We start from the raw sequence: 60,948 nt of genomic DNA on the forward strand, positions 1-60,948 counted from the left end.
ATCCTACATTAAAACAGTATCTGATATACATCCTACATTAAAAAGTTGCTAAAGGGCTGATTGTTTTGTGCAAGCAAACTCATGTGCTTATTCCCACTTTACAGGCTCATTGCCTGCCTTCTGACTTCATTCACTTGTCTGGGAGCTCAGTTAATGGCTTCTTTGTTCTTCTCTTTAAAAAAAAAAAAAAAAAAAGACACCTTAAAAGAAGGCAAAAAAAAAAAAAAAAAACTACCTTCACTATATTTTTTCTGGGTGGAGGTGGCTCCATGACCTGTATTAGCTCCTACCTTGCTGCCCCTTCACCCTCAAGTCCTCCCACTCATCCTTTGGCTGACTGTTTTCATGCTCTTAAACCCCAGGAGCCCATCGTTGAGCACCCCCACCCCTGCAAAGAGACAGAAGGAAAGAGGGAAGGAAAGGGTCATTGAGACAGTAAAAAAAAAAAAAAAAGGAAGTAAACATTCAGAGGAGAAGGAGGAGGAGGTGCAAAAACAAATTTAGAAGGTGATGTTCCTTTTTCCCTACCTAAAGAATAAAACCTTATTAGAAGACAGAATAGGAGAGTAAACGCTGATAAACAAATTGAAGGGGAGAAATGAAGCAGCAATAGCTAATCAAAACTATAGAGAAGAGAGAAGGCAGGTAATAGGACAAAGACCCTCACTCACCTCCGAGTGAACATAAACCCAGCAGTTACCCTGCAGAGAAGCTTCTGGAATGGATTCACTTCACCCTCCTCCTTCTGTGTTTGCACTGGGACCAGAGGGACCAGGCTGGAGCCCCCAGATCTCACCTTCCTCAGCCCCTGCCAACCTCCCAGTCAGGGTGTGGGCACTGTCATACAGACACTCAGCTCAGACAGAAGCTGCCTCCTCTCACAAAGGAAAGAGAGAAGGAGACTGATCAAGGAGGTGGTGGTGGGCAGAAGGGGACAAAGCCAAAACCTGTGGACCCATGTCCACCCACCCACACCCACCCACCAGCCACAGTGCCCTCCCTGCCTCTCAGCCTGAGTGCTGCCTGTCTCCCACTGCCCATCAAGTACTTAACACAGAGCCTGAGGGAGGAAGTGCTGCCAACCACCCCAGGGGAGCCTACAAACTCCAGCCCTACAATAGGAGGTCCCCAGCTTGCAATTAAAGAGCATCCATCAGTGAGGGAGCTTGGGGACAAGACCAGAAGGGCCAGTGGGGACAGTGTGAGGGCACCTGGTAGGGGAAGGTCCAGGAGAGTCAGGACACAAGGAGGGACAAGTTTCTTGGTGTTCTGCCGTCAACACAGACACACCCCACAGACACACCCCACACCTCAACACAGACACACCCCACACCTCCCCCAGGATTCCCTTACTGTGTCCCCACCAGTGCCTGCCCCAGTCTCTCCCTGCAGCCTGCACCCCACACCTGTCCTCCTCCACACTAGCCCCTCATCTCCTGAAGGTCCAGTATATACAGAACATGAGATGGGGGCTGTGCTACTTCAGAGATGGAGACTGAGCACAGTCCTGCCCTGAGCACTTCCTGGCCCAGTGGAGGGGAAGAGCGGCCCCTTCAGGAGAGTCCATGGGGCAGGAGCTCCATCCAAGACTGTCCACCATTCTTATGAGGTCAGTGTCTTCACAGTGTGCTGGGGATAGTCTTGTGGGCTAAGCTCTTATGCCTGTCCCCCAGTGTCATCACGGCTGGCTCTCCTTATACTCTCCAGTGTCCCAGTTAGATTATATATAAGAATATTTTTAAATATTAAAAATATTTATTTTTTTATTATTTGATAGAGACAGAGAAATTGAGAGGAGAGAGAGAGATAGAGAGGGAGAAAGATACCTGCAGCCCTGTTTCACCACTTATGAAGTTTTCCCCCTACAGGTGGGGACCAGGGGCTTGATTCTGTGTCTTTACACAGTGTAATGTGAGTGCTTAACCAGGTACATCACCGCCTGGCCTCTATATTTAATATTTTATTGGATAAAGATGGACAGAGGAGACAGAGGGGAGAGAGAGAAAAAGAGATGCCTGCAACACTGCTTTATCAATAATGAAGCTTTCCCCTTGCGGTGGGTACTAGGGATTTGATCCTGGGTCCTTGTGCATGGTAATATGTATGCTCAACCCAGTGTGCCAGTACCTAGCTTCCTAGCTGGTGTATTTCATGGTTACTCTCCTCTTACCTTCATGCTCTCTAGAATAGAGTCAGTTTTCTCACTGGTCAGTGCAGTACAATTCACTTGCCAGATGATTGTCACAGCCTTAATTGATGTTTCCAACTATTTCATTTTCCTTTTATTTGAGAAAGAAGACAGGCCAGAGTACCACTCTGCTATTGGATGCAGCTCTGGGGATCAAACCCAGGACTTGTCACATGCAAGGTATGTACTTGGCCACTAAGCAAGTATGTACTTGGTCCCTAAAGCTGCATATTTTGAGGCATCTCTGTTGTGCAGTTTTGAATTTGTCTGCTTCCTCTGCTGCAGCTCGGGGACCACACCATGGAGGAGTCCTAGAGGGAGGGGCAAGAGGATCAGGGACAGAGGGGAAGAAGGGCCACCTGGCAACCCAGATTAGGCACGTTGGCTTTGGAAGACTTAACAGAACATTTACCACTCATCTTTCTTCTCTTATTCTACTACTTTTTCTTGTATCCAAACTTTCAATGTGCGACGGACCGCTACAGCGGAAGAGCAGCAGGAAGGATCAAGGAACTCCGAAGGCGACTGACTACTGGGTGGGTGAGGAGTCGGCGCAAGGGAGATCTGTTGGAGGGTGAATCCGAGCTCCATTTTTATTCATCCAGTGAGAGTTTATATATCTTTCAGTCTTACATAAACAATATCTGGAACAGAAAGTAAAGCTCATTTCTAGATTAGATGGCCTTGAGATTTTACACAGAAATGTCGTACTTCATGGGGTGATGTATTTCTGAGTAATAGGCTTAGCAGATAGTATTTTGTGTAGAGTTTTTTTTTTATTTAAGAAAGGATTAATTAACAAAACCATAGGGTAGGAGGGGTACAACTCCACACAATTCCCACCGCCCAATCTCCATATCCCACCCCCTCCCCCGATAGCTTTCCCATTCTCTATCCCTCTGGGAGCATGGACCCAGGGTCATTGTGGGTTGCAGAAGGTAGAAGGTCTGGCTTCTGTAATTGCTTCCCCGCTGAACATGGGCATTGACTGGTCGGTCCATACTCCCAGTCTGCCTCTCTCTTTCCCTAGTAGGGTGGGTCTCTGGGGAAGCTGAGCTCCAGGACATATTGGTGGGGTCTTCAATCCAGGGAAGTCTGGCCGGCATCCTGATGACACCTGGAACCTGGTGACTGAAAAGAGAGTTAACATTTTTGTGTAGAGTTTTAACATATTTCATAAGAGGAGGTGAGTAAGTATTACTAAGAATTTTTCCTAAGACTTTATGTATTTGATGACCCATAACTTTGTCCACCTCATCTCCTGTTCATCTGTATCTAATCTGGGAACAGGGACTGTTCATTCCCGATTACACGGCATCATTACCATGTACATAATGAAAACAATAATCAGAGTTTCCAATTTAGATCTGCTCAGGATGCCAAGACCCACTCCCAGAATTCTTCTTCCTTGAGGAGAGTTTTCTAGGGTGCTGACCCTGTCAGACCCATCGTTCTAGATTTGAGTGGGGCGTGGCATCAATGAAGCCATTTTCCTTAATGGAAATTAATCTGGGGCAGGGTAGATAGCATAATGGTTATGCAAAGAGACTCTCATGCCTGAGGCTCCAGAGTCCCAGGTTCAATTCCCCCGTGCCACCATAAGCCAGAGCTGAGCAGTGCTCTGGTATTAAAAATAAAATTTAAAAAAAGATAAATATAAGAAAACTTTAAAAAAAAAAAAAAAGAACTATGACACCACCACCACCCCAGACAATAACTTAGGTCACTTGCATATTAGATGTATGGCCCAGGCAAAAGCTAGTTGGGTCAAGGGACCCTTGGAATATACCTAAAATAGACCTACTAGCTTTTTCCAAAACAGAAACCCCAAATCTTCATCCTCAACATTCCAGCCTTTAGGTTCATGGTTAGTCAACAATTTACTCTGCTTTCTATCTTAACTATTTTTCAGCCACCAGGTTCCAGGTGCTACCATGATTGCAACTGGACTTCGCAGGGCAGACGACCCCACCAGTATGTCCTGGAGCCCTGCTTCCCCAAAGCCCCGCCATACTAGGGAAAGAGAGAGACAGGTTGGGAGTATTGATTGACCTGCCAACGCCCATGTTCAGCAGGGAAGCAATTACAGAAGCCAGACCTTCCACCTTCTGCACCCCACAATGACCTTGGTTCCATACTCCCAGAAGGTTAAAGAATAGGAAATCTATCAGGGGAGGGGAGGGAGTACGAAGTTCTGGTGGTGGGAATTGTGTGGAGTTGTACCCCTCTTATCCTATGGTCTTATCACTGTTTCCATTTTATAAATAACAATTTTTTAAAAAAGTAGAGGTGGGGTTTACATGTTAAAAGCTAGACCTGTAGGTTTCTCTCATTCTCTGTCCAGGTCATCATGTGAGTATGAGCTCTGCTCTATCTCTCTCTTTCTCTCTCACTCTCTCACTCTCTCTCTCTGCCTAAAATGTGAATGCTCTGACGTTTCCCAAATAAAATTGAAAATTCCTGAAAATCAAAAAAGAAAAAAGAAGGAAGCCGGGCGGTAGCGCAGCGGGTTAAGCGCACATGGCACAAAGTGCAAGGACAGGTGTAAGGATCCCGGTTCAAGCCCCCGGCTCCCCACCAGTAGGGGAGTCGCTTCAAAAGGAGTTGAAGCAGGTCTGCAGGTGTCTATCTTTCTCTCCCCCCTCTGTCTTCTCCTCCTCTCTCCATTTCTCTCTGTCCTACCTAACAATGATGACATCAGCAACAACAATAATAACTACAACAACAACGAAAAACAATAAGGACAACAAAAAGGGAAAAATAAATATAAAAACAAGGATTTTTTAAAAAAGAAAAGAAGTTAGTCTGTTGTTCCAGTTGTTAATTATTTATTAATGTTATTGTTATTATTATTATTATTATTACTACTGGGGTACTGACTGTCACTTATGATGGTGCTAGGGATTAAGCCTGGAATCTCAGATCCTCAAGCATGAAAATTATTTCTTTTTAAGCCTTTATTTATTTATTAATGAGAAAGATAGGAGGAGAGAGAAAGAACCAGTTATCACTTTGTTAGATGTGCTGCCAGGGATTGAACTCGGAACCTCATGGTTGAGAGGCTAAAGCTTTACCCACTGTGCCACCTCCTGGACCACACAAATTTTCTTCTTAATTCATTATTGGATAGCAACAGAGAGAAGTTGAGAGTGGAAAGGGAGATGGAGAGAGACACTTGCATCCAAGCTTTATCATTTGTGAAGCTTTCACCCTGAAGGTAGGAACCAGGGGCTTGAAATCAAGTCCTTGGGTGCTTTACTATGTATGCTTAACCAGGTGCACCACGCCCTAGCCCTCTTTCTCTGTAGTATCCAGATTTGGCTTTGGGAGAGACACGTGCAGCACAACTCCAACACACATGAATTTGGCTCCCTGAAGATGAGAACCAGGAGCTTGAGCCTGGCCCCTGTGTATGGTACTATGTACACTGCACCAGGGAAGCATATGTCTCTCTACTCTTGTTCTCCCTATTTCTCTGTTCCTCATCCTTTATCAAAAAAGGGGACAAAAGTGAGGTGAGGGCTGCAAGGAACAATGACACTGCACAGGCTCTGAGCCCTAGTGATAATCTGGTGGCAAAGCAAAACAAACAAATAACATCAATGTGAATTTCACTGGTATGTTGCATTCTTAAGTGTGTTTTGACTCTTTTTTTTTTTCTCCAGGGCTATTGCTGGGCTCGGTGCCTGCACCATGAATCCACTGCTCCTGGAGGCCATTTTCCCCCCTTTGTTGCCCTTCTTGTTGTAGCCTCGTTGTGGTCATTATTATTCCCATTGTTGACGTTGTTCGTTGTTGGATAGGTCAGAGAGAAATGGAGAGAGGAGGGTAAGACAAAGAGGGGGAGAGAAAGATAGACACCTGCAGACCTGCTTCACCACCTGTGAAGAGACTCCCCTGCAGGTGGGGAGCCGGGGGCTCGAACCAGGATCCTTATGCTGGTCCTTGCACTTTGCACCACGTTCATGACTCCCTCTATATATTTTTTTTACCAGAGCACTATTCAGCTCTGGTTTATGGTGGTGTGGGATTTGACTTTGGAATCTCAGGCATAACAGTCTGTTTGCATAACCATTATGCTATCTCCCTCAACCACATTTTGATTTTAGTATGTATTATGTCACCTTTTTTTAACTTTGAGCTTATTTATTTTATTTTATTTTATTTTATTTTATTTTATTTTATTTCAGTTTTTTTTTTTTTTACCAGGGTACTTCTTGCTCAGCTTTGGTTTATGGTCACGGTGGTGATAGGGAAGTGTTTGAACCTGGATTCAAGCTTGAAAGTCTTTTTGTACAACCACTATGCTGTTTCCCCCACTTATTCTTTTTTTTTCCCCTTTTTGTTGCCCTTGTTGTCTTATTGTTGTTGTAGTTATTATTGTTGTTATTGATCCATCGTTGTTACATAGGACAGAGAGAAATGGAGAGAGGAGGGGAAGACAGAGAAGGGGAGAGAAAGATAGACACCTGCAGACCTGCTTCACCACCTGTGGAGCGACTCCCCTGCAGGTGGGGAGTCAGGGGCTTGAACCGGGATCCTTACTCTGGTCTTTGTGCTTTGCGCCACATGCACTTAGCCCGCTGCGCTACTGCCTGACTCTCTCCCCCACTTATTCTTTCTTCATTTTAAATGAGAAAGTATCATGGTAGAAAATATTCTTTTTGATGCAATTTTGCTAAGCTACATAAAACAATGATTTTATTATGTAAAAAACATATTCAAATAATTGATCTCTTTCATGGAATGGATATTGGTGAGCTCTTACCCTATTTCCACATGTTGAACCTCTAACTCCCAGTATGAGTCTTGCTGGACTAAGAAGGTAATTAAGATGTACACATATATAATGCTGGGGCCCTGGACCAATAGGATGAGTGTCCTAGTACAAAAGTTTGTCTTTGTCTCTGTAACTACTCAAAAGAACATGTGAGGACAAAAATGCCCATTTGTAAGTCAGGAGAGAGAGTTCACACCAGAAACTGAACTCTGCCAGAAACTTGGTCTCAGAATAGTCAGTTCTTCAAACTCTGAGAAACTTAAGTTCCTGTGATTTAAGCCATGCAGCCTATTATCTTGCCGTGGGACTCTAAGGAGACTAGTGCGATACTCATCATTCAAAGACCCCCAGGAAAGTTTCTACTGTCAAACAGAATAGGAAACTGCATTTCTCATCAGAAGTTGATGTGTCCTTTATGGTTAAGGTTGCCTTGAAGTGACAGAAAATTCCCGAAATAACAGGCTAGAAGTTACTTTGCACAACAGTTCAATACAACCCTATAACACATTCCTTCCTAGACCCTCATACTGAGGTCCTTCTTTACCTCCATGCTGCAGCAGCATCAACGCACCTAACTCTGCTTGATTACGCTGATATTTCACTTCTCTGCTCCACCTGTAAAAGGACACTCAAAAGAACCCTGCCTTGAGTCTGTCCCGAGAAAGAGGCTGGCACCTGCAGATCTGGGCGGATGCTCATTGTCTACAACCCTTGCAGGCTTGGTTCCATGGAGCTGAGCCAGACAGAGATCTCCAGGGAGAGCCGAGCTTGGGATGTGTTTTCCAGGGAGACTACAGATGTAGATGAATATAGAAGTAGTGCTTAGAGAATTCCTAAATTGTGAGAGAAACTGGCACAGTTGGTTTTGACAAAGGAAGAACAATGGGCAGCTACTGACAGAGTCAAGACGTTGTAAAGGAAGTACATTGAAGTACCAGGCCTCTTGGAAAACCCATGTGTGAAGATAATCTGTGTGAAAGGACAGAAATCTAAGAGTTAGGGACAGAAGAAGGAAGTGTTACAGGACGGCAGCTAGGAAGTGTTCACCCATGTTAGAAATGGTCACTGTTGACTTCTCTGAAGGTGAGGAAGGCATTCAGCATCTATCAACATGGAGAGATGAGTGATGACAGACATACGGATAAATGTCTAACAAGACAGACAGGAAGAAAGACAGTTGGATAGACACATAGGTTACAGACATATACACATACTGGCTGAGTGCTCATTGCAGCAGCACATATACTAAAATGGGAACAATGCACAGAAGATTAGCATGGGCCCTGTGCAAGGATGACACACAAATTCTTGAAATATTCCATAGCAAAATTAAAATGAGAGAGAAAGAGAGAGGCTGGGTGGTGGCACACACCAGTTGAGTGCATATGTTACAATGTGCAAGGACCTGGGTTCTAGCCTCTGGTCTCCACCTGCAGGAGGAAAGCTTTGTGAGTGGTGAAGCATTGTTGCAGGTATCTCTTTGTCTCTCTCCCTCTCTATCACTCCCCTTCTCTCTCAATTTCTAGATGTCTCTATCCAATAAATAAAGATAATTTTAAAAGATATATTTGTTGATCCATAGACTATATACTGAATGTTGGACATCTCAGTCTAGAGGACACTAATGGATGGATAGTCCTTAACAGGGTGATCCATTGCCCCATATCCAAGATCCTTCTTCCCATCCCAACAAACAAGAAAAGAGATCCCTAGAACTCAGAGTGAAAAAAGCAAGAGAGAGTGGAGTACATAGCATAATGGTAATGCAAACGGCTTTCATATCTGATGTTCTAAAGTTACAGGTTCAATCCCCAGCACTACCATAAGTCAAAGCTGACCAGTGCTCTGGCAAAAAAAAAAAAAAAAAAAAGAAAGGAAGAAAAAAAGAACCCACTCCCCCCAACAAACAAAAACTTTCATGCCTAAGGCTCTAAAGTCCCAGGTTCAATCCCCCACACCAAACACCATAAGCCAGAGTATTCAGGTCTATCTTTAATTAAAAAAAAATTAAATCAGAGGAAAGAGTCAAAGGACAAGTGCTTTTCCTCTTTACTACAGTGTGGTTCCTGATTCCCATTTGACCTGAGCAAAACAGAGGCAACGAGAGATATTTTGAATTGGATGAGAGACTTAGATTCTGACTTGGATGAAGTTGCATCACCGCTGCCTTAGAAGTGGGACTTGAATAGGCAAACCATATTAGACGTATGCCTGAAGCCAACCAGGAACTCTGGGATCAATTACTCTTCAATGTGAAGGTGGTCCTACTTAAATGCAAAGCTGTTTCTTGTTTGCAAGCACCATGCGTTACATAGTCCATAAGTCCAGTAGAGTAGCAGTAACCTACCAGGTTTCACATGGCAGAACAGAGTGAATTGGCAGCTGTACAGTGGTTTGAAGGAGCTCAGAGAGGTTGAATGTGGTCATGGATTGAACGCATGGAGAGTTGCAGTAATAAGAATGAGCTCTAGATGGGTCTTTGTAGAGTGAGTTAAGTTTCAATAGAAAAAGACAACACAAAGCAGGTAAAATGTTAAAGCAGAATCATTTGCCCAAGAACGTGGTGGTACAGTGAGAAACAGACTAGCTCAGTGAGTGGGAGAGGGAGAGCAGAGGGCATGAGACTATAAGATGATTGTAGGGAATTTCTTCAAAAACCAAATTGGTGAGCCTAGCACAAAAGCATGGTGTTCCCAGGTTTCCCCTCCTTTGTTTTCCCCTCTCCTCCCTTCAATCCTTTCCCCCAATCCCTCTGACCTAATCTCTTGTCTATGTATCTATCTCTAAGTGAAGGTTCCCCTCCTCCCCACCTCACCCCCAAGAATTAATTTTATTTATTTATTTTATTTATGCTTCTAGGGTTACCACTGGGGCTCAGTACTTGAACTATGAATCCACTGCTCCTAGAGGTCATTTTTTCCCCATTTTTGTTGCCCTTATTGCTATTATTATTGTTGTTGTTATTGCTGTTGTTGGTGGTGGATAGAACAGAGAGAAATTGAGAGAGAAGGGGAAGACAGAGAGGGGCAGAGACAGACACCTGCAGACCTGCTTTACTGCTTGTGATCGTCCTGCAGGTGGGGAGTCGGGGGCTCCAACCAGGGTCCTTACGCAGTACTTGTCAGTATTTGCACTTTGTGCCATGTGCATTTAATCCACTGCACTACCACTGGGCACCCTAAAATTTTTTATTATCTTTATTTTATTTATTTTGCATAGAGATGAAAGCAATAGGACACGGGTTGATAGAGAGGGAGAGACAGAGAGAAACCTGCAGCACTGCTTCACCACTTGCAAAGCATTCCCCCAGCAGGGGTCTTGTGCACTGTAGCATGTGCACTCAACCAGGTGTGCCATCACCCAGACCCATTTTTTCTAAGTAGAAAAACATACTTTCTTGCTATTGGGAAAATAAAAATGAAACCAGTAGGATAAAACTGAAGAATTAAAAGGAAAAACACATGTGTGATGTGGCTGGTCCCTTGGTTTCCAATGAATTGAGTATTTTGAGAATGAACGTGCTTCCAGGGACAGAGTCCCCTCTCCCCACCAAAGTCATCATCGATTTGTCCTACAACCTGGAGAGTGAAAGGAGAGCCACTTGTGATGACACTAGGGGACAGATTGCTCTAGGGCGTAACAGTTTAGCCCAAAGGACGGCATTGAGCTCACAGAAATGGCGGACAGCCCCATGTGTTGTTAAAGTTCAGGGCTCCAGTAGGCAGGGTTAGCGTCGCGGTGGTAGAGAGAGACTCGCGGACACATGGCTGGGCTGAGTAGCTGCAGTTTAATCTTTATTCACGAACGGGCAAATCACCACACCATGTGCTTCTCCATCATTCTCCCTCTGCGGCTGCTGCTGGGACTCTGGACATCCTTAGCATAGGGGGCGGGGAGAAAGAGCGGTGTGAAACTAGCAAGGGCCAAACCAATTCTCTCAGAGTTGGGGGGAAGGGGAACAAACCAATATGAAACATAGCAACACCCATGGACTCTCCTGAAGGGGGGTGCTCTTCCCCTCCACTGGGCCAGGAAGTGCTCAGGGCAGGACTGTGCTCAGTCTCCACCTCTGATGTAGCACAGCCCCCACCTCATGTTCTGTATATCCTGCACCTTCAAAAGATGAAGGGCTGGTGTGGGGGAGGACAGGTACAGGCTGCAGGGGGAGGCTGGGGAAGGCACTGGTGGGGACACAGTGAGGGCTCCCTGGGGGAGGTGTGGGGTGTGTCTGCGTTGAGGTGTGGGGTGTGTCTGTGTTTCTTGTGCACCAAGAAACTTGTCCCTCCTTGTGTCCTGACTCCCCTGGATCTTCCACTACCAGGTGCCCTCACACTGTCCCCACTGGCCCTTCTGGTCTTGTCCCCAAGCTCCCTCACTGATGGATGCTCTTTAATTGCAAGCTGGGGACCTCCTATTGTAGGGCTGGAGTTTGTAGGCTCCCCTGGGGTGGTTGGCAGCACCTCCTCCCTCAGGCTCTGTGTTAAGTACTTGATGGGCAGTGGGAGACAGGCAGCACTCAGGCTGAGAGGCAGGGAGGGCACTGTGGCTGGTGGGTGGGTGTGGGTGGGTGGACATGGGTCCACAGGTTTTGGCTTTGTCCCCTTCTGCCCACCACCACCTCCTTGATCAGTCTCCTTCTCTCTTTCCTTTGTGAGAGGAGGCAGCTTCTGTCTGAGCTGAGTGATCTATATGACAGTGCCCACACCCTGACTGGGAGGTTGGCAGGGGCTGAGGAAGGTGAGATCTGGGAACTCCAGCCTGACCTCTCTGACCCTGCCAGTGCAAACACAGAAGGAGGAGGGTGAAGTGAATCCATTCCAGAAGCTTCTCTGCAGGGTAACTGCTGGGTTTATGTTCACTTGGAGGTGAGTGAGGGTCTTTCTCCAGTCCCTCTTGCTTTATCTCTCTACTTCTTTTTATCACCTTTTCCTCTTCCTCCTATTCTCTCCTTCATTGTTTTGTTTTGTTTTGTTTTGTTTTGTGGAGAATGGAGATTCACCTTCTGTTCTCTCTCTTTCTGTGTGTGTGTGTGTGTGTGTGTGTGTGTGTGTGTGTGTGTGTGTGTGTGTGTTACTTAATGGATAGAGACAGACAGAAAAACTGAGAAGGGAGAGAGATACAGAGAGAGAGACATCTCTGGAAGAGCCCTGTGTGAGGAAGTGGCAGCTATGGCCAAGGCCCCCAAACTGGCTGTGATGGTGGCTGGCTGATGAAAGTCCCGCTTGATTCTTGAAGCATCCTGGCTTTTATTCCTGTGGATAGCGATTCACTCCAGTTCTCAGAGTCACATAAAATAGGTTGAGGTGAAGATGAGCTGGGGAGATAGGGGCCAGGTGGTGGTGCTCCTGGTTAAGCGCAAAGACCTGCAAAAGGATCCCGGGTAGAGCCCCTGGCTCCCCACCTGCAGGGATGTCGCTTCACAAGTGGTGAAACAGGTCTGCAGGTGTCTGTCTTTCCCTCCTCCTCTCTGTCTTCCTCTCCTCTCTCCATTTCTCTCTGTCCTATCCAACAACAATGATATCAATAACAACAACAATAATAACTGCAACAGTGAAAAATAACAAGGGCAACAAAAGGGAAAATAATTTTTTAAAAAATACTTTCATAAAATAAAAACTGCCACTTTTATCTAGAGTGCTGTTTGGATTTTTGTTGTTGTTGTTTATTTATTTATTCTCTTTTGCTGCCATTGTTGTTTCATTGTTGTGGTTATTATTGTCATCATTGTTGGATAGGACAAAGAGAAACAGAGAGAGGAGGGGAAGACAGAGGGGGGAGAGAAAGATAGACACCTGAAGACCTGCTTCACATTCTGTGAAGCGACTCCCCTGCAGGTGGGAAGCCGGGGGCTCAAACCGGGATCCTTACTCCGGTCCTTGTGCTTTGTGCCACCTGCGCTTAACCTGCTGCACTACCACCCAACTCCCTCTAATTTTGTATTTTTCATTCACCTTGGGTTCAGATACTGTGAGTACCAACAGGAAATTTTGATTCTCTCTCTCTCTCTCTCTCTCTCTCTCTTTCTTTCTATCTTTCTCGCTCTTTCTCTCCATATTTGACTTATATTTTGTCCACAGAAAATCAGGCTATTGTTCTTGTTCCATTACATAGTAGGAATTTAGAATAAAATCTGGCACCTAGATCAAAGGAAATTCCTTTGCACTGACATTACCCAAATCAAATATTTGGAGCTTGGTTAGAGTAGTGACTGAATGGTATAGACAACTAAGTTCATGATATCAGTCAGAGAGATTTTACAGAGAAGCTGAGCTGTGCTGCCCCTGGTTAAGCACACAAAGGAATAAATCTCTTGGATTTCTGCCACAGATGGCTGGGTAGCTATTTCCTGTGCTTGCTTAGTTTATCTTCTGCTGAGGCAGGGTGATTCTGGGATTGCTTTAAAAGTCACAGCACAACTGAGACCTCATTGTTCCAAGGACATTTGGACACCAGATCATTGCCTTCTCCCCATTGTCCTTGTGCTTCCCTGTCACCTATGATGTAACTGACAACAATGGCATGCAATTTCAACTCTGCCTTCTCAAGTGGGGCTCTGAGAGCACTTCCTTGATCTAGTGATAAATATTACAGGGTGGCTCTCATGATTTAAAAAAAAAAAAAACTCTCAAAACACTGAGAAAAATACACTACAGAGAACTCATGTTTATTCTCTTCCATCCCCCTCCCTTTTTTCTTTTTTTCTTTTTTCTGCTCAACTCTGGTTTATGCTGGTGCAGGGGGATTGAAACTGAGACTTTGGAACCTCAGACATGGAAGTCTCTTTGCATAACCATTATACTGTATACTCCACCCCCCCACACCCATTTCTAAAACATCTATATATCAGATCTTGAACTGAGGTGTTCAAGTCCTGTTACAAAGACTTTGTCAAGTCCTTGTTACCTCATAAAAGACAATGTCACATGAAAAAGCAAGATTTTGTTTGCTTAGTGGTTCTATGATACAAAAACCTCTTTCTCTTCTTCTTGGTAAGGATACATAATAATATGGGCATGTGGTCCTATACCTTAAGCTGGAAGGATTCCTTCTCCTATTAGGTGGGAATATGAAAGTGATCATGTCCCAAAGCTTATATTCTTAAGTGCTTATAAGTTACAAAAAAAAAAAAACCAAAACTGACTGACTAGCAATGTGAAATGCAAATATCAGTGAAGTGTGTTTTGGGTTTTTGTTTGTTTGTTTGTTTGTGTCCAGGTGGGGTAGAAATATCAACCAAGCCATGGAAATATGGTGGAACCAATCATCCACAGATGACTTCATCCTCTTGGGAATCTTTTCCAATAGCCAGACTGACGTTGTCCTCTTCTCTGTGGTCATGATGGTCTTCACAGTGGCCCTCTGTGGGAATGTTCTCCTCATCTTCCTCATCTACACAGATTCTCGACTTCATACACCCATGTACTTCTTCCTCAGTCAGCTCTCCCTCATGGACCTCATGTTGGTCTGTACCAATGTACCCAAGATGGCGGTCAACTTCCTGTCTGGCCGGAAGTCCATCTCCTTTGTGGGTTGTGGAGTACAAATTGGCCTTTTTGTCTGTCTTGTAGGGTCTGAGGGGCTCTTGCTGGGACTCATGGCTTATGATCGCTACGTAGCCATTGGCCACCCACTTCACTATCCCATCCTCATGAGTCACAGGCTCTGTCTCCAGATTGTCGGGAGCTCCTGGGCGTTTGGAGTAATAGATGGTGTGATCCAAATGGTAGTAGTAATGACCTTCCCCTACTGTGGTCTGAGGGAAGTGAACCACTTCTTTTGTGAGATGCTATCCTTATTGAAGCTGGCCTGTATAGACACATTCATTTTTGAGAATGTGATATTTGTTTGCTGTGTCTTCATGCTGCTCCTGCCCTTCTCCATCATTGTGGCCTCCTATGCTCGAATCCTGAAGGTTGTGCTCCATATGCGTTCTGCTCAGGCAGGTAAAAAGGCTCTGGCCACCTGTTCCTCTCACCTGACGGCTGTATCACTCTTCTATGGGGCAGCCATGTTCATCTACCTGAGGCCCAGGCGCTACCGGACCCCAAGTCATGACAAGGTGGTCTCTATCTTCTATATACTCCTTACTCCCATGCTTAATCCCCTCATTTATAGCTTGAGGAACCGGGAAGTGATGGGAGCTCTGAGGAGGACAATGGAACATTGCAGGGTTAGCAGCCAGCACTGAGGGGCCAGGAAACTTTCTGCTCAGTGCTGCCACTTTGTGGTCCACTGTTGCTGAGTTAATAGTCTCCATGTCAGTCTCAATTTACTCACTGAGATGGGGAAGTCTTTGAGACTTCAATCAACTCTTTGACTTGACTGAAAAACTAGCTCTTCCCCTATCTTTCACGGACTAATTGTAAAATACAGTACAGGCTGAGACGGCGATACACCTGGTTAAGTGCACACGTTCACATTCAGTGTGCAAGGATTCAGGGTTCCCACCTGCATGGGAGAAACTTCCCAAGTGGTAGAATAGTGCTGCAGCTGTGTGGGCCACTTCCCTCTCAATTTCTCACTGTCTCTACCCAATTTTTTTTTTATTTAAGAAAGGATTAATTAACAAAACCATAGGGTAGGAGGGGTACAACTCCACACAATTCCCACCACCCAATCTCCATATCCCACCCCCTCCCCTGAGAGCTTTTCCATTCTCTATCCCTTGGGGAGCATGGACCCAGGTCTACCCAATTTTTTTTTAATCTTGATAAAAGAATACACTAAAATAGAATGTGGGGGGGGGGTCGGACGGTGGTACAGTGGGTTAAGCGCTTATGGTGCCAAGCTCAAGGACCGGCAGAAGGATCCTGATTGGAGCCCCGTGTTTGAGCCCCCCAGCCCCCCACCTGCAGAGGAGTCGCTTCACAAGTGGTGAAGCAGGTCTGCAGATGTCTGTCTTTCTCTCCCCCTCTCTGTCTTCCCCTCCTCTCTCCATTTCTCTCTGTCCTATTCAACAATGATGACATCAAGAATAACAACAATAATAACTACAACAACAATAAAACAAGGGCAACAAAAGGGGGAAAGCAAATTAAAAATATTAAGTTAAATTAAATGTAGGACCTTATAAACTATAGCACTATTTAAAGAAATGCAGTGAGGGACTGCTACCATGTATTAATTTAAACTGGAATCACTCTATCAGAGGATGCACCTAACTCGCTAAATGTGTTTGTGATTCTATTGCTGTACCATGGAATTAGCCAGGGATTTCACATGAACAATTCTGTTTTTTTAATTTTTGTAGCTATTATTGTTGTTGTTATTGATGTCATCATTGTTGGACAGGACAGAGAGAAATAGAGAGGGGAGGGGAAGAGAAATATAGACACCTGCAGACCTGCTTCACTGCCTGTGAAGTGACTCCCCTGAGGTGGGGAGCAAGGGACTTGAACCGGGATCCGCAGGTTGGTCCTTGTGCTTTGTGCCACATACCCTTAACCCACTGCGCTACCACCCGACTCCCCTTCACATGAACAATTCTGCTGAGTATCCTCCCTGGCCTATTATTTATTCTATAGTATATTTTTTAGTTTGTTGTTGTTGTTGTTATTGTTTTAGACAGAGGCAGAGAGGAAGAGTGAAAGAGACCATAGCACTGAAGTATCCTTATTGCAATGAGAACCGAGTTTGAACTCGGGTCACATGCATGTCAAAGCAGCACACTATCCAAGACAGTAATTCCACCAGCCCTATTCTTTTTTTTATTTTTTATTTATAAAAAGGAAACATTGACTAGACCAAAGGATAAGAGGGGTACAACTCCACACAATTCCCACCACCAGAACTCTGTATCCCATCCCATCCCCTGTTAGCTTTCCTATTCATTATCCCTCTGGGAGTATGGACCCAAGGTCATTGTGAGATGCAGAAGGTGGAAGGTCTGGCTTCTGTAATTGCTTCCCCGCTGAACATGGGCGTTGACAGGTTGATCCATACTCCCAGCCTGTCTCTCTCCTTCCCTGGTGGTGAAGGGCTCTGGGGAAGCGGAGCTCCAGGACATATTGGTGGGGTTGTCTGTCCAGGGAAGTCTCCACCAGCCCTATTCTTTAGTTACTAAGAGAGAGAGAGAGACACCAAAGCATCACTCCACTGCACCATCATTCATGGAGCTCCCTGAGTGCTATCCATGGGACTGTCTTACAGAGCTGGGGATTGAACCCAAGGCCTAAAGCACATTAAGACATATGCTGTACCCTCTGAGTCACTTCCTGGACCTGAGTCTACTATGTGCTTAGCACCAAACTATGTTCCTTATGTGTTTATGTATATACCGCTGGTCATCTGTTTATATCATGTCTTTTGCTAGTATTAGCCTCACATGAGTGTCTTAGAATCTTACAGGTGAGAAAAAGAAAAAAAGAAAGTTTACAAAGTTCTTTTTTATTATTTATTTATTTATTTAAGAAAGGAGATGTTAACAAAATCATAGGATGGGGGAGGGTACAACTCCACACAATTCCTGCCACCCAATCTCCATATCCCATCCCCTTCCCAATAGCTTTCCCATTCTCTATCCCATTCTCTATCTGAGCATGGACCCAGGGTCATTGTGGGTTGCAGAAGGTGGGAGGTCTGGCTTCTGTAATTGCTTCCCCGCTGAACATGGGCATTGACTGGTCAATCCATACTCCCAGTCTGCCTCTCTCTTTCCCTAGTAGGGTGAGTCTCTGGGGAAGAAGAGCTCCAGGACGCATTGGTGGGGTCTTCAGTCCAGGGAAGCCTGGCCGGCATCCTGATGGCATCTGGAACCTGGTGGCTGAAAAGAGAGTTAACATACAAAGCCAAACAAATTGTTGAAGAATCATGGACCCAAAGGTTGGAATAGTGGAGATGAAGTGTTGGGGGGTACTCACTGCAAACTCTAGTGTACTTCTGCTTTCACGTATATATTTGCCCTAGTTTACGGATACCTGTGAACATATGCTCTATCACCTGGAACCTGGTCTATATCTAGGTTGACTTTGTTAGGAAGTGAACCACCTGGGATGGAATTAGAGAATACTATGTGTACTCCTGTGTTCATAGCAGCACAATTCATAATAGCTAAAACCTGGAAGCAACCCAGGTGCCCAACAACAGATGAGTGGCTGAGAAAGCTGTGGTATATATACACAATGGAATACTATGGCAGCTACTAAGAACAATGAACTCAACTTCTCTGACCCATCTTGGTCAGAGCTAGAAGGAATTATGTTAAGTGAGCTAAGTCAGAAAGATAAAGATGAGTAAGGGATGATCCCACTCATCAACAGAAGTTGAGAAAGAAGATCAGAAAGGGAAACTAAAGGCAGGATCTGACTAAATTGAAAGTAGGGCACCAAAGTAAAAACCCTGTAGTGAGCGGGAGGGTTGACATGTGGCTTCCTGGGCCGGCCGGGGGGGGGGGGGGGGGAAGGGCGGTGGGACACAATCTTTTGGTGATGGGAATGGTGTTTATGTACACACCTATTAAACTGTAGTCATATAAATCACTATTTAATTAATATGAGAGGGGGAAAATTGATTGTATGTCTAACAAAGGGACTTTTCAAAGCTAACCCAATTATCAAATAATGTGATAACAGTAACTATCCATTGTCTTCTTGAACCCTAAGACAGCAGGAACCTCACATCTCCACTATAGAGCCTAAACTTCCCCCAGTCCTGGGACCCTAGGTTAGGGCCCACTTTCCCGTATGCTTCTCCCAATTCTTATCAAATAATATTGCACCTGATTGCAACCTAATCAACGCAACGAGTGCCACCCCAGCATGCTTCACTTCAGACTGTGTCCAGAGATTTCAGGTGTGGAATGATAACCCTTCAGCTTCATCACTTGGGTGAGACCTTTCCTTACAAAGTTCTTTTTAAAGTATAATCACAATTCACAGAATAAAATCACAAAACCATTGAGATGCATGAGGTGTGAATAAAAGCATGCTTGTTTGTATAATATCTAGGGTGGGGGGAGATAGCATAATGGATAGCATCCCTGAGGTTCCAAAGTCCCAGGTTCAATTCCTGGTACCACTATGAACCAGAACTTAGCAGAGCTCTGGGTAAAAAAATCAAAAAGAAAAGGGGGGTCAGGGAGCTAGGGATATATCATAATGACTATGCAAAAGGATTTTCATGCTTGAGGCACCAAAGATCCTAGATTCAATTCTTGGTACCACCATAAACCAGAAGTGATCAGTGCTCTTTAAAAAATAAATAAATAGACAAATAAATAAATGCAAATAAAATATAATTTTTAAAAGAATATCATCCATAATCATAATCTATGAAACACAGGAGTGTGTGTGTGTGTGTGTGTGTGTGTGTGTGTGTGTGTGTGTGGCGTGTGTGTGGTGTGTATGTGTGTGTGTGGTGTGTATGTGTGTGTGTGGTGTATGTGTGTGTCTGTGGTATATGTGTGGTGTGTGTGTGGTGTGTGTGTGTATGTGGTGTGTGTGTGTATGGTGTGTGTGTGTATGGTGTGTGTGTGTGGTGTGTGTGTAGTATGTGTGATGTGTGTATGTGTGTGGGGTGTGTGTGTTTGGTATGTATATGTGGTGTGTGTGATGTGTGTGTGGTGTGTGTGGGTGTGTGGTGTGTGTGTGTGTGTGTGTGTGGTGTGTGTGTGTGTGTGTGTTCCTTGAACAAATTCTTCCACATTTTATCTCTTTAAGTTTCTGTAACAGGAAAATTCCCTACAACGAAACGTTTCCTCTTTGGGGATCAAGGTAGAAACATGAATGGCAGAATTTCATCTCTCTATTTGAAAGCCTATTTTCAAACATTTATATTTAAACTCTGAGTATTAATCCTATCTATGCACTCAAGTTCTATACTGGTCTTTGACCTTTCTTTGTATAAGACAGTCCTTTTCAGGAGTCGGGTCATAACACAGCGGATTAAGCGCAGGTGACGCAAAGCACAAGGACCAGCAGAAGGATTCTGGTTTGAGCCCCAGGCTCCATGCCTGCAGGGGAGTTGATTCACAGGCAGTGAAGCAGGTCTGCAGGTGTCTTTCTCTCCCCCGTCTCTGTCTTTCCCTACTCTTTCCATTTCTCTCTGTCCTATTCAACAACGACTACAACAATAAAATAACAAGAGCAGCAAAAGTAAAAAAAATAAATATTTTTAAAAAGAATGTTGTCAGTGAACATAAAAAAATGACAATTCTTTTTCTGAATAAAAAAGGGGGTGGGGGTCTTGGTTGGATGCGGAGAGGAAAAAGAGAGAATAGAAATGGGGCCTGAGAGTTGAACTAAACCACAGGGAGACATTCGTTCTGTTTTCACACTTGGAGAGAATGGAGTGCTTTGTCACTAAGAATAACTGCAATTCCAGGAACCTAGTTGGGTTTTTTTTTTTTCTTTCCCTCCAGGGTAATCTCGGGGCTTGGTGCCTGCTCTGTGAATCCACCAATCCCAGCAGCCATAGTCCCCTTTTTTAAAAAAATTTTATTTAATTATCTTTATTTATTTATTTATTGACTAGAAACAGACAGAAATCGAGGGGAAAGGGGGTTCTAGAGAGGGGGAGAGACAGAGAGACACCTGCAGCCCTACCTCACTGCTTGTGAAGCTTTCCCTCTGCAGGTAGGGGCAAGGGGCTTGAACCCAGATCCTTGCACACTCTACCATGTGCGGCCAACTAGGTGCACCACCACCTGCCCCTCACCCTTTTTTCTCTATTTTATTCAATAAGACAGAGAAATTGAGAGTTGCTGTGGTAATAAAATGAACATTATCTATGAATTAAGCACAGAGATATCCATGCTTTTTAATGTGGATATCAGCACTAGCAAACCAGTGTGGGGCAGGTAGTGGTGAGGGACACATGCCAGCAGCAAAGACCCCAAAGGCAGAACCTCAACAGAGAAAGCTTGCTAGAAAGAGGTAAGAATGAAGAAGTTGCCCAGGGAAAAATTGAAAGCAGGGAGTCAGGTGGTAGCGCAGCGGGTTAAGCACATGTGGCTCAAAGTTCAACCACCGACTCCCCACCTGCAGGGGAGTCACTTCACAGGCGGTGAAGCAGGTCTGCAGGTGTCTCTCTTTCTCTCCCCCTCTCTGTCTTCCCCTCCTCCCTCCATTTCTCTGTGTCCTATCCAACAATGACGACGTCAATAACAACAATAATTGTTGGTCATTATGCCAGATCCCCGGCACTGCGTGGTGCTGTGGTCTATTTATAAATATAATTAACTGTTTACCCCATCAGTCTGACCCAGGGACCATGTCTGTTCACATTTAGCACAGGAGGCTGTGTCACCTCTGAGTCCCTGTCAGTCTGAGTTCGCAGTCCATGGTCACAGCTGGGAACATTCTAGGCTGCACTCATTTCAGGACCAGTCTTCCCCAAGTGGCAGAGTTGGCTGACCAAACCTCCCTTCAGAGAGTGGGGCAGTCCCCAAAATTGCTGCTCTACAGTGAGGCAAGTTCCGGGAAAGGCCTCTGAAAGGGCTTATGATGACGTTCCTGGTGAAAGTGACCAGTGATGGTTGAGAGAGGGACCTACTAGAGGTCTAGGCCCATCGTATCTGTGGGAAAATCCCAGAATTTCCTGACTTGGACCCCAGGTGATGGATGGGGTGGCCTGATAATGACCAAAAAGGCCATCATTAAGTGAGTCAGTCTATTGACCTTTTCCAGCTTTTGTAGTCCCTTCTGTATCTGACAAGCTTTGATTTTCTCCCAGATGTTAAAGCACTGAGTGCCATTTGTTGTATCCAAGTTGTGGAGAAAACACATCTAGGATTTTAGTGGGGTCTAAGTTAGCCTCGAGTTTTACTGTATTTACTTGTTTGATGATTATAAGAAAGGTTGTCATAAGGAAAATAATTGTCCTATAGTTGATAAATTTTTTCCAGTATATCTCTTGGCCAATTGTATACTTTTTTCCTTCTAAAGCTTATCAAGGGGTGACAATCATGCTGATGCTGTCAGAAGAGATTAGGAGATATCTCTTTCTTTTGTGTGGTTAGTTGAATAGATAGATAGAGTGATTGAGGGTTGTGAGGTGGGGAGTATGGAATCTAGGATGATTAGAAAATATATAGAAAATATATGGTGCAGGATTGGGAGGTGGTATACCAGGTTAAGTGCGCATAGTACAAAACTCAAGGACCTGCACAGGGATCCAGGTTCAAGCCCCCAGCTCCCCACCTGCAGGGGGATTGTTTCACAGGCGGTGAAGCAGGTCTGCAGGTGTCTTATCTTTCTTTGTCCCTCTCTGTCTTCCCTTCCTCTCTCAATTTCTCTCTGTCCTATCCAATAAAATGGGGTAGGGGGTGTTGGCCGCTAGGAGTAGTGCAGGCTCCCAGCCCCAGTAATATCCCTGGAGGAAAGAAAGAAAGAAAGAAAGAGAGAGAGAAAGGAAGAAAGAAAGAAATTTTATAATGCCTTTTTTAAATATTTATTTTATTTATTTATTCCCTTTTGTTGCCCTTGTTGTTTTATTGTTGTTGTCGTTGTTGGATAGGACAGAGAGAAATGAAGAGAGGAGGGGAAGACAGAGAGGAGGAGAGAAAGATAGACACCTGCAGACCTGCTTCACTGCCTGTGAAGGGACTCCCCTGCAGGTGGGGAGCCGGGGTTCGAACCGGGATCCCTATGCCGGTCCTTGCGCTTTGCGCCACCTGCGCTTGACCCGCTGCGCTACAGCCCGACTCCCTATAATGCCTTTTTTACTTCCTTTTGTTGCCCTTGTTTTTTTTTTATTGTTGTATTTAATGTTATTGTTATTGATGTCATTGTTGTTGGATAGGACAGAGAGAAATGGAGAGGAGGGGAAGCCAGAGTGGGGAGAGAAAGACAGACACCTGCAGACCTGCTTCACCGCTTGTGAAGTGACTCCCCTGCAAGTGGGGAGCTGGGGCTCGAACAGGGATCCCTAGCCGGTCCTTGCGCTTTGCGCCACCATGAGCTACTGCATATTCCCAAGATGCCTTCTTTAAGCCACTCTACTGCATCGCTGAGCTTCTTATGTCTAAGCCTAGTCACAGAGGACTATTACGCACTTTTACTTTGAGATATATAGTTGCCCAGATCCTGTCTTAATGGGAGTGTGTGGGGCACAACCCTCCGCCCCATCCCCCACCCCAGCCTGCTGTGTTTTAGGAACACCTGTGTGTATCCTTGTGCGCTTGTGGCCTGTTTTGTCCCAACAGGGGACAGATGAGCAGTGGGTGAGCAGTTGTAAGCAAAGAAAGAGTCTTCTCTGAATTACTGCTGTGCCCCCCCTTAAAAAAAAGTAGGGGGAGTTACCAGACAGGAAGAACAACTCTGGATTCTCGGGTGGCACTGGAGTGTGGTTGTCTCCTCACATGTCCCATGAATTACCTTCTCCAACTGTATTTTTTGTTTTGCTTTTAGATAAAGACTGATAGCAAGTATGAGAGACCACAGGACCCAAGCTCTTTTCAATATTGTGGGGGCCAGGCTCAAACGTGGGCCAAATCCTAATGCCAGAGAAGTGGTGGTTCCAGAAGGAATCTTTCTTTTTTCTTTTTTTTTTTTTTTCTTTTCCTCCTCCAGGGTTATTGCTGGGCTCGGTGCCTGTACCATGAATCCACCGCTCCTGGAGGCCATTTCCCCCCCCTTTTGTTGCCCTTGTTGTAGCTTCGTTGTGGTCATTATTATTGCCCTTGTTGAAGCAATTCGTTGTTGGATAGGACAGAGAGAAATGGAGAGAGGAGGGGAAGACAGAGAAGGGGAGAGAAAGACAGACACCTGCAGACCTGCTTCACCGCCTGTGAAGCGACTCCCCTGCAGGTGGGGAGCCGGGGGCTCGAACCGGGATCCTTACGCCGGTCCCTGCGCTTTGCGCCACATGCGCTTAACCCACTGCGCCACCGTCCGGCTCCCAGGAATCTTTCTTTTATTGTCTTTTTTCTTTCTTTCTTTCTTTCTTTGTCAGAACACTGCTCAACTCTGGCTTATGGTTGTGCTGGGAGAATTGAGCCTGGGACTTTGGAGCCTCAGGCATGAGAGTCTCTTTGTATCACTGTTATGCTGTCTCCCACATCCCCCAGAAGAAACCTTTCTAGATCACCCCATTCACTTGGCAGACTTGAAAGCAAGCTCAGGGAAAGGTGTGGCTGTCTCAGGTCACAGGGGTCCCCAAACTTGGTCCTGAGGGGATCCCAACTGGGACTGAATTCACACGAATTTCCAATAGGGACAAGGGCTGGAGACACAGTATATTGGCTATTCAAAAGCCTCTCATGCCTGTGGCTCTGAGGAGGTCTCAGGTTCAATCCCCAGCCCCAATTTAAACCAGAGCTGAGTAGTGCGCTGGTCTCTCTCCCTCAGAAAGGAAGGGAAGGGAAGGGAGGAAGAGAGGGAGGGAGGGAGAAAGGGGGAGGGAAGGAAGGAAGGACAGAAGGAAGGAAGAGGGAGGGAGGGAAGGAAGGAAAGAAGGAAGACAGGAGCCAAGCCAACTTGGTCCCTGCTGGACAGCTGACACAGTGTTCAATGCACACACTTGTGACACCCACTGAGTACCCTCTCAGAAAGACATCTCACCAGAGACCACACCCAGCGCACCCAGGTCCCTTCCCAGGGGACACCAGGTCCAGGAGAAACCCCCGGGGACCTGAGCCCAGCACTGGTCTCCAGACAAGATGAAGTGAGTTCTTGTGTAGCTGGTCTGAAACCAGCGTCTGAGAGACCCACTTCTCCAGAAAGCTATGGCGCCCCCTGGTGGACGGTCTGGCGCGCGCACCCCGGTCCCCAGGGCGCAGACAACCGAGTCCTTGCTGCCGTCCCAGTGCTGTTTTCTTGCAGCGGTGTGTGGGATACCAGTGACACCCCAAGTTCCCATCCCCGATCAGGCCCTAGAGGAGGTGACCCTTAAACGCCCTATCCAGGAGACAAGTGTGGATCGTGGGGTCTGAGGTGCATGGGAGGGACAGCCAGGGGACAATCCTTCGCAGGCGCAGGCGGGGGACCGGTTCCTCCAGATGAGAGAGCAGCTCCAGCTCCCCAGCACAGCGCCCCAGGACCCGGGGTTGTCCCGCGAGCTGTCGCCAAGGACTCCAGGGTGCAGGGTCTCCGGAGGTGCAGCCTGAGCTGAGCCTGAACGGCCTGGAGGAACCCCCTCCAGAGGATCTGCAGTTCAGGAAATTCCTGGGTGTCCCCAAGGGGGGAACCCCTTAAAGGGGGGCTGGGGGTGACTGCTTCCTCCAGCTGAGCTCGTTAGAAACTTTGGCGCTAATGAGCCCTGGAGGGAGGCAGGCCAGGCGGGAGGGCTGGGGAGCAGCTGAGCCCCAGGGCGAGAGCGTGAGAGCAAAGTGAGGGCACCCTAAAATAACTCCTGAGACCTTCAGACCCCAGGCCACCTGCCTTACAAACCCTCTGTCAGTGAATGAACACACGCTCACCCACACGCTCATGCGCGCACAAGCTCCATGCACACACATGTGCGTGCACACAGGCATGGCTGCACATGGACATACACATACCTATGCACACACACAAGTTTAGGTTTTAGGAAACAGGACACTTTCCAGCATTGATTGATTGATTGATTGATTGATTGATTGATTGATTGATTGACTTAGTGGGCATATAGATAGATTTCCTTTTTAAATATGGTATCTGTAAAGCATACAACTTGGAAAATAAATCAGTCAAGGGCCAGGCAGTGGTGCGCCTGATGAAGCACTCACATTTCATTGAGTAAGGACCCGGGTTCAAGCACTTGGTCCCCACCTGCAGGAGGAAAGCTTCACAAGTGGTGAAGTAGGGCTGCAGGTGTCTGTCTATCTCCTTCTCCCATCTCAATTTCTGTCTGTATCCAATGATAAAAGAAAAGATGTCACAGCTCAATTACAGTTATAGGCTTAAATTCAAACTATTCATATCAAACATTTTTTACTTCTGGATAATGTTTTGTTGTTGTTGTTGTTTGCCTGAACTACCAATTCACCACTCCTGGCAGCCATTTCTTTCTTTTCTTCTTTTGATTTTGCTGGATAAGACAGAGAGAAATTGAGAAAGGTGAGAAAGATAGGAAGAGAGAAAGATAGACCCCTGCAGACCTACTTCACTGCTCGTGTAGTGTTTCCCATACAGATGGAGAACGGAGGCTCAAACTCAGTGTCTTGTGTATAGCAGCATGTGCACTGAACCAGATGAACCACCTCCCAGCTTTTGTTTTTTTTCCTTAGCATCACTGACTGGATAACACAGGAACGCAGCCCAGCCTCCCACAGACCCGACATGTCCACCTTTTGCCTACTAATGTCCTCCTGACCCTCCCGGTGCTTCCTCCTGTGACCCCAGGCACGCCCCAGCCACCTCTATCATCTCCCCAGGCTCCTGGGCTGTATAGTATCTTCCTGACCTTCCTCCTCCCGCCCTATAGGACTGTCAGCACTGGCCAGCAGGGTCTTTCCCTCCTGCTGTAGCTTCCTCCCACCTCCCCCTCACCTCTGCCTTAAAAGAAAGAAGAAAAAGAAAGAAAGAATAAAGGAAGAAAGAAGAAAAAGAAAGAAAGAATAAAGGAAGAAAGAAAGGAGAAGGAAGGAAGGAAGGAAGAAAGAAAGAAAGAAAGAAAGGGGTGCGGTATAGCATAACGGTTATGCAAAGAGACTTTCATGACTGAGGCTCTCAAGTCCCAGGTTCAATCCCCCACACTGCCATAAGCCAGAGCTGAGCAGTGCTCTGGTAAAGAAAGAAAGAAAGAAAGAAAGAGAGAGAGAGAGAGAGAAAGAAAGAAAGAAAGAAAGAAAGAAAGAAAGAAAGAAAGAAAGAAAGAAAGAAAGAAAGAAAGAAAGAAATGGGGGAAAGAAAGAAAGGGGGAAAGAAAGAAAGGGGGGAAGAAAGGAGCCGGAAAGCCAGCCTGGCCTGACTCACCTGCTAAATCTTTGCACATTCCCAGACCCTGACAGTTTGTCCTGCCCTAACCCACCACTAGAGGGCGCGCACGTGTCACAAGCGCGCTCAAAGCCTCAGCTGTTCTTCATTAAAAAAAAAAAAAATTAATAAAAACTTTTGAAAGACTGATGTGGGAAATCAGAAGTCAACAGAGTTACCCTGGGCTCAGAGTCCTCAGTTTGATTGTTTTCTTTCTTCCTTTCTTTTTTTTTCTTCCTTTTTTTTTTTCTTTCTCCCTTTCTCTCTTTTCTTTTTCCATGAAGGGAAATTCTTCATTACAGTCCCCAATGCCACAGTTTTTTGGTTTTTTTTTTTTCCTCCTCCAGGGTTATTGCTGGGCTCGGTGCCTGCACCATGAATCCACCGCTCCTGGAGGCCATTTTTTTTCCCCCTTTTGTTGCCCTCGTTGTAGCTTCGTTGTGGTCATTATTATTGCCCTTGTTGACACAATTCGTTGTTGGATAGGACAGAGAGAAATGGAGAGAGGAGGGGAAGACAGAGAGGGGGAGAGAAAGACAGACACCTGCAGACCTGCTTCACTGCCTGTGAAGTGACTCCCCTGCAGGTGGGGAGCCGGGGGCTCGAACCGGGAGCCTTACACCGGTCCCTGCGCTTTGCGCCACGTGCGCTCAACCCACTGCGCCACCGCCCGGCCCCCGCCACAGTTTATTAAGTCACATCAATCTCTCCCGTTTTATTCTTTAATTAGTAATTAAAATTCTTTTTATATGTTTTAAATATTTATTTATCCCCTTTTGTTGCTCTTGTTTTATTGTTGTCATTGTTGGATAAGACAGAGAGAAATAGAGAGAGGAGGGGAAGACAGAGAGGGGAGAGAAAGACAGACACCCGCAGACCTGCTTCACCGTCTGTGAAGTGACTCCCCTGCAGGTGAGGAGCCGGGGGCTCGAACCGGGGTCCTTAAACCGGTCCTTGCACTTCGCACCACATGCGCTTAACCCGCTGCGCTACCGCCTGACTCACCATTAATTAAAATTCTAAGGGGTAGGTGTGGGGATATGGCTCAACTGGTAGAGCATCAGACTGTCATGACTGAAGCTCCAGGTTCGACGCCCAGTACAGTACAGTACAGTACGTAGTGCACTAACCTCCCTCCGTGCGTGTGTTACTCATATGAAACATCTGCGCGTATGTGATAAAGCAGCTTTGAAGTTTTGTTTTGTTTTTTTTTTGTTTTGTTTTGTTTTTGCCTCCAGGGTTATCACTGGGGGCTTGGTGCCTGCACTACCAATCCTGCTCCTGAAGGCTATTTTTTTCCCTTTTGTTGCCCTTCTTGCCTTGTTATTTATCGTTGTTATGGTTATTATCTTTGTTATTGATGTAGTTGTTGGATAGGACAGAGAGAAATGGAGAGAGGAGAGGAAGCCAGAGTGGGGAGAGAAAGATAGACACCTGCAGACCTGCTTCACTGCTTGTGAAGCGACTCCCCTGCAGGTGGGGAGCCAGGGGCTCGAACCCAGATACTGTGCACTTAGCCCGCCACTGGGCCACCTGCCAGGATACATGGGAATCTTTGATTTATAGCCTGCCATACAGAAGCACAGGTGACAGCCAAGAACTTTTTAAAAGCTGTATGTATTTATTATTATTTATGTTTTTAATATTATTTATTTATTTTTGAGAGAGTCGGGCGATAGAACAGCAGGTTAAGCGCACATGGTGTGAAGCATAAGGACCAACCCAAGGATCCCAGTTCGAGCCCCCAGCTCCCCACCTGCAGAGGGATCACAGGCGGTGAAGCAGGTCTGCAGGTGTCTCTCTTTCTCTCCCCCTCTCTGTCTTCCCCTTCTCTCTCTATTTCTCTCTGTCCTATCCAACAACTACATCAATAGCAACAATAGTAATAACCACAACAGTGATAATAAAAAAAGGGGGGGAATAGCATCCAGGAGCAGTGGATTCGTAATGTAGGCAGCGAGCCCCAGCAATAAGCCTGGAGACTATATATATATATATATGTATATATATATAATTTATTATTGAATAGAGACAAAGAGATAGGGAGAGTTAAAGAGGGAAAGAGACAGAGAGACACCTTCAGCCCTGCTTCACCACTCGTGAAGCTTTCCCCCTGTAGGTGGGGACCAGGGGCTTGAACCTGGGTCTTTTCACACTGTGGTGTGTGCAATTAACCTGGTGTGCCACCGCCTGGCCCCTAAGTATTTATTAAGTAGAGGACTGAGAGAACCAGAACATCACTCTGGCACATGTGATGCTAGGGACTGAACTCAAGGCCTCATGCTAGAGAGTCCAGTGCCTTATCCACTGTACCACCTCCCAGGCCGCACAGCCTGGACTTGGAATCTTAAGTGGAAACACTTTTTTTTAAATATTTATTTATTCCCTTTTGTTGTCTTTTTACTGTTGTAGTTATTGTTGTTGTTATTGTTGTCATCATTGTTGGATAGGACAGAGAGAGGAGGGGAAGATAGTGAGGGATGAAAAAGATAGACACCCACAGAACAGGTGGGCAGCCCTGGCTGGAACCGGGATCCTTACCCCGGTCCTTGAGCTTTGCACCACCTGTGTTTAACCTGCTGCACTACAGCCCAACATGAGGACACTCTTATGGGACTGAGTCCTTCACCTGCAGGATCTGATGTAGTCCCCATTTGGGGAGAGTGTCAGAAGTGAACTATAGAGCACTCAGTGGGGGAAATAAGCTCACACACTGACATATCACAACAGTGGAGGAATTAGAGTTCAGCATTTGGCTGTGTTTGGAGGACCCAAATGTTCAGTTTGTAACAACCATGCAGCCAAGCACTGTGCCCTCTTCCATGTGCCAGCGGTGTCCCAGAACCAGCCACAGTCTCCACCCTCTTCCTTACTCCCTAGGCTATGACAAGTAAAAGAGTGAGAGGACCAGAAAATCAATTTGGCACATGATGCTGGGAATTGAACTCGGGACCTCATGCCTGAGAGTCCAGTGCTTTATCCACCGATCTTCACAGTCCAGGGGGCAGTGAAGCATGTCAAACAGGAGGTTTCTGTAGCCCAGAAGAGTATGGGATAAGGTTATTTTCAGCAAAAAAAAAAAAAAGAAAAGAGAGAGAGATTATTTCCAGCTAAGTCACCCTCCCTTGGGGGAAGGCAGAGGTCATCTTATCACACAGATTTCCTCATGAGTGCTGACCAGGAAACCCCAGCTTTGAAACTTCATTTTGGGGGAGCAGCTGAAACTGCAAAAGTGAAAGTAGGTTAGGCATTGAATCTTGGTGGGACTTGATATGACTGACTCCATTTTTTAGTGGGTTTCTTCTCCTTTAACATTTGCTAGGGGGCTGGCAGTGGTGCACTCTGTTGAAAGCACATGTTACAGTGCATCAGGACCCAGGTTCAAGCCCCTGCTCCCCACATGCAGGGAAGGAGTTTCACAAATGGTGAAGCAAGTCTCTCTCCCTGTCTATCTCCCCCTCTCCTCTCAATTTCTCTCTGTCCTATGAAAGCAAAAAAAAAGAGAGAGAGAAAGAGAAAGAAAAAGGGGGAAATGGTTGTCTGCAATGGTGGATTCATCTTGCTGGCACTGAGCCCAAGCAATAACCCTGGTGGCAATAACAGATAGATAGATAGATAGATAGATAGATAGATAGATAGATAGATAGATAAACACACACTTGCTGTCCTATTTGTTTAGCAGTAGTGAAGTAGTGATCCCCCATGGCCACAAGGTGGCAGTTAACACCCAGTATGTGTGTGGTTCAGCTAGACTCTTAAGAACAAGGTAAGTTGCTCTTTTAGGACTAGGAGTGAAGGTTATACTGATGGTCCTAGAACCTGCTTCCAATAATCAAGGAAGCCTACTGGACACTCCCCGACTCCAGGTCCTTCTGTGCATAAGCCAGCCAAGTGTGATAAAAATGACGAGGGACAAAGAAAGAGAAATGGAGTCACCTATGGCTCTTTTTCCTTCAGTCCTTTGTTGCCCACCTGTTAGCAGAATTTAGAGGCTATCAGTGAGATGAATGTGTATCAAGAAATTTCAGTGGGGGTAGATAGCATAATGGTTATGCAAACAAACTGTCATGCCTGAGGCTCCGAAGTCCCAGGTTCAATCCCCCACACCACCATAAACCAGAGCTGGTTAATTAAAAAAAAATTAAAAATTAAAAAAGGGAGCGGGCAGTGGTGGAACGGGTTAAGTGCACATGGCAGAAAACGCATGGACTGGCGCAAGGATCCCAGTTTGAGCCCCTGGCTCCCCACCTACAGGGGGGTCGCTTCACAAGCAGTGAAGCAGGTCTTTCTCTTCCGCTCTCTGTCTTCTCCTCCTCTCTCTATTTCTCTTTGTCCTGTTCAACAACAACAACAATAAAAACAAAAACGACAATAAACAACAAGGGCAACAAAAGGGAAAAAAATTAATAAATAAAATAGGGGGTCGGGCGGTAGCGCAGTGGGTTAGGCGCACGTGGTGCAAAGCGCAAGGACCAGAGTAAGGATCCCGGTTCGAGCCCGCGGTGAAGCAGGTCTCCACGCGTCTTTCTCTCCCTCTCTGTCTTCCCCTCCTCTCTGCATTTCTCTCTGTCCTAACAACGGCAACAGCAACAACAATGACAATAACTACAACAACAATAAAAAAATAAAAAAACCACGGGCAACAAAAGGGAAATTTTTAAAATAATATAAATAAATAAAAGAACATTTTTTTAAAGAAGTAAAATAAGTATACGTTTATTGACCTTTTGGGTCCCTTCTATGGAGAATATTCTGTTCATATCCTCTCCCCATTTTTAGATGAGGTCATTTGAAGCCATAATTTCTTTCACATGGTTATGTTACAAATGTAATTCACGTATACCTGCTTATTTGAATTGTTTTAGACGTGAAAAATGCTCCATGTCTTTGATTGTCAGAGAAATGCAAATAAAGACAACAGTGAGATACCACTTCACTCCTGTGAGAATGTCATACATCAAAAAAGGTAGCAGCAACAAATGCTGGAGAGGTCTGGGGGACAAAGGAACCTTCCTTCCACTGCTGGTGGAAATGTAAATTGGTCCAACCTCTGTGGAGAGCAGTCTAGAGAACTCTCAGAAGGCTAGAAGTAGATTTACCCTATGACCCTGCAATTCCTCTCCTGGGAATATATCCTAAGGAACCAAACACACCTATCCAAAAAAGATTTGTGTATACCTATGTTCACAGCAGCACAATTTGTAATAGCCAAAACCTGGAAGCAATGCAGGTGTCCAACAACAGATGAGTGGCTGAGCAAGTCGTGATCTATATACACAATGGAATACTACTCAGCTATTAAAAATGGTGAATTCACCTTCCTTCTTTACACCATCTTGGTTGGAGCTTGACGAAATCATGGTGAGATAAGTCAGGGAAAAAAAGGATGAATATGGGATAATCTCACTCATAGACAGAAGTTGAAAAACAAGATCAGTAGAGAAAACACTAAGCAGAACTTGGACTGGAGTTGGTGTATTGCAACGAAGTGAAAGACCCCAGCAGTGGAGAGGAGGGGAAAAGTGAGTCATTTTGTGCAATGTTTTGTTTTACCACCAAAGGAAGAATAAGTTGCAAAATAAAAACAGAATTTTGATGGTATATGGATTAGTTTGTTTGGATTTACACTCAGAACTGATATTGCCCAGTCTAAAAATAAACAAGTTTCATGTCCATAAAAAATGTATATTAAAAAAAAAGACTGGTGTGTTGCACCAAAGTAAAGGACTCTAGTGGGGGTGGAGAGTGTTCAAATTCGTGTTCACAAAGGTGGAGGAGGCCTGAAGGAGAAGGAGGTGTTAGAATGTTTTTACAGAAAACTAAGAAACTTTACAAATGTGCCAAGAACTGTATTTACTGTTGACTGTAAGCCATTAATCCCACCAAAGGGGGGGGGGGGAAAGGACACTGATAACTTGCACTACTTCAAGAATCTCAAGCCTGTGGGAACTATGAATCCCAAAAGAAGTTGGTGAAAGTGCCCCCAGACAACAACTTGGATCCACCTGCATATCAGATTCAGGCGGGGGGGGTGGGGGAGAGAAAAAAAAACTAGTATAGCCACAGACCCTAAAATCTTCCTACTAGCTATCTACAAAATGGAGGACCCTCCCCCAGCTCTTCATCTGCATTGTTCCAGCCTTTAGGTTTATGACTGGTCAACAATTTGTTTGGCTTTGTATGTTAACGCTCTTTTCAACCACCAGGTTCCAGATGCTAGCAGGATGCTGACCAGACTTCCCTGGACAGACAACTCCACCAATGTTTCCTGGAGCCCTGCTTCCCCAGAGCCCTGCCCACTAGGGAAAGAGAGAGACAGGTTGGGAGTATGGATTGACCTGTCAACGCCCATGTTCAGCGGGGAAGCAATTACATTAGCCAGACCTTAAACCTCCTGTATCCCAAAATGACCTTGGGTCCATACTCCCAGAGAGTTAAAGTATAGGAAAGCTATCAGGGGAGGAGTTGGGATACAGAGTTCTGGTGGTGGAAATTGTGTGGAGTTGTACCCCACTTATCCTATGGTTTTGTCAATGCTTCCTATTTCTATATTTTAAAAAAGTTGGTAAAAGCGATAGACTTCTCAAAATGCTTTCGTAAACAAATATATATGGTTGAAAAGTAGATCAGGGGCTGTGTGGTGGTGTACCTAGATGAGTGCATACATTACAATGAGCAAGGACCTAAGTTCAAACCCCAGGTCCCCATGGGGGGGGGGAGTCATGCTCTCTCTCTATCTCTCCCCCCCCAATCTCACCTTTCCTTCTCAATTTTTCTCTGTCTCTACCCAAAATAGATAAACAAAACATTCTTTAAAAGGAGATCAGTTCGGGGCCAAGCAGTGGCGCACCTGGTTAAGTACATATGTTACAGAGCTACAGTGTGCAAGGATCTAGGTACAAGTCCCTGGTCCCCTGCTGCAGGGAGAAAAGCTTCACAAGTGGTGAAGCAGGACTGCAGGTGTCTCGATGTTTCTGTCCCTCTCTATCTTCTCCTCCTCTCTCAATTTCTCTCTGTCTCTATCCAATAATAAATAAAAATAATTTTTAGGAGTCGGGCAGTAGCACAGCGGGTTAAGCGCAGGTGGCACAAAGTACAAGGACCGGCACCCCACCTACAGAGGGGTTGCCTCAAAGGCAGTGAAGCAGGTCTGCAGGTGTCTTTCTCTCCCCCTCTCAGTCTTCCCCTTCTCTCTCCATTTCTCTCTGTCCTATCCAACAACAATGACATCAAGTAAGCAGTACTCGGATAAACAAACAAATACACCTTAAAGGTATCTGCCTGAACGCAAGTTAGACGCAGTCTCCACGCCTTTCAGACTCTGGGGAATTAAAAGGTTAACTCATGGGAGTCGGGCAGTAGCGCATATAGCGCAAATTGCAAGAACCGGCTTAAGGATACTGGTTCGAGCCCCAGGCTCCCCACCTACAGAGGAGTCCCTTCACAAGCAGTGAAGCAGGTCTGTAGGTGTCCATCTTTCTCTCCCCCTCTCTGTCTTCCCCTCCTCTCTCCATATCTCTCTGTCCTATCCAACAACAACAGCAATGACAATGGCAACAAAATGGGAAAAATGGCCTCCAGGAGCAGTGAATTCATAATGCAGGAGCCGAGTCCCAGCAACAACCCTGGAGGCAAAAAATAATTACTATAATAATAATAAATTAAATTTTTTTAATTTTAAAAAAAACATAATGGTAGTTCAAGTTACCCACATCTGTAGTGTCCTGTTGGCAGTTAAGTCATATTTCCTGTTAATTCTAATAGGGACATGTATCCTGCATTTATTCATAATGTAAATATTTGATTTCTGTGAATGACTAGAAAAATGGGGGTTCTGGGGACTGAGCAGTAACAAAGTCGGTTAAGCACAGGCAGTGTAAGGCACAAGGAGACCAGCTGAAGGATCCTGGTTCCAGCCCTTCAGGGGGGTCGCTTCATAAGCAGTGAAGTAGGTCTGCAGGTGTCTGTCTTTCTCACCTCCTCTCTATCTTCCCTTCCTCTCTCGATTCCTCTCTGTCCTATCCAACAACTACAGCTGTAACAACAGTAACAACCACAACAGGGGCAACAAAATGGGAATAATAGCTTCCTGGAGCAGTGGATTCGTAGAGCTGGCACTGAGCCTAGTGATAACCCTGGAGGAAAAAAAAGAAAAGGAAAGAAAGAAAGAAGAAAAACGGAGGTTCTGTTCTTTTTTATCCCCCCATTCAAGTTCATCACCCCTAAATTAAGCAAATTCTTCATGAATTCTTCTTCTCCTTCAAGGTTGCAACTACCAGCAGTGGACCATAGATGACGCCAAAACCAAAGCGCTCGATCTGCTTGTCACCAGGCCAGCCTTTTTTTTTTTTTTTTAATATTATTTATTTATTTATGAAAAGATAGGAGGAGAGAAAAAGCCAGACATCACTCCAGTATACGTGCTACTGGGGATCAAACTTGGGATCCCATGCTCAAGAAGCCAATGCTTTATCCATTGTACCACCTCCTGGACCACACCAGGCCACACTTTTCAGACAGAAAGACAGAGACAGCTGTAGAGAGATAGAAAGACACCACAGTACAGAAGCTTCCCTCAGCAAAATGGAGGTTGACCTTAAAACTTGGTCTTGCTCATGACAAAGCAAATGGACTAAGTGAGCTATCCTGCCAGCCCCTTATCTATCTATCTCCTCTCTCTCTCCCTTTCTTTCCCCCACTCCCAGATATATAGATCCAAAAGTATGTTTTTATTTAATTTTTAACATGGAATGCCATATATTTAGAGGGCGGGGAGAACACTGGGGTCTGGAGCTCAGGCCTGGGTCATGCACAAGACAAGACAGCACACTACTCACGTGAGCTATTTCACCAGCCCCAGACACATTTTTCTAATCCAAATGTAGGCACTCGCTATGGGCAAAAATGGTCCTGCGTAATTGGAAAGTGATCAAATTAAAACAAAAAAATACTCAGCAGAGACCAGCTCTATCTGTTTTAAGGCCTGAAAGACTCGCGCTCCGGCTTAAAAGACACAGCTGTGTGCAGTTTCAAGAGTCACGTGGCAGTCTTTATATTAAGAAACCGAAAGAGTCGGGCGGTAGCGCAGCAACCAGTGCACGTGGTGCAAAGTGTAAGGATCCCGGTTTGAGCGCCGGCTCCCCACCTGCAGGGGAGTCCCTTCACAGGTGGTGAAGCAGGTCTATAGGTGTTTATCTTTCTCTCCCCCTCTCTGTCTTCTCCTCCTTTCTCCATTACTTTCTGTCCTATCCAATAATGATGACATCAATAGCTACAACAATAACATTTTAAAGAAAAAAAAAAATCGAGAACAAGTGCACCAGGACACAACAGGAATCCCAATGCAGTTTGTTTTGGCTCCAGTGACCCTCCTGCTTTATAAGGAGTCTCCCACTCACCCCAGGGTGACAAATCATTTTCTAGAATCTGAGAAGATTTAATTGCCAGAAGATCTAAGTTTTAAAAAGTCTGACTCAGATTCACACCTACAACAAACTGATAGCTTTCGGTAGAAGCATACTATGCAGGCAGGGAAGGTAGAATAATAGTTATGCAAACAGGCTCTTCTTTCTGGGGCTCTGAGGTGCCAGGTTCAATCCTCCCCCCCCCCCCACCACCACCACCATAAGCCAGAGCTTCGCAGTGCTTTCCCCCACTTGCAGCCGGAAAGCTTTGCAAATGGTGAAGCAGTGCTGCAGGTGTTTCTCTGTCGCTCTTCCACTCTTTCTCCCCCCTCTCATTTCTCTTTGTCTCTATCCAATAATAAGTAAATTTTAAAAGAAAAAAAAGAAAAGGAACTGCATTGCCAGGGCAGTCCAGAGTCGGACTCACACTCGTGAGGTTGGTTCCCTGCACTGTGCTCTTGTTCTCACTCCCTCTCGCATTAGTAAGTGAATAGCTCAAATAAAGAACAACAGATTAGCTCAAACTCATCAAAAATCGAAGTCTGCCTGTGAATTGTGAGTTTCCTAGTGACTTGATTTTTTTCCCTGAATTTTCTTTTTAATTAAAATATATTTGTCAGATGGGGGAAGATAGTGCAATGGTTACACGAAGAGACTGTCCTGCCTGAGGTTTCAAGATTCCAGATTCAATCCCCCCACACCACCATATGCCGGAGCTGAGCAGTGCCCTGATAAAAGAAAAAAATAATAATAATAAAGTGAATTTTTTTTAAAGTGTATTTGTTTATAAGAAATGGCAGGAGGGGCACGTATTACCACAAATTGTGAAGCAGTATTGCAGATGTCTCTCTCCTCTGTCTCCCCTCCCTCTCAATTTCTCTCTGTTCTATCAAAATAAAATAAATAGTTTTGAAAAAAGATTTAAAGAAAAAGGGAGAACCAGAACATCACCCTAATACATGCAATACTCAACTTTGAACTCAGGACCCAGTGCTTAAGAGTCTAATACCTTGTCCACCGCACCACCTCCTGAGTCACATTTTCTCTTCTTTCCTTTCCTCTTATTTTTTATTTATTTAATTTTTTTTTTTTTTTTTTTTTTTTAGCTGGATGTTTGCTTTTGTAAAGGAGGCAGGTGTTGTGTCTCTGTAGTGTGTGATATCGAGTGTTTTCTGGAAAGGAGACCGCCGCCCACCCCCGGCGGGTCAGGCCAAGTTTTTCAAGGCAGCAGGCAGCCCTGGTGGAAGCCTCGGACGTGGGGACCAGCGTGGCCGCTGAAGCGTCACTCGTGCCTGAGCCTCTCCTGCGAGTCCCTCCTAGTGTCCCCGTCTCCCAAAAGGGGGGGGAGCAGGAGGCAGGAGTTTTTGAAAGTAACAATTGAGTTCCAGACCCCGGTTCCCCACCTGCAGGGGAGTCGCTCCACAAACAGTGAAGCAGGTCTCCAGGTGTCTATATTTCTCTCTACCTCTGTCATCCCCTCCTCTCTCAATTTCTCTCTGTCCCATCGGGAAGAGAAAAAAAAAAGGGGGGGGGGAGGTCACAGAAGCAGTGGATTCGTGGTGCAGGTAAGGAGGACCAGCGATAACCCTGGAGGCAAAATTAATTTAATAATATAAAGTAAGTAACAGTTGGGAGAAAGGGGACTTAGTTTTCCCCTTTCGTTTTTTAATTTGTAAAATTCACAGGCGCTTGGGCTTCACTTTGGGAAACTGGGCCCGCGGGGTGCGCCCCCTTCTCTGGCTGCGGGGTGTCACACCGCACACCCCGGTGCCCTCCGCCCCGGTCCTCGCCCGGCCGGGAAAGGCGGTGTCAATTCGGCTCGCTCCTGCCGGGGAGCGCACACGTGCCCGCAAAGCCGACAGAAATGGCAGGTGTTCTGAAGCCAGACTGAGACTACATCTCCCTCGCAGAGTCTAAAGTAACCCCGAAACCAGGAATTTCAAGAAATAAAAAAAGGGGGGCTAAAGAATAAACTTGTTTCCGCCCGGTTTCGAACCGGGGACCTTTCGCGTGTTAGGCGAACGTGATAACCACTACACTACGGAAACGCATATGCTGCTGGGCTCGCAGAAACACTATTGACTCTTAGTGAAGCCTCCTAGCGCACCTACAGACGTGCAGTTCTAAGGGTCCAAAAGAACCGCCTCGGTCCCGGGACCAACGGACACTCCTGCGGGAGGATTCTGCCGCCAGTCTCTGCTCGCCCTCCTCGGCTCACCCCCGGGGGACTCACTCTCGCACCTGAGCTCCGTCCCGATCTCGATTCCCCCCTCATCGAACACTTGGTGCTGCCCAATGTTCCCTCCCAGGACCCAAACAAACAGTCCACGTCACGGCAAATGTGGCTAGTATTAAAGTGAATGAGGGGGAAAAAAAAAAAAAGAATATGGGAGGAATAAAAGATGGGCTCGTCCGGGATTTGAACCCGGGACCTCTCGCACCCAAAGCGAGAATCATACCCCTAGACCAACGAGCCGGCCTGGAAAGCAGGCTTTGACTCAATCCCTGATCTGATTCTCCAGCGGTGTTTCTGCCCCTCCCAGAGTGTGCAGCTTTATTTCTGGAATGCCTCTGGATTTGGGGTTCCCATCCAGGGGCGAACCCGAGCTGGCGCGTGCGCGAGAAGGAACCCGCGCGCCCCCTGGATGTGGGAGTCCAGGGGCGCCTGCTCCAGGGCGCCGAGCTTTTCTTCATAGGCATTTGCAAAAACATTCGGGAGATGGAGGCAAGTGTCGGGTGGAAACGAGAGGACCCACTGGCTGCGCTGCTTGGTGCTCAGCCTTCAGGCTCGCGCGGTTCCCCAAGAGCAGCCACTGCACCCCAAGAACGGAATCCTCGTTCTCCCTTCCACACATTCCCCCGAGACTGCCCTAGAGCAGCCACCACACCAGCGGTCCCGGGTCTCCTTTCAGTGACTCTCCGGGCTGCTCCCCCTGCACCCCGACACCCAGAGCCGGGGGGAGGGGGAGGGTGGGGGGCTGTGCGGCTTGCACCGGCCCGGCGGTCAGCACCTGCTGCTCCCCGCAGGAATCATGACCTCCAGACACCCACGACACCCGGCCTGAGGCCAGAACTTTTATCAACTTCACCGCCAATCTTTTTTTTTTAATCAGTTTGTTTTGCAGAGGTTAGTTATAAAATGAATGATAGTATCTTATTTATTACTTTACCAGAGCACTGCTCATTCTGGCTTATGGTGATGCAGGGGAGGGGGATTTTTTTTCTTTTTTTCAATGCACAACTATGGTGGTGTGGGAAACTGCGAAAACGCACTCTGTCTACGCCTTAAAACAAGGACTGAGACACTGAGACTCATGAGCAAGGAAAAAGCTTTACATGTATATATATATATATATGCAAGGGTGTAAGCCATGTAAGCCAGCAAGTACATCAAGGGCAATCTTCAGGGTCTTTTTATACATTACCTAGGACATGGGAATAACCTGTCTTTTTCCCATCTGGCAAGAGGGAATCGGCTCACAGTCTAACCATATTCGGGAAAAGGGGATGGGAACCATGTGAGAAGTGAGTGAGGAGGGGGCGAGGAGTCTAAGCTAACATTGGAGAAAAACAGGGCATGGTTGTAGTCAGATGGGATCGATAAACATCTGCAAACAGATGGGCTGAATGAATAAACAGTGAAAGGCTACAGCCAAATGGGCCGTTTCTCACAGTGGCCTCCTGGCTTGGGCTGACTCACGCGGTTAAATGAAGTCAGGTTTACACAGCGATCCCAAAGCCGCAGAGATGAGTGCGGGTGCTGCGCGACCCGCAGGGACAAACCCTAGGGGGGTACCCGGGCCTCCCGGGGTGCCACCCACAGGGACTCCTGGCCCGGGTTTGCCGAGTCTGGACTTTGCATCGGGACCCGAAGCGACTCGCCCAGCAGCACCTGCCCCACGGGGAGGCCACCCGGTTACTGACCCCACACTGGGGGGAGCAGGGGCGAGCTAGGCGGGGCTTACACACCGGCGCCCGCACCCCTGTCCGGAGCAGGAGCCCCCCAGGCTGCGGCGGCATGGAGGTCCACAGGTGGGCCCCACGCAGGAGGAAGAAAGTAGAAACGAGGCGAACCTCTGACCCGAGTGGGGCCACAAAGGGGTACCTGAGGACCCCCCACAAAAAAATAATAATAATGCCTCGAGAGCCCATGTAGGGAACCTGGTGGAACTACGAACGAAAGACAGGGGCGAGGGGGGATCTTAAGGCAAAGGAGCTGAGATGAAGGCGACGACATGAAAGGACCACTGGGCAGCAAGCACAGAAGTAACAAAAAGAGCGCAGCCCTACAAGATTATGCCTCTTTATAAAGACCGAAGAAATGTGTTTTATATGTTCCACTTATTTTTCTAGATATTTAGAAAAGAAAAAAAGCGAGCCGAAGGCCCCAGCGAGATTTGAACTCGCGACCCCTGGTTTACAAGACCAGTGCTCTAACCCCTGAGCTATGGAGCCAGCTGCGAGCTCCCACTCCGCGTAAGGTTAGTTGACGCTACCAAGGCCGGCGCCGCGCAGGCGCAGACAATCACCGAGAGGCGTTAGGTGAAAGGCGGGGCCGGCATTTGTCAACCGCTGGGGACTCCTGGCCACCGCCTCCTCGCCAGCGGAGTCACCAGGTTGTGAAGCTGTGGGCTGAGCTTGAAGCCCTCGGAGCAGACGGGGGGAAAAACGTCTGACGCTGCGCGCTCACAGACCCGCTGGCCACCGTGGGACGAAGGCGAAGCCCTATCCGGCGTGGCTTATTTGTGGGCGTGGCCTGTGAGTGACACGCGCCCGGGAAGGACGATGGGCGGGGCGGGGGTGGGATGGGGAGCTCAGGGTCAAGGCTCCCTGGGACCATTTAGGGAAAAGGTGTCACTGGGCCTGTCCTCCGGAGAATCCAGATCTACGCTGACCAGGTGGGGCCTGGGGTGCCCTGAGCCATGAGGAACATGAGGGAGAGGTATAGAGATTGGGGAGAGATAGCATAATCTCTCTCTCTCTCTTTTTTATTCATGAAGAAGATAGGAGAAAGCACCAGACATCACTCTGGTACATGTGTGCCAGGAATTGAACTCAGGACCTCATGCTTGAAAATCCAATGCTTTATCCACTGTGCAGTCTCCCAGACCACAGTAGCATAATCTTTATGCAAAGAGACTCTCCTGTCTGAGGCTCCAAGGTCCCAGCTCCAATCCCCACCACCACCATAAAAATCAGAGATGAGGGAGTTGGTGGTAGCATAGCGGGTTAATCCCAGGGAGAGGAAAGCGCAAGGATCAGCTTAAGGATCCCAGTTCGAGCCCCCGGCTTCCCACCTGTAGGGGAGTCGCTTCACAGGTGGTGAAGCAGGTCTGCAGGTGTCTTTCTCTCCCCCTCTCTGTCTTCCCCTTCTCCCCATTCCTTTTTTTTTGTAATTTTATTTATTTATTTTCCCTTTTGTTGCCCTTGTTGTCTTTTTGTTGTTGTTGTAGTTATTATTGTTGTTGATGTCATCGTTTTTGGATAGGACAGAGAGAAATGGAGAGAGGAGGGGAAGACAGAGAGGGGGAGAGAAAGACAGACACCTGCAGACCTGCTTCATTCACTGCCTGTGCAGCGACTCCCCTGCAGATGGGAGCCGGGGGCTCGAACCGGGATTCTTATGCTGGTCCTTGAGCTTTGCGCCACCTGTGCTTAACCCGCTGCGCCACCGCCCGGCTCCCCTTGTCCCCATTCCTTTTTTTTTTCCCCTTTGTCCCCATTCCTATCCAACAAGGAGGACAACAATAAAATAAGAGCAATAAATAAATAAATAAAAATCAGAGCTGAGGCTGAGTAGTAGTCTGGTTTAAAAAAAAAAAAATCTGAGGAGAAGGGGACTCAGAGCCAGGTCCACATGTGAGGAGGTGCTGGACATGGGCAGAGGACTAGGTCAAAGCTAACCCCTGCAGTACCTTAGGGCCAGCCTTGACTCTCAGGATAACAGGGTGGGTCAGGACCCCGAAAGGTCTAAAGCTGGAGGCAAGGAAGAGAGGATGACAACCTGGCAGAGCTCAGAAACACGGAGGCTATAGGAGGTGCACCTTCTCCTGGTGGCCTGGCAGGCCCCATGGTCCCTGCCAGGCCCCTGGCTGCACTCTGGTCTGATGCTGAGGAGCCCAGTGAGTCTGGTGGCCAGAACCTAAGCCCTAAGGGCTGTGCAGCTCACACAGGCCTGAGACCAGTGGGTGGTGTCTGAAGGACCCAAGTTAGACTAGTCATTGTTCTCACAGAAATATTATGATGCCCAAGTTAGACTTGTCATTGTTCTCACAGAAATAGTATAATGACCAAAGATGGAAGAGGAAAATACACACGCTCACACATACTGTCACATCCAAAGTCACTACATTGCCTTGGTGACCAAGAGGGATGATCCCTGACATGCCTGTGCAGTCACTATGATTGTATTAGGCATTTAGGTAGTTAGTTATTCTGTAAGCACATACACTCTGATAGACCTATAGTCATACTCACAAACACACAAATTGAAAATAATAGTCCTCTGATCTGGTCCTACAAGCACCTCTGTCACCTGACCTTCTATGACCTTTGGTCTATGTTGCAATACTACAACAGAATTATTAATGATCGAGAGTAATTGTGATGGTGAATTCAAAAGTCCTACAAGGTCAAATTACAGTAGGATGGTTACATTACAGATAATTTAATTAGCAAAAGAGTGTTAAAAATGAATTTTCCTGTGGAAGTCAGTGGTACTCAAATATATGGATTAGCTACAATGTTCTAGAGCTAATTTCTTTATTATTATTATATTTATTTATTTATTTATTGGCCTACAGTGCTATTGCTGGGGCTTGGTGCTTGCATTAAAAATCCACTGGTCCTCGTGGCCATCTTTTTTCCATTGTTGTTGTTGGATAGGACAGAGAGATATTGAGAGAGAAGGGGAAGACAGAGAGGGGACAGAAAGATAGATACCTGTACACCTGCTTCACCACTTGGAAGTGGCCTGCCTGCAGGTGGGGAGCAGGGGCTCCAATGGTGATCCCTAAACTGATCCTTAAGCTTCGCAGTAGGTGCACTACAGCCTGCCCTCCCCCCACCTTTTTTTTTAATATGTGTTTTATTTCTTTATCAGTGAGAAAGACAGGAGGAGAAAGAACCAGATATCACTCTGACACATGCTGCCAGGGGTTGAACCCAGGGCCTCATGCTTGAGAGTCCAATGCTCTATCCACTATGCAACCTGCCGGACCACAGGTCCGGCCCCCTTTCTAGAGCTAACTTGTACAAGACATAAGATTTCCATCCGGAATGCTGCTGTGGACTTAAATGGGTCTGTCCCCAATCCACTAGATTCTGATTGCCTGGTGGATTTGCCTATAGAACAGTGTCTTGGGGGCTGGGCAGTAGCACAGTGGGTTAAGCACACATGGCTCAAAGCGCAAGGACTGGCTTAAAAGATCCCGGGTTCGATCCCCTGGCTCCCCACCTGCAGGGGTGAGGGGTCACCTCACAAGCGGTGAAGCAGGTCTGCAGGTATCCATCTTTCTCTCCCTCTCTCTGTCTTCCCTTCCTCTCTCCAACAACGACAGCAATAACAACAACAATAAGAAGGGCAACAAAAAGGGGGGAAAATAGCCTCCAGGAGCAGTGGATTCATAGTGCAGGAGCTGAGTCCCAGAGATAACCCTGGAGGCAAAAAAAAAAAAAAAAAACGAACAATGTCTTGTCTGCTGTATTAGAACCTTCTATGCGGGGACAGTGTGCTGATTTATACAACCCAGGTTTGAACCATCCCCACTAGTGGAAGCTTCAGGCTATGGTCTCCTCTCTTTTAAACCAGAGCACTGCTCAGCCCAGCCCTTGGGAGGATTGAGCTATCTACCCCCACCCCGTTTCTTTTACTTTTTTTTTTTTTTTTTTTTTTTACCAGCGCACTGTTCACTCAGCTCTGGCTTATGGTGGTGTGGAGGATTGAACCCAGGACCTTAGAGCCTCAGGCATGAGATTCTGTTTGCATAATAATTATGCTATCTCCCCCACCCTTCTTTTACTCAAAAAATAAAGAAAATGTAAGGGGGTGAAGGTGGTGGCACATGTTATAATGCGTAAGTACCCAGGTTCAAGCCTCCGGTCCCCACCTGCAGGGGGGAAGCTATGCCAGTGGTGAAGCAGGGCTGCAGGTGTCTCTCTCCCTATCACCCTCTTCCCTCTCAACTTCTGCCTCTATCCAGTAGATAAAGATAATTTTTTAAAAGGAAGTCTTTAAACAAATGAATGGTATTAAAAAAAAAGAAAATGAGGATCCCAGTTCGAACCCCGGCTCCCCACCTGCAGGGGAGTCGCTTCACAGGCGGTGAAGCAGGTCTGCAGGTGTCTATCTTTCTCTCCTCCTCTCTGTCTTCCCCTCCTCTCTCCATTTCTCTCTGTCCTATCCAACAACGACAACAACAATAATAACTACAACAATAAAACAACAAGGGCAACAAAAGAGAATAAATAAATAAAATAAATATTTTTAAAAAAATGAAAGGGGGAAAAAAACCTTGTAAGGGAAGTATGCTTGAAGCATCTCAGGGAACAGAGCTCAGACATTCATTGTCACATGCAGATTCTGCAACTGTCACTACATGCCAATTTATCTAAAGCAATCTGGCTGGGGGAGATAGCACAATGGTTATGCAAACTGACTCTCATGCCTGAGGCTCCCATGTCCCAGGTTCAATCCCCACACCATGATACCAAAGCTGAGCAGTGCTCTGGCAGAAGAAGAAGAAGAAAATACTACATAAAGTTTATTTTGGTGACGCACCTGGTTAAGCTAAAGAGTTAAAAAGTTAATGCGTGCAAGGACCCAAGTTTGAGCCCCTGGCCCCCACCTGCAGGTGGAAAGCTTTGCGAGTGGTAAAGCAGTGCTGCAGGTATCTCTGTTTTTCTCCCTATTACCCCCCAACATCCTCACCTCAGTATAAGGTGGGTGGTATTTAGCAAGTTAATGATAGGATCTGAACAAGCCAACCAAGATCTGTTTTCAACATCTAGACCCTATGGGCATGTTCATAAATGTCTTCTCCAAGACCCACAACTCCTGTCTGCAGAATCTGAGATAAAAACACAGGGGTACACATTCCTCACACACAAGAACACTCATGCTCTGGCAGAAACCCTAGCTTACATTTGTGCTCTTACTCTCAGACTGGGGGAGTCAGGAATGAACCAGGTCACCCTAGAATTGAGTTCACGGTCTGTATTTCCACCTCTGCTCCCTTCCCTTGGGGAGCACTAAGCATGGAACAGGCCACCACTCCCTCCCAGATACCCAGCTTTTAAATAGTTGGAAAACAATTAGCCAGAAAAACGAGGCCTTCTATGACACAGGCTGAGCAGGCTGTGGAACCAGGAATCTGTTTGCATATATTTGGTAAGTTCCAGAAGGCATCTGTCAAACAGACTTTTGTACTCTGTGCATCTGTAAGATTCTAAGTGTTGCCCTGTGTTTCAAAATTTCAGGACCTTTGGCCTCCTGACCCAAGAAAGACTGTACTTTGGCACTTGAAAGGGGGGTTAGGCCTATGTGAGAACACATAGCTGCCACCATGACCAAGGGGACACAAATCACTGTGCCATCAGGTGAAGGGGTCATGGTGGGCAGCAATGCCTCTATGCTATTGTCCTGGGTTCTTCCCTCATGTTCAAGTCAAGGGTCCCTCCAGTCTGGCCCAGACTCCTCTCAGCTGGAACACTGTGCTCCTCCTTGAGTAGATAACCTCGTGAGCTCAGCTGAATCCAGGTCTCTGAAGGCAGAACTGGCCATAGACTAGCAAACAACGTAGAAGTGGCTGGCCCAGCCAATTCTAGCCCCTTGCAACTAAGGACAGCACAGGACCAGGGCTGGTGTTGATGCAGGAAGTGGCAGGTCCTGCGGAGCTGGTAGGAAGCTGGTGACAGGAAGCACCAGCCAGGCCCCTGTCCTCACCAACCTCCACCTCCTCACAGCTCAAGCCAAGTCCAGATGCTGTCACCAGGCAGGGGAAAGGTCCCAAGGATCCAAGGCACAGCTGAACAGGGAAGGACACCATTCCCTAGTGTCCACTCTCATGCCTGGCAGAAGCTGGGCTGCAGCAGCCTGGGGTTGGGAGACCAGAGAGCAGCCCGAGATACCAGGAGGCTTGGTGAGTAGAGGCCATGGGCAGCCAGGATGAGGATGAGTCCACCCTTGACTGACTTTGTGAGGCCGGGAGTGTCCCCTAAGGCCAGATTCGCAGGTAGGTTCCAGTGGAGCAGATGGAGAAGAGGGGGAAGACCCGCTCCTGGAAGTTGACTCGGAAGGTGTAGAGGTGACGCATGTCCTCCACGGCATAGAAGGACACGGCCCCCACCTCCAGGTCCAGGGCCACCCGCACACGGGACAGGTGCCCACAGCTGAGCGGCGTCCTTTCGGGGCTGGTCACCGCCCAGTACTGGCCGCTGTTGAGCTGCAGTGCCCAGACACCCTCCTCAGGTGTGAAGGGGATGAGGCCCTTGCGGCGCACACTCTCGCGGGCCACCCCGAAGGCCCAGCCATCCTTGGGGCCCACCTCCACCTCCCAGTGGTGGCGGCCAGAGGCGAAACCACAAGAGGCCAGCACACGGGTGTTGGTGTCGAAGCGGCGTGGGTGGCTGGGCAGGTCCTGGGCCCGCTGTCCCAGCCGCACGCTCTTGAGATCCAGAGAGAGCAGGAGGCGAGGGTTGGCAGTGTCCGGGTCCAAGGTCAGCTCCACTATGGACACACAGAGAGACAGTGACCCTTGCAGGACCCTTACACTGCCCCTGAGGGTCACCACCACCACCCTCAGCCCAAGTGCTAGATAAAATCAAAGACATGCAATGCATGGCCCCAGGTTTCGATTCCAATTTTAAAATATTCATTTTTAATTGTCTTTTTTTATTATATGGAGACAGAAATCAAGAGGGAAGGAGACAGAGGAAGAGACACATAGAGACACCTGCAGACCTGCTTCACCACTTTGTAAGGCTTTCCCCCTGAGGGTGGGGACCAGTGGCTCCAACCCAGTCCTTGTGTATTTGGCTTTCTTCTTTTTTTTTTTTTTTTTTCACCAGAGTACTGCTCAGCTCTGGCTTATGGTGGTGGTGGGGGGGGTGGATTGAACCTGAACCTGGAACACTGGAGCCTCAGGCATGAGAGTCTGTTTGCATAACCATCATGCTATCACACACACACACACACCCCGCCCCTACCACTGGCCCTTTTAAAATATTTTCCTCCTAGAAATTTTAAATTTTATTCAGGAAAATTGAAAACACCCTTTTGTTGGGGTATGTGGGCAGAGAGAGAGAGAGGAAGGGAGAGAGAGGGAGGGAGAGAGGGAGAGGGAGAGAGAGGGAAGGAGAGAGAAAGAGAGAGAGAGAGAGAGATCCTTTTAAAAAAAATTTTGGGGGGGATCGCTTTCTCTCCTCTCCTCTCCTCTCCCGGATCAACTAGGAATACCAAAGGAGACCACCCGGACCGAAACAAGACAGGACTAGAATGACCACAGAAACCCAGTAAATCACCCGTGAGTACAAACACGCGTGGCTGGTGACAGAGAGGAGAGAGGGGCCTAAGGAGAGATTAAGTGACTGCTAACAGTTCGACAGTTTGTCAGTGGAGACACCACCTCCAGTCTGCTCCACCAACAAGGGGACAGCTGAAGGGAGGAAAGGACTCCCCAGAGACTCACCAAGTACAACTCTGAGTCTCCATTGCTACTACCCTCAGAATCTGGAGCAGCAACAGGGAGGGACACCAGGGCACAGAGATCTAACCGGGAAACTCAGGAGAAGACCTATACCTCGGTGGCATAGCTGAAGGGCTGTGAAAGTCTCTTTGCATAACCACTGAATTATCTCTGCCACACCCTGCTTTATCTCTTGGTCAGGAGTCATTGATTAAGCCAAGAAGCCTATTGATAGTTTAAAAGCCCTCAGGCTACCATAGCCTACAGGGGAAAAAAAAAAAAGGCTTTTACACCACTGAACTCCAACTCAGGGATTGAAAAACCTCTTAACTTATATAAAATGGTTAAAACAACAAGAAAAAATAATGGAGACTCGAACCAGGACAAGAGTCCAGCTAAAAGTCCTCCAGAGGGTGAAGCACAAAACAACGAGTTCAACATCCAAACATTAGCTAAGGAAATAATAACAGGAGTGAGTAAAGAATTTGAAAAAATTGTAATCAGAACTGCAGGAACAACAAATGAGAATATGGAAGAAAATTCTAATAATCTCATGGTTATTAGAGAGCTGAAAGCTGAAATTGCTGAGCTAAGAAGGCAACTAGCTGAACAAGCTAAAACAGTATCAGAGCAGGGCAACAAAATAGATGAACTCCAGAAAGCAGTAGAGGGCAGAGAGAATAGAATCAATGAGGCTGAAGACAGAATCAGCAAGATTGAGGATGAATTAGAGACAACTAAAGAAGAAGTAAGAGATCTCAAAAAGAGATTAAGAGATGCTGAAAACAACAACAGAGTCGTATGGGATGACTTCAAAAGAAACAATATACGCATTATTGGCTTACCAGAGGAAGAAAGAGAAGGGCAGGAAGAAAGCGTTCTCCAGGCCATAATAGCTGAAAATTTCTCTAGTCTAGACAACACCAAAGACATAAAGATTCAAGAAGCCCAGAGGGTCCCAAACAGAATTAACCCAGACCTAAAGACACCAAGACATGTCATACTTAGATTGGAAAGGAATAAGGATAAAGAAAGGATCCTCAAGGCTGCAAGAGAAAAACAAAGAGTCACCTACAAAGGAAAACCCATAAGATTAGCAGCAGACTTCTCCATACAAACACTACAGGCCAGAAGAGAATGGCAAGATACCTATCGAGTGCTCAATGAGAAAGGCTTTCAGCCAAGAATACTATATCCTGCTAGACTGTCATTCAGACTAGATGGAAGCATCAAAACCTTCTCAGACAAGCAACAGTTGAAGGAAGCAACCATCACCAAGCCTGCCTTGAAAGAAGTTCTGAAAGGTTTCCTATAAACAACCAGACCACCACAAATAGAACATATATCAAAACACTCTAAAACTCTACAAGAATGGCGTTAAAATATCTTCAATCTTTGATATTAATAAATGTGAATGGCCTGAATTCACCTATTAAAAGACACAGAGTAGGAAGATGGATCAGAAAACACAACCCAACAATATGTTGTCTACAGGAAACTCACCTAACGCAACAAGACAAACACAGACTTAAAGTGAAAGGATGGAAAACTATCATTCAAGCCAATGGCCCACAAAAAAGGGCAGAAACAGCTATTCTCATATCTGACATGATAGACTTTAAAATACATAAGATTAAAAAAGATAGGAATGGACACTACTTAATGCTCAGAGGATCAGTCAATCAAGAGGACTTAACAATTATTAATATCTATGCACCCAATGAGAAGCCATCTAAATACATCAAACTTCTACTGAAAGAGCTACAGCAATATATTAACAGTAACACAATCATAGTAGGGGACTTCAACACCCCACTATCTCAACTTGACAGATCATCCAGGAAGAAAATCAGTAAAGACATAAGGGAGCTAAATGAAGAGATAGATAACCTAGAACTATTGGACATTTTCAGAGTCATTCAGAGCAAGTTGTGGTATATATACACAATGGAATACTACTCAGCTGTAAAAAATGGTGACTTCACCGTTTTCAGCCGATCTTGGATGGACCTTGAAAAAATCATGTTGAGTGAAATAAGTCAGAAACAGAAGGATGAATATGGGATGATCTCACTCTCAGGCCGAAGTTGAAAAACAAGATTAGAAAAGAAAACACAAGTAGAACCTGAAATGGAATTGGCGTATTGCACCAAAGTAAAAGACTCTGGGGTGGGTGGGTGGGTGGGGAGAATACAGGTCCATGAAAAATGATGAATGAAATAGTGGGGGTTTTATTGCTAAATGGGAATCTGGGGAATGTTATGCATGTAAAAAAAAAAAAAAGAAGTAGAAACGCAAAGCAGAAATTGACTGAGTTTGGAGTATGGCACCAAAGTAAGAAAGCAGAAGTATACTAGAGTTTGCAGTGAGTACCTCCCTAATACTTCCTCTCCACTTTTCCAAGCTTTGGGTCCATGATTGCTCAACAATTTGTTTGGCTTTGTATGTTAACTCTCTTTTCAGTCACCAGGTTCCAGGTATCATCAGGATGCCGGCCAGACTTCCCTGGATTGAAGACACCACCAATGTGTCCTGGAGCTCAGCTTCCCCAGAGACCCATCCTACTAGGGAAAGACAGAGGCAGACTGGGAGTATGGACCGACCAGTCAACGCCCATGTTCAGCGAGGAAGCAATTACAGAAGCCAGACCTTCTACCTTCTGCAACCCTCAATGACCCTGGGTCCATGCTCCCAGAGGGATAGAGAATGGGAAAGCTATTGGGGGAGGGGGTGGGATATGGAGATTGGGCGGTGGGAATTGTGTGGAGTTGTACCCCTCCTACCCTATGGTTTTGTTAATTAATCCTTTCTTAAATAAAAAAAAATAAAAAATAAAAAAATAAAAATAAAAATTTGGGGGGGCAGTTGAGCGGTAGTGCAGCGGGTTAAGTGCACATGGCGCAAAGTGCTGGTTAGAGCCCTGACTCGCCTGCACTTCCTCTCCCTCCCTCCCTCTCTCTCTGCCCACATACCTCAACACAAGAGTGTTTTCAATTTTCCTGAATAAAGTTTAAAATTTCTAGGAGGAAAATATTTTAAAAGGGCCAGTGGTAGGGGCAGGCGAGGGGGGGGTGATAGCATAATGGTTATGCAAACAGACTCTCATGCCTGAGGCTCCAATGTTCCAGGTTCAGGTTCAATTTCACAAGTGGTGAAGCAAGTCTGTAGGTGTCTTTCTCTCCCCCTCTGTCTTCCCCTCCTCTCTCCATTTCTCTCTGTCCTATCCAACAAAAATGACATCAACAACAGTAACAACTACAACAATAAAAAAAGGGCAACAAAAAGGAATAAATAAGTATAAATTTTTTTTAAATTAAATAAGAAAGAAAAGGGAGGGGGCACGTGGTGGTGGTGCACCTGGTTGAGCCCACAGATTATAATGCGCAAAGACCAGGGTTTAATCACCGGGTCCCCACCTGCATGGGGAAAGCTTTGCAAGTGGTGAAGCAGGGCTGCAGGTCTCTCTCTCTCTCTCTTTCTCTCCCTCTCTATCTCTCCCTCCTTCTCAATTTCTCTCTATCAGAAAGAAATAAGAGAGAGAGAGAGAGAGAAAGAGAAGAGAGCTGGGGGGATAGTATAATGGTTCTACAAAAGGCTCTTGTGCCTAGGGCTTCAGAGAAGTTCCAGGTTCAATCCCAAGCACCACCATAAGCCAGAGTGGAACACTGTTCTGGTTTTGTTTCATTCTCTCTATTCCTCTTTCACTAAAAGTAAATAAATAAAATATCAAAAAATAATGAAATATATATCTATATACATATATATTATCAAAGGGATCCAGGTGGTCCAGGAGGTGGCGCAGTGGTAAAGCTTTGGACTCTCAAGCATGAAGTCCCGAGTTTGATCCCCAGCAGCACATGTGCCAGAGTGATGTCTGGTTCCTTCTTTCTCTCTCCTCCTATCTTTCTCATAAATAAATAAAATCTTTACAAAAAGAAAGAAAGAAAGAAAGAAAGGAAGGAAGAAAGAAAGAAAGAAAACGGATCCAGGATGTAACTTCACCTAGAGTGGCTAAGAAGGACCCCACTGGAAAGGTATGCTTGAGCAAAGATATCACAGAAACAAAGAGCCAGATATGCAGCTGTCTGGGAGATCTGTGGCTAAGTTCGCAGCACAGCCAGCAAAGGCCCTGAGGTAAGTGCTTGGTGCATTCCAGGAGCAGTGAGGAGGACAGGTGGCTGTATAGAGGGCAAAGGGACAGTGTACAGTGGGCTTACATGGTAGACTTCAGCCTCTACTGAGAAAGGACACAGAGGGGTCTGAGCAGAAGTAGATAGAGCTTGGTCAGCTATGTCTGGAATATGGCATCTCTTTCCCCTCTTCCCTTCTCATAGGGTTGAGTTTGGATCCCATTGACAACACAGTTCCATAGGCATAAGAATCATTTATTTCCTGTTTTCAGCCTTCTTCCTGCTTCCCCAATCTGACTACACAGCCCCCATCTCCAGGAGAGGTCTCCCTCTATCTGGGAGTGGGGACAGGGCATAGGGCTCATCCAGGTGACTGACAAGCAATCTTGGTAGCTCCAGGTTGTACCTAATGGCCCAAAGCTAACAGACCACTTCCATCCACCTGAGAGAGCAAGAACTTCCGGAGAGCATGAAGGAAAGGTGAAGAAAGCCGGGCAATAGCTTGAATGAATACGGAGGAATGAAGAGGGAGAGGAGGTGAAAAGCACAGTCTGAAGCTGGTGGACAAAGGGACCAGCAAAGCACACAGACACTCCCATGTAGCCAAGTAAGTTACAACACCATAAACCTGTTTACCTTTCTCCTCTTTCTCCAGCTCTCCCCGAAGATCTTCTGAGGAAGTAAGCAAAGGGCATTTGACAATGACTGAGACACAGAAAGACCACTTCCCCCAACATCTATAGCCCCATCAATGCACTAATTTCCCAGATACCCCAGGACGCCAGGTCGACACCAGGCTGAGCCTAGGGAGGGGATGAGGCAATATTCTAGCTCTGCCTCTCTTCACTGTCCCCCTCTTCTGCCTGGAGTAGATCTGAGCTGAGTTCTCCCTCTTCACCACCCTTTCCTGCTCATCCCCAACCCCCCCACACACACACAGCTTCTACTAAAAAGCACATCCTCGTGACTACAAACAGCCCAGAAACACTCCACTATCAACCACACTGAATAACCCAGCCCTTACCTTACCTTTGAACTTCTTGAGGAGCCCCTTTAAGACAAAGGTCTTGAGGGAAACATTCCAGACTTTGTTCTTCATCTCAGAAGAGACTGTGGTTGGCTTGGGGCCCGGCACACTACTGCACCTATAGGATACAATACTAAGGAGGCCCACAAACACTGTTCCGCTTCCCCCAGGCTGTGCCAATGAGGATGGACGATCCTCTTGATGAGGGGAATGGGAAAAAAGAGGCCATCTTTACGATGGGTTACCTGTGGCCTTAGAAGGTACTAGGCAATAAGGGGTGGAGGATGCATGGGGAAATGAGAAGTTGGGGTATAAAGAGAAAGAGCTGGTGCCAGGGTATGGCATACCTAGTTAAGCATACACATTACAGTGCACAAGGACCTAGGTTCAAGTCCCTGGACTCCACTTGTAGGGGGAAAGCTTCACAAGTGGTGAAGAAGGGCCACAGGTGTCTGTCTCTTTTCCCCTCCCCACCCACGCAACTTTTCTGTCTCTACCCAGTAATATAATCATCATCATCATCATCATCTCAGTCATAATAATGAGTGGGGCCAGGTAGGGATGCACCTGGTTAGGCACACATATTACAGGACCCAGGTTCAAGCCCCTGGCTGCCACCTGTCATGATTGTGAAGAAGAGCTGCAGGTGTCTCTCTGTCTCTTTCCCTCCCTTCTCAATTTCTCTATCTTCATTTTTTTTTCTTGCCTGCAGGGTTATCCCTGCAGTACAAATTCACTGCTCCTGGAGACCACTTTTCCCATTTTGTTGCCCTTGTTGTTATTGGATAGAACAGAGAGAAACTGAGAGAGGAGGGGAAGACAGAGAGTGGGAAAGAAAGATAGGCACCTATCTGCAGACCTGTTTCACTGCTTGTGAAGCGACTCCCTACAGGTTCCAGGGAGCTGGGAGCTCAAACCAGGATCTTTATATTGGTACTTGCACTTTGCACCATATGTGCTTAGCCTGCTACACTACTACCCAGCCCCTTTCTGTCTGTCTTCTAAACAATAGATAATAATAATGAGAAATAGCTCAGTGGGAAAGGAACAGAGCCAACTTGGATTGGAGAGGTCCAAGAAACCTTTTTTTTTTTTGCTTGTTTGTTTGGTTTGTTTTTATTTTTTTTTGTTATTTATTTATTCCCTTTTGTTGCCCTTGTTGTTTTATTGTTGTAGTTATTATTGTTGTTATTGATATTGTTGTTGTAGGACAGGACAGAGAGAAATGGGGAGGAGAAGGGAAGACAGAGAGGGAGAGAGAAAGACACCTGCAGACTTGCTTCACCGCTTGTGAAGTGACTCCCCTGCAGGCGGGAGCCTGGGGCTCAAACAGGAATCTTTATGCCAGTCCTTGCGCTTTGCGCCACGTGCATTTAACCTGATGTGCTACCACCTGACTCCCGTTTTATTTGTTTCTAATGAGAGAAATAATACAGAGAAAGACCAAAGCACTGCTCAGTGGGGCTGGAGATTGAACCTGGGGCCTCAGAGCCTCAGGCATGAAAGTCTTTTGCCTAACCATCATGCTATCTCCCCAACCCCCAAGGAACTTTTGGTTTAACTCACCTGTTCAGTGCGGTTTTGAATTCCTAGGAAAAAAAAAAGGTGAAAGAAAACCATATAAGCATCAGGTAGTGTCCAGCATCTTTGAGAAAATAAATCTGGGGAGCCTGGCAGTGGCACAGTGGGTTAAGTGCACATGGCACAAAGTGCAAGGACCGGAGTAAGGATCCCTGTTCAAGCCCCCAGCTCCCTACCTGCAGGGGAGTCGCTTCACAGGTGGTGAAGCAGGTCTGCAGGTATCTATCTTTCTCTCCCCTTCTCTGTTTTCCTCTCCTCTCTCCATTTCTCTCTGTCCTATCCAACAACAAGGACAGCAATAACAAGGACGATAAGCAACAAAAGAGAAAAGCATTTTTTAAAAAATTAAATTTAAAAAATAATAAATCTGGTCCTGAGGCTGGCTGATGGGTCTCATCTGTGTGGGAGATACTTGACTCTGCTGAATCGTAGAAACATCTCGAGCCATGTACAGGGACCTGTATTGCCTCCGCTCTCCATACCACTCAAGATACTCACAGCACTTTCTCTTTTTTTCTTTCCTTCTCTTTCTTTCTCTCATATATATTTTTTCCCTTTTGTTGCCCTTGTTGTTTTATTGTTGTAGTTATTATTATTGTCATCATTGTTGGATAAGACAGAGAGAAATGGAGAGAGAAGGGGAAGACAGAGGGGGAGAGAAAGATAGACACCTGTTTCACCATCTGTGAAGCGACTCCCCTGCAGGTGGGGAGCTGGGGACTCTAAGCTGGATCCTTATTCCGGTCCTTGTGCTTTGCGCTACCATCCAACTCCCTTTCCTTTTCTTCCTTTCTTATTTTTTTTTTTTTACCAGAGCACTGATAAGCTCTGGTTTATGGTGGTGCAGGGGACTGAACCTGGGACTTCGGAGCCTCAGAAACGACAGTCTTTGCATATCATTATGATATCTACCCCAGCCCAACTCACAACTCTTATGCAACAACCATATCTTTTATTTTTTTATTTTTCAGAGATGGGGCTGGACAGTGGCACACATGTTGCCATATGCAAGAACCCAGGTTTAAGCCCCTGGATCCCATCTGCAGAGGGAAGGGAACTTCAGGCAGAATAAGATGTTCAAAACCCCTGGTGTAGCCACTTACCTGGAGAAAGTCAAGGTCAGGCTTTCGGATTGTTTCCTGGATCTGGCTGCTGAGCTTGGAGAGTTGAGTGATTTCACCCTCGAGCTGGATCAGATTCTCATTCTGCTTCTGGGTCACCTCCCGGGACAGCTCCTCCAGGCGGCCCAGGAGCCGGCCCTCTTGCTCCACCAGGAAAGCCCGCAGTGCCTGGAACTCGGCTCCCACGTTTTCTCTCTCAGTTTCCATCTGCTTCTGTCTTGGCAGAGGGGGGTTGCAGAGATGAGGCAATGTGGGCAGAGACAAGGACATTTGGCCAGGAGCCAAACACATGCTCCAGACTGAATACCTCATCTCTGCATGCACAGCAACCTCCACACCTTCTCTCACTTCCCCGCTAGTATATCTCTGTGTCTCTTTGAATCCAGGGTTTCCCAACCACCTACAGCAATTTGGAACTCACCTCAAAACCAGAGGGTCTGCAGTTTCTCCATTTGAAAAATAGGTGGAGTAAATTAGTGCCTTCCAGAGTAACCATATAGATTTAACTGTGGTCACATTTTCTTCCCCAATACATGTTATCTCACTAAGTTTTTTTTTTCTTGTTATTTTATCGCCAACTCCCAAGTGTAAAACTTTTGTGCATAACCATCATGCAGTTGCCCCAGCCCTACAAAGTCTTTTTTTTTTTTTTTACAAAGTCCTTTTATAGGACCACTGTGTTGCAGCACTGGAACTCCTTTCTCTTTACTAGGTTGGATGCCATCTGGTTCATGAATGGCCGAATAAAGTCAATCAAATCTTTAAATCTTGCTTAGATGAATTTTGTTAGCACTTATTTTTTCTTCATTTTACACTCCTAATTTTAAAAGCACCTTTTTCTATTTAACAATTATGAAGAAAACCCAAATCTGGGAGATTCTGCAGAAACAGCTACAGTAAATCAATGTCAGTGAACAGAGATGACAGCGCACTCACAGCCATCTCAAGTGAGAACACGCTGTGTGCAGACTTTATAATTCTATTCTTCCCTTGAACACTATCCACAGGCATTCTCATGCCTTTGTTTTCAGACGCAGAGTTGTGCTCCACAAACTTGCAGGGCAAAGGCTGAAAATGACAGTCAATGACCCATGTTTGCTCAAATCAATAAAAAATAAATAAGCAAATGAATACCACTTCACCTTCCAGTTCACTGTAAGGAAGATAAAAAAAAAAAAAAAAAAAAAACCACACATGGTCCGGGAGGTGGCGAAGTGGAAAAAGCATCAGACTCTTAAGCATGAGGCCCTAAATTCAATCCCCCACAGCACAAGTACCAGAGTGATGTCTGGTTCTTTCTCTCTCTCCTCCTATTTTTCTCACAAATAAATAAAATCTTAAAAAAAAAAAAATAGGGGGAGTCGAGCGGTAGCAACATGGGTTAAGTGCACGTGGCGCAAAGCACAAGGACTGGCTCAAGGATCCCAGTTCGAGCCCCCGGCTTCCCACCTGCAGGAGAGTAGCTTTACAGGTGAAGCAGGTCTGCAGGTGTCTATCTTTCTCTCCCCCTCTGTCTTCCCCTCCTCTCTCCATTTCTCTGTGTCCTATCTAACAATGACATAAATAACAACAATAATAACTACAACAACAATAAAAAACAACGGCAACAAAAGGGAAAATAAATAAATATTAAAAAAAAATTTTTTAAGTGGGGGAAATAGCATAATGGTTATGCAAACAGACTCTCATTCCTGAGGTTCCAAAGTTCCAGGTTCAATCTCCCATACCACCATAAGCCAGAGCTGAGCAGTGCTCTGGTGTTTCTCTCTGTGTCTCTCTCTGTCTGCACCTCTCTCAAAAAAAAATAAATTAATAATAATAATAATAATAATAATACCCCCCAACAGGAGGCGATAGGCACACCTAACTGGAGGGGCTGCTGGAAGCTAAGTCCCCAACCTCCCTTCTGGAAGGGAAGCAACTCAGACATCTCTGTGCCCTCAGCCCCTTCTCCCTTGACCTTACTTTCAAAATCTAAATGACACTCAAATGGGAAAAAAAGGTTTATCACTTTTTGGGTGGCAAAACATACCCCAGCTTGGCATGAGGCTAATTACTGTATTTTATAATATCTCCTACTTGGAAATACCGTTGCTTCTCTGAAGAAATCTTAAGGTGTGGAATTGCAAAATGCTCCACATTGGGAGGGTTATGTAATATTAAGGTGACAGCACAGCCTGATTCACCCTGTCAGAGCTGCTTAAGCCAGCTGCTCCGGAATGATCACTTCACCACTCCCTTTCACTCTCAAAACACTGACTGTACAAATTATAGTGCAGCTTCACAGGAGCACTCCTGCTCCCTACACAGACCCAGGCTCTCCACCAGCAGAGAAGGGCCCACCTAGGGGTGCCTGGCTTACCAGGAGCTCCTTACTTTCCTTCTCTTCAGTGGAACGAAACACCTCATAGTCGTCCAGATCCTTCTTTAAGACTCTCAGCCTGGACTCCAGGTGCTCCTGCAGGAGGGGAAGAAAGAAGACTGGGGAGCCGTTTCTGGAACCCTCGTGTATCTTCCCAGGGCCATCAGGAGAAAGGGGAGGTTTTACTCATTGAGGAGGTGGTCGAGCTGAAACATTTCTTTTAAAAAATATTTTCATTTATTTATTTTGGATAGACAGAATTTGAGGGGAACGGAGATAGGCAGAGTGAGAGAGAGAGACCTGCAGCACTGTTTCACAACTTGTGAAGCTTTCCCCCCCACCCCCCCGCCCCGGAGGTAGGGACCAGGAACTTGAACCTGGGTCCTTGTGCACTCTAATGTGTGCACTCAACCAAGTGCGCCACCACCACCTCGCTTTTTTAAAAAAATATTTTAATTTGGGGGCTGGGTGGTGGCTCAGCGGGTTAAGCGCACATGGTGTGAAGCGCAAGGACCTGCCTACAGATCCCGGTTTGAGCCTCTGGCTCCCCACCTGCAGGGGAGTCACTTCACAGGCAGTGAAGCAGGTCTGCAGGTGTCTATCTTTCTCGTACCCTCCTCTCTCGACTTCTTTCTGTCCAACAACAGTAATGGCAACAATAACAACAAGGGCAACAAAATGGGAAAAATGGCCTCCAGGAGCAGTGGATTCATACTACAGGCACCGAGCCCCAGCAATAACCCTGGAGGCAAAAAAATAAAATAAAGATTTTATTTGTTTACTCATGAGAAATGATAGGTGAGAGAGAAAGAACCGGACATTCCTCTCGTACATCTGCTGCCAGAGATTGAACTCGGGACCTCCTGCTTGACAGTTTAAAGCGCCACCTCCCGGACCACCAAAAAAGAAAATTTTTTTTTTCATTAATTTATTTCGGATAGACAGAACTTGAGAGGGAATGGAGAGATAGGGAGATAAGGAGTAAGAGGGGGCTGAGAGAGAGGGAGAAAGGAGCTGAAGCATTTCTGGATGCACAGCACACAGGCTGCACAGAGGGGACAGGACACCTGCAGGGTAACTCCAAAGGGGGGGGAGGGGGGGGACGGACTCACCAGTGCACAACCGAGGCCTAAACTCAAGCCCTGCAGCAGGCCTATCCCTCCTCTCCTTCCACTCTGACCCCTACCCCCCCCACACACACACCTTCAGAAGGCCCTCTGGGTGGTGGGAGGGGGTCAGAGCACAGTAGGGAGCAGAGAAAATCCAGTGACCACTTTCAGCGCACAGCAGAGGCGAGGCCCCAGCAAGGCGACAGAGAAGAGGGACATGGTCCCCCTCACAAGCTCTGACAGCTGTCCATCCCCTCGCCATGCAACAGGGGGTTAACACCCCCCCCCCAACACACACACACACACTCAGTGTGATCACTTAGAGAGGTCCCAACAGTGGGGACGTGCACACACAGAGTCACGTCCTGAGAAAGTGTACAGGGTGGTGGGTGTGAACGAGGCGGGGGTAGGGCGCAGGAGACCCAGAGGCAGCTGGAGGGGCGGCGACCGGGGGCTGCGGACGGGGTGGACTCACCTTGGCCTCCTGCACCGCCTCGTCGAGCGGCAGGACTGCGTGGGCGCGGTGCTCGCGGGAGCGGTCGCACACCACGCAGATGGCGCGCGCGTCGTCCTGGCAGTAGAGCTTGAGCGGCTCCCCGTGCAGCGCGCAGCCGGCCGCCGCGTCCCGGGGCCCGCGCTCCCCCGGCTGCCCCGCCGCCCCGGGGAGGCTGAAGCGCCGCAGCAGCGCGGCCACCGACGCCAGCTGCCTGTTGGGCCGCAGCTGCTGGGCGCGCGCGGGCTCGCGGCACTGCGGGCAGGGCAGGGGGCCGGGCGGGGGGCCTGGCAGGGCGCGCGCGGGGCCTCCGGAGGGGCGCTCCCAGCAGCGCGCGATGCAGGCGCGGCAGAAGCTGTGGCCGCACTCCACCGACACGGGCTCGCGGAAGAGCTCCAGACAGATGGAGCAGGTGGCCTCGCCCTGCAGCTCTGCCGCCAGGGCTAGCGCGTCGGCCGCCGCCCCCGGCCCGCTCCTCGGTCCCGGCGCCGCCATGCGACTCTGCGCTCCCAGCCGGGAGGCGCGTCCCGACAGCCCGGGCCCGAGCGCGGCGGCGGGGCGGAGGAAGGGCGGAGCCGTCGGCGGAACCTCCGACCCGGGGCGCGGCGGGCGCGTGGGGCCGAGAACCCCGAGGACTGGGTGCGGGGCGGGCGAGGCCACTCTGGCAGCTCTGGAGGCTCGGCGCTCTGGCTTGGGACCCTCCACCCTACCAAGCCCCCCGGGCCTGCAGCGCCCCCTCACCGTGCCCCCCCCCCCCCGGCCCAGCCTGGCACAGTCACCCCCGGGAAACGGGCCGGGACAGGTGTGCGCATGCCACCAGCTGGGCGCCCCTCCCGGCCGCAGCCCCAGCTCGCCCGGGCAAGGGCTTGGCACTCGGGTCCAGTGTCAGGTTCACAGGGTGCAGGTTTGTGCTGAGCTAAATTTAGGGCCTGGAATCCCCCCCCCTCTTCTTGGTCTACCACCCCCACCCCCTAAAAGTGTAGTCTCCTACTGTAGCTGCCTTTCCCACGCAAGCTCTCCCCCACTTGTTGATTCTTTCATTTTTGGTTTCAAGTATTTATAATCACTTTTCCCTCCTCTACTCGATAGAGTTTCTCACCTTCAAACACAAAACAAAGCAAAAGTAAAAACAGACTTCCGTTCTTATCCATCGGCTCTCTCTAGAGTTGCCAATAATATTTGTTTCCACCTTCTCTCCATTCCTACTAAAGGTCATTCACACCCAAACCCCTCAGAA

At 46.9% G+C, this 60,948-nt stretch overlaps 2 protein-coding genes and 4 non-coding genes across 11 annotated transcripts; 2 read left to right on the forward strand and 4 right to left on the reverse strand.

Moving 5' to 3' along the window:
* Positions 1 to 8,189: 8,189 nt before the first annotated feature.
* On the forward strand, positions 8,190 to 8,296 carry LOC132540560 (U6 spliceosomal RNA). The gene has a single exon (XR_009551759.1). It is a non-coding gene; the product is annotated as a U6 spliceosomal RNA (small nuclear RNA).
* Positions 8,297 to 14,208: 5,912 nt separating this feature from the next.
* Positions 14,209 to 15,156, forward strand: LOC103117131 (olfactory receptor 2V2-like). Its single transcript, XM_007527145.2, has one exon. The coding sequence runs from the start codon at positions 14,209 to 14,211 to the stop codon at positions 15,154 to 15,156; it is 948 nt and encodes a 315-aa protein (XP_007527207.1).
* Positions 15,157 to 38,179: 23,023 nt separating this feature from the next.
* Positions 38,180 to 38,252, reverse strand: TRNAV-AAC (transfer RNA valine (anticodon AAC)). The gene has a single exon. It is a non-coding gene; the product is annotated as a tRNA-Val (tRNA).
* A 356-nt stretch (positions 38,253 to 38,608) lies between these two features.
* Positions 38,609 to 38,680, reverse strand: TRNAP-UGG (transfer RNA proline (anticodon UGG)). Its single transcript has one exon. It is a non-coding gene; the product is annotated as a tRNA-Pro (tRNA).
* A 1,906-nt stretch (positions 38,681 to 40,586) lies between these two features.
* TRNAT-UGU (transfer RNA threonine (anticodon UGU)) lies at positions 40,587 to 40,659 on the reverse strand. Its single transcript has one exon. It is a non-coding gene; the product is annotated as a tRNA-Thr (tRNA).
* Positions 40,660 to 45,403: 4,744 nt separating this feature from the next.
* TRIM7 (tripartite motif containing 7) lies at positions 45,404 to 60,540 on the reverse strand. Of its 6 annotated transcripts, none has more exons than XM_007527193.3 (7): positions 59,694 to 60,536; positions 58,110 to 58,205; positions 55,730 to 55,960; positions 54,612 to 54,634; positions 53,048 to 53,163; positions 52,655 to 52,690; positions 45,404 to 46,930 (listed from the first exon to the last, which is right to left on the reverse strand). In XM_007527193.3, exons 1-7 carry the CDS (start codon positions 60,204 to 60,206, stop codon positions 46,419 to 46,421), a joined length of 1,527 nt encoding a protein of 508 aa, XP_007527255.2. In that variant the 5' UTR covers positions 60,207 to 60,536; the 3' UTR covers positions 45,404 to 46,418. The 6 variants fall into 6 exon arrangements, with proteins under 6 accessions (XP_007527255.2, XP_060053360.1, XP_060053362.1 ...); XM_060197377.1 differs by having other exon boundaries at positions 58,124 to 58,205; positions 59,694 to 59,831; XM_060197379.1 differs by lacking the exon at positions 59,694 to 60,536 and having other exon boundaries at positions 55,730 to 55,964.
* Between the last annotated feature and the right edge of the window lie 408 nt (positions 60,541 to 60,948).

Source organism: Erinaceus europaeus, chromosome 9 (assembly GCF_950295315.1).
Source record: "Erinaceus europaeus chromosome 9, mEriEur2.1, whole genome shotgun sequence".
Lineage (NCBI taxonomy): Eukaryota > Metazoa > Chordata > Mammalia > Eulipotyphla > Erinaceidae > Erinaceus > Erinaceus europaeus.

What these genes read in the sequence shown, in the direction of transcription:
- TRIM7 (XM_007527193.3), bottom strand. Translation starts at nt 60,206, where the DNA reads ATGGCGGCGCCGGGACCGAGGAGCGGGCCGGGGGCGGCGGCCGACGCG. An exon ending in GCTCCTCAAGAAGTTCAAAG is followed by an intron (nt 52,691 to 53,047) that starts GTAAGGTAAGGG and finishes TTACTTCCTCAG; the next exon opens with AAGATCTTCGGGGAGAGCTG. An exon ending in GCTGGAGAAAGAGGAGAAAG is followed by an intron (nt 46,931 to 52,654) that starts GTAAACAGGTTT and finishes GTGTGTCCATAG; the next exon opens with TGGAGCTGACCTTGGACCCG.
- LOC103117131 (XM_007527145.2), top strand. Translation starts at nt 14,209, where the DNA reads ATGGAAATATGGTGGAACCAATCATCCACAGATGACTTCATCCTCTTG.